This window comes from Trichomycterus rosablanca, chromosome 20 (genome assembly GCF_030014385.1).
Source record: "Trichomycterus rosablanca isolate fTriRos1 chromosome 20, fTriRos1.hap1, whole genome shotgun sequence".
In the NCBI taxonomy this organism is placed as follows: Eukaryota; Metazoa; Chordata; class Actinopteri; order Siluriformes; family Trichomycteridae; genus Trichomycterus; species Trichomycterus rosablanca.
The window spans coordinates 23,642,320-23,710,347 of record NC_086007.1 but is presented as its reverse complement, the minus strand read 5'-3'; the positions used below and the strand labels follow the sequence as shown (position 1 = coordinate 23,710,347).

General features: G+C 40.5%; 1 protein-coding gene across 2 annotated transcripts; it reads right to left on the bottom strand.

Annotated features, from left to right (window-relative positions):
- Positions 1 to 25,578: 25,578 nt before the first annotated feature.
- On the bottom strand, positions 25,579 to 61,011 carry med13b (mediator complex subunit 13b). Of its 2 annotated transcripts, XM_063016430.1 has the most exons (30): positions 60,475 to 61,011; positions 56,965 to 57,199; positions 51,765 to 51,933; positions 48,954 to 49,099; positions 45,749 to 45,946; positions 45,469 to 45,654; positions 44,288 to 44,447; positions 44,083 to 44,190; positions 41,720 to 42,376; positions 41,180 to 41,390; positions 39,137 to 39,167; positions 38,898 to 39,019; positions 38,091 to 38,181; positions 37,747 to 37,952; positions 37,443 to 37,642; positions 35,529 to 36,424; positions 34,744 to 34,914; positions 34,425 to 34,648; positions 34,118 to 34,310; positions 33,370 to 33,724; positions 32,346 to 32,562; positions 32,040 to 32,231; positions 31,043 to 31,266; positions 30,824 to 30,966; positions 30,574 to 30,732; positions 30,142 to 30,300; positions 29,888 to 30,048; positions 28,607 to 28,771; positions 26,781 to 26,881; positions 25,579 to 26,382 (listed from the first exon to the last, which is right to left on the bottom strand). In XM_063016430.1, exons 1-30 carry the CDS (start codon positions 60,538 to 60,540, stop codon positions 26,250 to 26,252), a joined length of 6,279 nt encoding a protein of 2,092 aa, XP_062872500.1. In that variant the 5' UTR covers positions 60,541 to 61,011; the 3' UTR covers positions 25,579 to 26,249. The 2 variants fall into 2 exon arrangements, with proteins under 2 accessions (XP_062872500.1, XP_062872499.1); XM_063016429.1 differs by having other exon boundaries at positions 38,898 to 39,167.
- Positions 61,012 to 68,028: the final 7,017 nt, after the last annotated feature.

The window sequence follows — 68,028 nt, the reverse complement described above, 5'->3', positions numbered from 1 at the left end:
TCGGGCCACTGTAGGTTCCCTCTTTAATTAAACGGACAGGTCAGTCATAGATAAGGGTCCATAATGTCTCGGGAAAAGACACAGCGAACTGCAGTGACCAGTGGACAGGCCCGTCAAGTAAGGTGTAACTTAACACAGTAATTATTACCAAGGGGAGTTTTTGGGAGGTGGAGAAAACCCACAGAGACATACAGAGAATGTGCAAAACTCACAGGTAAGTGACCCGGAGCATGGCACAAACCCAAGACCTCAGAAAGACACCAACTTTTCTGGCTGTGCACCTGTGCCATCCACCCACTTATATATTATATTTGTATTAAGCTTAATAATTATATAATGCTTATATATTATGTTATAATTATGTAATTATACATTGTATTATATTAAACATTATTATAAAGTTCTTATCTTTATTCAAAATTTGATACTTGCAGTATGTTCCAAAAGTAGGGACACAAGCATGTTTATAACCGTGTTACATGTGCAAAAAAATATATATACAGTATATATTGTTATTTAGCTGTGTAAAAATACATGGCCTTTCATCAAAGCCTCACGTTGTGATGGACTACATATTTCAGTGGAAGGTAAGTGTGGACTACAGGCAGGCCTGTCTAGCACCCACATGATTGAAGTCTATTAACATACAAAACCAAAATATGGATGTGTTCATTGATCGTCTACATCGCTGCATTTAATTTTAATTGTATTTCAGGTCAACCATTTCTTTTACTGATTGTTGTAAATGTCTGTACACTAGAGATTTGGAGAATATATAGATTAAAAAAAAGCTATGATAATGTGATAATGATTGTTAGCTTATCTGCACTGTGAAACATTACAAACAAAAGTGTCACCATGTATTCAAGGCAACTGGTCAGTCTCAAAGACGCTCATGTACTCGTCCACCAAAAGTAGATCAACAGATTTAATGAAAAACATTATCTGACAGTCCTTGACATCCTCTAACTAATCACTTCAGAAAACAACATGAAGTAGGCCATGATCACGATATTCTCCTTAAAAAAAATCTCCACAGGGAAATTGGACTGTGGTCGAATAACAGCTAACCCAGAAAAAGGGCCGTAGGTGAAGATTAAAGGCAAGCTGCGCGCTCAGCAGTTCGCCTGCGGCTTCTCGTCCCTAACGGCGCCCCTCTCAGAGCAGAAGAGAGACAGCGGAGGACTTCAAAGCCCTCAGGCTGGCCAGGCCATCAGGGAGGTCCCTCCCTCCCTTTCTTTCAGGCCCTGTGGGGGTGTCTAATTGCATCTCGCCCAGGCCCTGAACAGAGCGAGGGCTTGTTGGAGGCGCCGTGGGCTCTCCCGCTGGGACGGGGGCTGTTATTCGCGACTCCTCAGCGGGACATACAGCCTCAGCGAGTCGGCAGGCCTGAGGAAAAATGGCCTTCACTTCCTTTGGCTGATGGCGCACACCGGGAGACTGATCAAGAAGAGAGGAGAAAAAAGGATAGAGAACTGCAGGCGGCTGCCATTTCCTTCCATCACCAAGAAAATGGTTCCAATTTTACTTGCTCGAGGCTTGACTGAAGGCTCAGCTGATTTGCCGTTCAGCTTTGAGTGTAAAAAAATCAGAACGACAAAAATAATTTTTAAACCAATGTGTTCAAAATCTCCATGTTTGTTATTTTTTCATAGTTATATTTATAAATACTAAATAATATGAATTGCCATACATAACATTCTGTGTGCGGGTATTGGCATGACATGGATTAATTTTTGTAAAATGGTACTTACATTTACTCCTTGGTTGGGCTCAATTAAATCTATATAAGAGAAAAACAACACAGTCAGTAGAAATGAAAAATGAAATGTGCTGGATTAATATATAATAAACAGGAAACTGTGTTTATTTTTTGCATGTGATTTAAATAAGAAGTAGAACATCTTCGCTGTTTAGATACTTTAATGTTGTGCTAAATAGTGCTTGTGTAATTACTGTAAATCAGTGAATATTTGAAAACAGAATGTGTTTAATCAGTTGGTGATGGTTGGTGACTTTATGCAAAATATATGCAAATGATTAATAAACTACAGACCATTCAACCTTACAAAGTGCAAATGATGTGTGTGCAGTTGGCAACCAAAACAATAATGACTGTTTTAATACTTGCCCACATTTTAACATTCTTTAAGAAAAATATTGGTAGATGATCATTTTAAATAGGAATCTATACAGAAAAATCAAACAATATTTTCCTGTATTAAGACTCCTGTTGGCATCATGTGAAAAGAAGTAACAACCTCAGCAAATTAAACCACATTTACTTTATAATTGAATAACGTAAAAATGTAAGTATTACATATCCAAAAGTTTAAACACTGACAAATAAATGAGAATGACCTCGTTTAGGATTTAAATTGTTGGCTACAGGTCGAACTGATGCCTTCAAAACAGTAAAAATCCATAAAAGATATCAAACATTTTTCCCAGCTTTAAATTTTCATTGTTCCAAATGTCATTATAAAATAGCAGTAAACATCAATGTAAGACCTAAAAGACCAAATAAAAACCTCAGATATAACTGCTAATATGCTGGCCAGCAATTATCTGAAAATAAAGGACCTGCTGGAAGGTTTATCTGTAAACAGAGTGGTGGTACATTGTTCTACTGTGCAGTGTTGCTTACACAAATATAATCTGTATAATGAAGTGATCATTTCACCAACAGTGACTGTCAAAAGTATTCAAAACAACATCTAAGCCAGAGGCATTTTGGAAACAAAAGCTGTGGATTAATTAAGTAAAGTAAAATTGGCCGCAATTAAAAGAAAAATATCATTATTTGATGTAAAAACACCTTATCAGCTGTTAAACATGGGAGAGGATCTTTTATACTTCGGGCTCTGTGGCAGCCAGTGGCACAGGAAACATTGCATGAGTAAATTTCACAAAATATTAGCAAATAGAAGTAAATCTAACGATCAGTAAGAAGCTGAAAGAGACTGGTCCATAATCCAAGACAGCTTAAGATCCTCCACAAACTACTTTGAGACACGCCAAAAGAAATAAAATCTTGGGTTGAATAACTTTTATCTGGCTGCAGAAGAGCATTTATATTAAGTTGATATATCTTTAAAACGAGGTGTTTTACTGGTTTAGGACTAAATAAAATATGGTGACCAAATTTTGCAAATGCCTCAAACACAAACAGTTTACTGCAGAGGTTGTGTTTATTCCTTTTAGTCAAAAAATTAACAGAACATGTTATTTTGACAGGCAAACATTGGCATACGACTGAATACCCATACTCGTAAATGTACACTTAAACACCCCCATATACTCTGTCCATTTTGTAAAAGCAATACCAATGGTAACCCTAATGCACATAGAATTGTACTAAAATAGTATGTCATATCAGAGCAACACCACAGACAGAATTTAGCTCAGGTTGAAAGGGTTAAGTCAACTGAAAAAACAACTGTAAAATGTCATAAATACACACAACAATCATATGAAATATTTTCCTTAAGGCTAAACTGCACAACCAAGCACATCTCAGATCTACTCAAATCTATTTTAGTATGTCATACAGGCACACAGTTAGTTACCAGCCTAAAGCAACCACACTGACATACAGTATATCAAACTATGCCAGTGAGCACAGCCAGTAGTATTAATAATAATCTGACTTTAAAAAGTAACTTTATTTTGTGGCTATAATGATGAACTGTGTTTACTGACAAGGGTTCAAAACTAGTCCTGAACCCATGTGGTTTTATTCATGACAAAAGCATAAAGACTTTTTCTGGGGTTGCATTTGCTCACAAAGATTTAATTTGATTCTCTGAATCTTCTAATAATGTTATGAACTGTAGATGGTGAAATTAAGAAACTGTCTGACTCTCTGCATAAACAATAAAATCTACATAAACAATAAGTCGTTGGTTAATACTCCTTTTTTCACCCAATTATGGAACCATTACCTCTAGAAAGTTCAAAGACTGGTCAATCATTACACAAACCTTCAGGGGTTATACTGCCCCATCCCATTGTTTTTGGAATGTGTAGGCATTAAATTGGGAATTACTGTGTAATTACAAATATAAGTAAAGTTAATTAGGTAAAACATCTCACGTACTCAATGTACTCAAGGTAGCCAGTAGTTCACTTAACATGATTAGCTAGCAAACTTGGCCAACAGTACAGGGTCACTATTTACCTTATTAAATTAATAACATTTTCTTTAATATTAGCTTAACATTTCTGAATGTACCATAAAACAAATGGTTTTATATATGTAGATAGATTTTAGCATCACAGCTGCAAAATAGCTTCAAGAAAATAATTCTTTTTTAAATCAAGCCAAATGTAGCTAAAACCGCACTGTAACTGTGGTGCTGTGTAACTAATGTTAGTCACAGCTAATAAGCTTAATTACAGACCAGCAAATGAGCAAATTAAATAGAGTTTCTGAGGACTTGGAGTTTCCTTTCAGCACCTGTAGAACCAGAAGGCAGGCTGCTGACAGCTGGCGAGTTACATTATTAGGTCAAAAGTATGTGGACACCCCTCTTAATTACTGGTTACAACCACAACTGATGCTATAAAGTGTGTAGAATAATGATCATCATAAAAAATAGCGTCCAAATTCCAAAACTGCATGTTCCTGCATGATTCCAGCACCCCTGTGCACAAAGTAAGGTCTGTGGAGACATGGTATGTCACGTTTGGTGTGGAGGAACTTCAGTGGCCTGTACAGAGCCCTAACACACCACTAAATTCATTTGGGATGAATTAAAATGTTAAATGTGAGTTAGGTATTCTTGTAAAACATCCTTGCCTAAACTCAGAAATGTTCTTTTGATTAAATAGGCTCAGATTTACACACATACACACTTTTGTGCAAAGGCTGTTATAGACGCCTATAACAGGAGGACCAAGTGCATACTAATGCCCATAGTTTTAGAAGGGTGGCACGGTGGCTAAGTGGGTAGCACTGTCGCCTCACAGCAAGAAGGTCCTGGGTTCGATCCCCAGGTGGTGCGGTCCGGGTCCTTTTTGTGTGTAGTTTGCATGTTCTCCCCGTGTCTGCGTGGGTTTCCTCCTGGTGCTCCGGTTTCCTCCCACAGGGTCCAAAGACATGCAAGTGATTGGCTTGACTGTGTTCGATACAACCTTGTGAACTGTTGAATCTTGCGTAACGAGTAACTACTGTTTCCTGTCATGAATGTAACCAAAGTGTAAAACATGTCGTTAAAACCCTAATAAACAAACAAACCCATGGTCTTGGAACGATATTTCCAACAAGCTAATGATCACGAGTCTACTTACTTTTGGCCATATAGACTAACTGAAAAAAAAATCAATGTGTATAAGATGATATAGATAATTTAATATGGCATTTATAGTCACCAGATCTTAAACCCACCTGAACACCTATTGGACATTTTGAACCAGTGTGTTTTGAACACTGCTCTTCATCACCATCATTTAAGCACCAACCAAAAAAAATATCTTCAGCGTTTGTTGTTGGTGTTTCGTTTATTTAAGGGACACTGACAATATGCTGGTTTCCTGTGTGAACCACTGGCTTACTAGAACACATTATGTTGGTTTAACCTTTGTAAAAAGTGAGCAGAAAATGCACCCAATTGCTTTCCAAAACCCCAGTTCATTCATAATGAATCAAGTGTTTTTGATTGGGCCATCAATTCACTGAGGCTCAAAACAAAACAACTTTGTTGGTTCTTCATCATTTGTTTTAATACTTCTAAGAAATGAGTGTTTGTCTGGAAACTGTCAGTTTCTAATAAACAAGTAATTATTATCAAAGGCTACAAACCTGAGGCATGAATAATCAGAAAGATTACGCAGCGGAGAGAGAGCGCACAGGTCTCCTGATGAGCTGAATGCCCATTTGCGAGAATCCTTTCTAAATCATGTTTTTATGCTAATGAATCAAAATGGTCTCATAACAACGTTGCGTGCACTTCAGCGTGCCTTCGAACTCACCGAAGACCACGACATCGTCATCTCCAGGAAAAAAAATCGTCATGCAAATCTTGTAGACCTGCCTCAAAGGCAAAGTCATTAGTGCAGCTTGGCCTGATTGTTTTCACCGATTTTCTGTCTGGAGGGGGAGTAAACTGATGTCTTAGCCCTTCAGCTCCAGTCTGGCTATTAATTTCGCTGAGCAGGTCTGGTCTGATGGGCCGAAGAGAGGGAGAGCTGATTAAACTAGATAACTGTTAATGGACATAGTGGCCCTCTGGAGAAGCACATGTCCTCCATAACCGACGGGCTGTAATAGCCTGTGACTCTTATTGACTATTATTAATGGCTCATCAGGCTTGATAAGAAGCATATCAGCCCAGCGTATTGAGAGCGCCAGGCTAAACTCGGGTCAAAATTCAAACGACCTGACATCTTAGCCCCGAACTCTTACCTCAATCCATCATCAGGAGTGAATGTAGGCTAAGACCTTGGTCAGCTATGGTTCTATTATGCATTGTAGATGACCGCGGAGCATGTCTGAGGCCCGGAAAATGGCACAGTCAAATGATTATCAACGCCAGCCTAAGTAAATCAAAGGAATTTGGAGGTCTTTGAAAACCATAGCGAAACGGCAGTCTTCTTGGATTTCAAAGCCCATCTAAGCTCTGAAAAGGCTTCCCATATGCCCTTTGGTTCTGATGATACAATGTTGCGTCTGCTCCGCTCGGGATAAATTAAGCATGTGAAAGTTTTAGTGAAATCCCCATTTTCCAGTTAATCAAATCTCACCTAATCAAATTAGGAGCCATAATTCCCAAGGATGCGTGGCACAAAAGTGCATTATTCCTGCCTTCAGAGCTGAAAGGGAGAAATCAGCGTGATGCCATTCCCCTCTGCTTCAGTGGCCCTGAATTGAATCGCTCTTCCGACTGACCCGGGACTAAGAGGCAGGGTCAGAGTAAACTTTGGCAGTGTTTAGGTTCCCAGCTCATTAAAGAGCTGCCTCAGTGGCCTCCTCCCGAGACCGCTCAGCCGTTCATTAACAAGCCACTTGTGTAATTTTCCCTGGACATCTGTGATGAACAGGCTCCCTTCCAATGCCACACACACAAAAAAGCACCTCGCACAATGGAGCGTATTTTTCCTGCCTCTGAGGCTGATGAACGACATTAACAAGATTATTCATGACAAAATTGAAAAAAAAAAACAAGCATCTCAGCCACTCACATTCCTGGAGGTGCGTTGGATGGTGATCGATAAAGAGGCGAGCTTTAGTTTATGCACATCAGTGAAAAGTAAAATGTTTGTGATGTAGCTGACAGGAGCGATTGTTTATTAGGTGTTGAATCTGCTTACTTATTGGCATTTGGCTTGGCACCAGGCGGATGTGCCATACAATATGAATCAATGCAACCACACTACCACGATGTTTCTCTCGGCGCTCAGTGCATCGGCCTTCCTCTTGGAGGTAATACATGTGACAGCTAATGAATATGGTCCTTTAGATGTCCTGAATTGCTCCTTTCCATTCATTGGCCTCAGTGTTAACAGCCCTTTATGTGGATTCTTAACACCTATTGCATAGCCTCTCAAGGTCACTCTGCTGGCTTGGAGAGATGAAGGGAGGGGGGGGGGGGGAACCTGAGAGGCTCCATCCCTATTCATTTGTCACATTTGCATGCATGCCTCTATACTCCATCAGACAATGAGCATGGTAGCTTAGTCATTGCCCCCTACCAATTACAAATGAGCCCATTAAGCTGTCTGCATCAGGCCCGGCCTCTTCATGGTAATGGCTTGTGAGATTTCCATCATAATCACACAGCTCCCATTGCAGTCATAAGTGCAGATGGAAGAGAGAGAGAGAGACTGCAAAGAGGTACAATTCTTCAGATGTTTTTTTCTCGGCAGATTGTGAGGTTTCAGGAATCCACAACAGGGATGCTGTGGAAGCTCGGCTAAGAAGCAGGATGTGAAAGAATCATTTTTAGCTCCTTTTTCTTCTAATGTCATATTGGTTGGTAGCACCAATTCCAGAATCCGTCATTATTTCTAAATAACATCAAATCATTAATTCATAATGATTATGAAATAACATTATTTTAACATTATACATAAATAACAGAAATAGCCCAGGTGGCGCAGCAAGATATTCCGCTAGCACACCGGCGCCGAGATTCTGAACTCCTCGGTTCGAAACTCGCCGTTGCCACTGGTCAGCTGGGCGCCATCTAGCGGGCATAACTGGCAGTGCCTGCAGGGAGGGATGAACGGAATATGTGGGCGGTGTGTTAGGGCCCTGATTGGCGGATAGAGGCGCCTGTGCAGAGTGCATGGGTGAAAAGGGTTCTGTTAAGGGCTGCGTGAGGGTCGGAGGAGGCGTGGATTGATTTTAAATTAGCAAAGAAATGAAAATAATTTGCATAATTAACATTTTAATAATGTTAACTTTAGGCTTTAAGTTACATTCTCTGTAGTTTATTTTAATCATTATTAAAAGCATTGGGGGGCGGCACAGTGGCTCGGTGGGTAGGTTTTGATGCTATAAAGGCAGCTCTGAGATAATGTTAGCACAGCCAAGGAATCACATTGACAAATCAGACTGGATATTTTAAATACAGAGCATGACGTAGCTTCTTTGTTAAATTGTTGTGAATTTGTGTATTATTTTCTACACCTGTTATTCCCTCACTGACTACATTTCCCTAAAATAGCAAATTCGTGAGCCTAGTGTAACAGGAAAGGTTTTCTCTTGCACATAAACAGTAATTATGACATTATAAATGACTACAATTACAATTAGATAGACAGAAAGACAGACAGACAGACAAACAGATAGATAAATAGATAGACAGATACTGTATTTATCACCCCATAGCTTTGCTTGATCACTGAGCAGTTAAATGGCTTAAAATGCAGATTTAGGAAACAGTGCTGCAAGCCATGACAAGGTTTATTTTTTAGTTAACCCTCACACATATCAGCCTGTGATGCTCGGCCCCCCTGATCTTTGGCACACATGGGTGGCCCACGCTTCCTTTCCCACCGAGGGAGTTAAAGTACCATAGCTTGATCTCTCCATATTTCACATCCCTGCTCTCTCCCCAGCCAGCAGCCCTATATGCTGAAAATGATTGCAACGTTCCACCTTGAGGACATCTAGACCAGCGCTAATGCAGTGCACTAGTCCGGAGAGAGCGTGAAGAAAGATGATGGGGCTTGGGAGGTATTAATCACCAGGACAGTGAGAGGCTCAGCCTCAAGCACACCGAGGTCTCCGGATAAGCTCGTGAAATTGCTCTGCCCTCCGCAGGGTCCTCATGTCTCACTGCTTTATGGCAGCCGAGTCCCGGAGGAGGCCGTGGCGATGTGCTAGCCTCTAAACCTCGCCGTCAAAAATGATCTATGGCCGTCATTAAGAGAAAATATCACTTCAGTCGCCCCATGATCTCGCTTTGCTAAGGGTCATATCATCAGCGTTGAACAAATTATAGTCCAAGTACATTCAAATAGCCCTAGAAAAAATGGAAGCATGCAAATGGTGATATGTCATCTGTGACAATGGCCTCTGGTGTAGTGGCCACGAAAACACAGGGGAAAAATCATGAAGTGACAGGGTGGGAAGGTTCTCTGTCTTCTCCTCTGTCAGGCTGTCGCACACGCTTGGTAAACTAAAGCGTGCTGCCGCCTACACACTTCAGAAGTAAAAGATTTATTCAGAAGGGTTTAGTGAGCAACGTATATCACCTGATATCTCAGTAGGTTTAACATACTGATGTTTATCCAGCACTTCAGTTATAAGAATAATGACACAGTGAATTAGCCAATACCCATAAGTTCTGCTATGGTAGACATACAGGTTATGCTTGTCTTAGCTACCAATATTAACCAATATTAACAAACACCCAAGTACATTTTGTTCCATTTTATTGCATGTGCAGTTGTGCACCTGGTTTCATTATAATATACACTGATCAGCCTTAACATTAAAACCATCTCCTTGTTTCTATACTTACTGTCCATTTTATCAGATCCACTTACCATATAGAAGCACTTTGTAGTTCTACAATTACTGACTGTAGTCCATCTGTTTCTCTGCATACCTTTTTAACCTGCTTTCACACTGTTCTTCAATGGTCAGGACCCCCTCAGGACCACCACAGAGCAGGTATTACATTTACATTTACATTTTCAGCATTTAGCAGACGCTCTTATCCAGAGCGTCTGCTTATTTAGGTATTATTTAGGTGGTGGATCATTCTCAGCACTGCAGTGACACTGATATGGTGGTGGTGTGTTAGTGTGTGTTGTGCTGGTATGAGTGGATCAGACACAGCTTATAAAATGGACAGTGAGTGTAGAAACAGGGAGGTGGTTATGGCTGATCAGTGTATGTTGCCATTGGTTAGGAAGATTACACACAAAAACTAGCAATGATAGTAAAAATAAGCACCTATAACTCCAAAAAGTGGAAACACACTAGATTTCACAAATTGCACTTCGTGTAAAGCCACCAATCATTCAAAAAAGGTACAGGATGACCTGAAAGCATTAGGAACAACAGTTGCTGCACCACATCATTATTTTCTTTTCTTTTTGCGGTGCTCCGTGTGGCCATAAGTCTTATGGAGACTCTCTAGCCATAAAGCTAAAGTTTCCCTTCTATTTTTAACCTAAATATGTCACATTTTAACTCCATGTTGTCTTTAAATACAAAACCTCTCCACGATGGCATCCATTTTTACATGGCACAGACTCTAATATGAGAGTAATCGTTCCACACACAGAAAAACAAAAAATTATTTCTGTGTTCTGCCCATGGATTTTGGGCCGGTAAGTGGGTGGGGGACAAAATAAAAGAGCTGGCGAGCCCTCCCGCCCAATATCAATTTCAAGGTCCATTTACCCCCACCTTTCCCGGTGCCCGGCGCGGCAAGCAGACGGAGGTGCCCTGACTGCGCGCATATGACAGAGGGCTGGGAGCCTGCCAGAGCTGGTAATGACAGCCATGCCAGAGCGGGTGCATTTGCTGTGCCTGTGCCATGCCAGCTCAATAATTGACAGCCGCACCGATTCACGCAGCTCCCTAATTCGCGCGGCACTGACTCTGCCGCTCGGCTCAGTGGGGGCAGCCCATCCAATTTACAGCTCTGTCCAGGAGCCGTCTCCAGCCTGGGCTGAGACACGCTGCCGGAGCCTAATGATCAGCCTCTCCAGCAGCTCATACATTATGGAGACAGATCGGGACGTGGCCACCGAGTCGTCCGCCTTTCCAACCGGAAAAAGCAGCTTGGGACGCCAATATGGAGCAGCTATCTGTAACAAAGAACTGTAACTCTTCTTGTCAGCATGTGTGGAGCGGTAATTTTCACTCAGAATCTGGCAGTGTACACGGCATAGAAAAGAAAGTCAGCTTGGCATTGCCTCGTTTCTTGATTGGTCGGAGCCGATAAGGATGCCAAGAGATCTCTCGGCCAGAATACTTTTTTTGTTGTTGTTGCATCGAGTTGAAAAGGAAAAAGCGGCGTGATGAGGAATGCATTAGAAATGCTGTCAATATGTGTGTTGGCTTGTGCTTTGATTGCTAGCCTGGAGCTTCTCACCGAAGAGGCTCTTTGCTTGGTGAGATTGCACCTCTCTCCGCTCGGCTCCTGCATGCTTATGAGCGAGAGCGGAGCGCGCTGGCCCACCGCTGAGGACACCTTGGCACACAGTCGCGGCGAAACAAATTGTGTTCTGTGATAGCTCCGTGGGAGGCTTGGCTTTGCCAACGTCCTTGGGATGCTTACCATCTGTCAGCTCTATAGCTGCATTCAGACATGTTGTGTTGAGAACGAGAAAGACGCTCAGCGCTCCGCGACGGCGTAGCGCAAAATTCTGGGCCCACATATGGAGCTTCTCTGATGGCTCTCTTCCCAAATGAATATGTCAGAACGGGGAAGTGGGCTTTAGAAAGTAGTTAGCATTTGTTGTTTTTCTTCATTTTTTTGTCTTTTATTTTATTTATTTCTTTCGGGGAAAGACATAATTACATTAGGTTTTCTGCATCAACCATGATTATTTATTCACTGTTTTACCACGGCTTTATCCTATTCAGAATCTACTTTTTAACAAGACAGCTAACAAATACATTTATGGTCAGATTATCTTATTACTTATTACTATCAATTCAGCGTTTGACCCTAAACATTAACAACAAAAAATAAAATAGTTCATCAGTGGAGCTATTTCGCCAGAATGTGGCGCTATCACGGAGTTGACAATAAGCTCTATCTTAGTCTGCGCATTTGTTTCAGAATCAGGGGAGGACTTTCTAACAAGGCAGATGTGCAGTCCATCGATCAGTAGCTGTTGTGATGCTTCCTGGTGTGAAATGCAAAAACTCCCTCTGCAGCAATAACAACATCTTCTGTCTTTACTTGACTCTTTCCTTTCGCTTTGGTTTGTGTTTTGCTGAGCTGAAGTAGCACCTTTATTTTACACAGCTTTGTATGTAATGCGCTCAGCTTCCCAAAGAAAATGCAAATTTTTTTCTCTAATTGATCTGTAAATTTTCATTTGCACTTGGGCATTTTTAAGAGAAGTGCGAGAAGGTGGGGCCTAAAGTGAAATCTGAAATAAGTTCAAAAATACACAAAGAATAGCGTCTGCAGACTCCTGGACGAATCCTGGACATTTTTGGTGATTGTAAAGGTCCAAAAAAGAGAACATGTCCAGGAAAACGAGGACGTAGGTCACCGTACATCACAATCACATAAAAAATACTATTTCTTTAGAATTATACTATAATTATATTGCACTTATAATATCTAAAATACTTACAATTTATACCTATAAATAATTAAAAAACTGTAAAATTACCAGTAGTAGAAGTTTTACCTAAACCTGCATGGCCAAAAAGTATGTGCACATCTGACCATCAGCTTTTTGGACAGCCAATTCCAAACCCATGAAATTTGAGTATCCTCACCCCATCCATGTTGCTGCTACCACATTTTGGAGTTTATCAGTGGCTCTGTACAGGACACTGGAGTTCCCAAAGCTGACAAAGTTGGAAACATTATTAATATTATAATATTAATTTTATACAGTGTATTATTATCAGATGTCAGCTTCATCTCTGTCCGATTTAATGTTTGTTAAATGTAGGTCCACCAGGCTGCCTTATTTGGAACTTTTTAAATCACATTGGTGCAGCTTGGTGGAGTTGTCTGGGGAAAAGTAAGGGTTTTAATGTATCAGTTACTTGACTACTGGGTGGGTCACATAACTTCTGCAATGAAACACCAATTAGTTAATAATACTGTACATGTAACAGCAATACATGTTTTGTTTGTATCTGCTTTGACAAGCTTTAAATTAAGAATTAAGAAACGTGTCTTACCTTTTTAAAGTGTCATGAACAAGATTAGCTCTGGCCTTCAACTATTATTTGGATGGACAATAGGAGGAAAAATACACTGAAGCCTGTATTTATTCTTACTGGCCATGATTACTGTGATGGTCAGCCATTCAGACAAGATCTTACTTATAATATATCTGATTATTCTGCTTCTTGAAAAGCAATTAACCCCAATCCTTGTGTTTTCCCCCCACAGAGGCCAAGAGTCCTGTGGAGACCAGGCCGAGAAGCCCAGAAGCATTCTTCATCAGTGCTGAGGCAGATGGCATGGGCTGCTTCTACCCAATGGGGTGGAAATAAAGGGTTTATGAACTCACCAAGAGAGCAAGTGATGAGTTCAGCTCAAACCGCCTGGGACTTCAGATGAAGAATGAGAAACAAAACATCATGATAACACAGTGGTTGAGTTTTCTTTGCTTCATTCAGTGTTTTTGTGGCCTGGATTCTACAATGTTGGAAATTTGGAGTTCAGCATTATTGAAATCAGGCACTGATGATGGACAAAGATCTGGTTTGCATTAAACTTTCTAATTAATCTCAAAATTGTTCAATAGGATGAGGTCAGGGCTCAGTGCAGGTCATTCCACTCCAGTTTCTCCTCACCAAAACTGTTAAACGATTTCTTTATGGACCTTGCTTTGATATGCTAAAACAGTAAAGTCCAAAAAGCCACAAAGTTGGAGTTTAAATGCTTCTTAAACCCTTTTTAGATATTGATCCATGTTGCTATGATTGCGTGATATACAAGGGATCTTCAAAAAGTTTCCGCACTTTTATATTTCCGTTGGAAGCGGTGAGGTCGGGTAGAGTAGTAATCGATCGTCCACTCTATTAGACACTCCTACCTAGTCGGTCCACCTTGTAGATGTAAAGTCAGAGACGATCGCTCATCTATTGCTGCTGTTTGAGTCGGTCATCTTCTAGACCTTCATCAGTGGTCACAGGACGCTGTCCACGGGGCGCTGTTGGCTGGATATTTTTGGTTGGTGGACTATTCTCAGTGACAGTGAGGTGTTTAAAAACTCCAGCAGCTCTGCTGTCTTATCCACTCATACCAGCACAACACACACTAACACACCACCACCATGTCAGTGTCACTGCAGTGCAAAAAATGATCCACCACCTAAATAATACCTACTCTGTAGTGGTCCTGTGGGGGTCCTGACCATTGAAGAACAGCAAGAAAGTGAGCTAACAAAGCATGCAGAGAAACAGATGGACTACAGTCAGTAATTGTAGAACTACAAATATATTCTATATATTATAATTCTAATATAATTCTATATGGCAAGCTAATAAATATGACTGAAATTATGAAACAAATTAATGAAGTAAAACATACATTCCTATTAACCTATTTTACAACAATTTGTTTATAAATCGGCCTAAAAACTACATTTGCATTGCAGTGCTTTACCCATCTTGGCTTACAAGTCGTTTATTTTACTGAAGACGTTTGGTTTTCACAGGCAGAGCGGTAAGGTACACATCCGAACACCTCCCACACGAAGAAGAGCCCATAACAAGCTATTATCTCCATCTTCTCCTGCTTTCTCTAACGCCCCGAATGGAATATTGCAAATGGCTTGTGACAGGTGAGATTTGGCATGGTGTTTACCACACTGAATATGTCAGCTTTAACACAGTCTCTTGGCTTCCCTCATAGCAATGACAGCTTACTTGACATTTACGCACTCCGATTCCCGTCGGCTAATAGCTACGCCTCATCTCCCCAGGGTTCAGCGAGCAGGCCAACCGATAACAAACCTGTCAGGACGGCTTGGGCAGGAAGATAAATTCTACGCCTTGCGAGAAATTAGCGGTTCGACAGGAGAATATGGAGTCTGACACGAACGGAACGCCAGCTCGGTGACAGACGATTTTTTTTTCACAGGCCGCACTAAATGGAAGGCACCACGGCAGCTGATTAGGTCCTTATCAGGGGCGCTCTGGAGCGAGCTGCTTTTTTTTCTTCTCCATTTCGCATCTCTCCGAGGAGCTGACATCAAAGCAGATCACAGAGGTTGCTCCGGTCTGCCTGTCAGCTGAATTTGAAGGAACGTGGTGGGAGGATACGAGCGGAGGGGGGAAACGTCGAAGATAACAACCACGCTCAAGCTGTTCCGAGATGAGAGAGGACAAATTAGGCCCCCACACAAGCTGTGTCACAGGTGACTAAAAACATCCAGTCCAATTATAGAAAAGCAGCAGTCCAGTTGTTTGGCGGCGGCAAATTATTTTACACAAAACCTGAGCGGGACTTGATTGTTTTCCTGTGACAGTTTCATGAATTTTAATGTCACGTCTAATTACAGAGTACAGAAGATTTCCTTCAAAACCCAACCGTGGCGGATCAATCATCCATTCATTTATTTAATTAATGAATCTTTAAAAGGCATTAAAGCTGCTTTGTGTTGGCTCAACACTTTACTAAGATAAACTGTGGTCACCAAAGGTTACTTAGCTAGTTAGACATCCTGTTCCATCTCAGGTACATTAACATAGAGTCAGCTCGTCCACTTGTGGCTACTGTGGCTAGTAGCTAGACTGGCTATTGACTGGCTTTGCTGTGTGGTAGTTGTGGTGTATTTGTGAGTGCAGCTCTTTGTAGTCTCAGCTCTCCTCGGCCAATGTGGGGGTGGTGCATGCGCCAACAGATTTGCAATATGAGAATTAGCAATGATTAAAAAATAATACATTAAAAATCTATATGTGAATGTGACTAAAATCGCTAGATATTAATACTGCACATTTAAAAAGACATGCAAATGACTTACCTGGTTTCATTATAATAGTAATAGTAAAAACAGAAATAAAATAAGAAAAATAAGAATTAACATAGAGTTGGCTCGTCCATTTGTGCCTACTGTGCCTACTGTGGCTAGTATTGTGAATTGCACCAATTGTAAGTGAGTGAACCTGTGTTGGTGCCCTGTCCAAAGTGTACTCCCACTTTGCACCCATTGCTTCTGTCTGGCATCGTACCCAACCGACCCTAATAAAAAAGTTCATGAAAATGAGACTGTTTCCGTCAAGTAAACAACCCGATCAAGCCATAAAACAAACTTAGATCTCAATCAAGCGTGAACATTGTGTACCAAAGCCATTTTCAAAGCAGTCTGACAATTTTCCACTTCACAGCCACCAAATGTTTAGTATGGACAACAAAGAAGCATATCTGTGATCAACACTTCACTCCTGCACAATCCGAGTCCAGATGGTGCTCATTAAATATGGCACATATTCAGTTTCTTGGCTGAGTAACCATTCAAACCACACAAGTCTATCAGAGTATAAAATCAGCATCAATATGACGGGTCTATAAATAATGAAGTGTCCAGCAGTCAGAATTACACTCCGACTAATCTTACTAACAATAACAACAACCTATTTAATAAATCTAACACGCATTTAAATTAATATAATAAACTCAACTATGTAGAGTTGAAAATGCTCAAGAACATTTGTGTGTCTTTAGCTTTATTAGAAATAGCAGGATTTGAATCACAGGCAGTGCTGTCGACCTGGTCGGGCACCCAAACAGGCACAATTGGCTGTGCCTGAGAAGGGGAGGTTGAGTGGGCTTCATTGCTGCTGTACAATTGTGACCTTTGCTGTCTGGTAGTTGTGGGGTATTTGTGTGCAGCTCTTTGCTGTCTCACCTCTCCTCGGCCAACGTGGGGGTGGTATATGGAACTGCAATATGGGAATTAGCAATGATTAAAAATGATATATTTAAAATCTGTATGTAAATGTTTATAAAAATGAAAAAACATGTTGTTGTGGATGTTAACAGGTAAACTGTCACGCCAGTCTAAGTTAGCATGCATTCTGGAGGAGGTTTTCTTTAAGGATGCTCCTGCATTTAGCTGCATTCAACTATCCCTTAATTCTTACCTGTCCCTGAGATTAATCTGTAAAGCATGATGCATCCACCACCATGTTTCACTGCTGAGGTGCAGTCAGCTAACACTCACCATGTGTACGATGATCTACCATCAGCCCATTATTTAATGTCTCTCTGACTGTGATATGCACAGTTGTTATGAAATAGGCATCTATCTGCACAATGTTGGGGAACAGTCCTAATCTTTTGGCTCATCAGTATATAATCGAGATATCACTGTGGTTTACAAGATGTAACATAAAGCCTCCACAAGAGGGCGTTTGCATACAAGTTTATTAAATTATTATTATTTTTCTCTGCAACCCATTTTTTTTGGCTTAAGTCCCACCTAAGGGTCGCAACCCAGGGGTTAAAAAACCCTGTTCTAAATTATACTGTATATAACAAAATATATACACAAGGAGCTTTATCTTAACTTAGAATATATATTGAATTCCTTATAATTGGCACCATACTGAATTACCAGTCCATCATCTAGTGGCCGGTGGTTTCTTGCTGGCTCAGAGTACTCGGTGTCCATTTCCTCATACATCTTGTTTGCTTGAACATAAGTCTGTAATTGGATGAGGCTTTGCGGTCAGATGTTCCTTAGGAGAAGCTAATTCCACTCTTTCTGACCTGCCTAATCTGCTAAACTGAGCCTGGTTCAAGCCGGGTTAATGGGATCCTCTGACCACCCCTCTGCTTCTGGGTCACTGAACAGCGGGCAAACGGTTTACATGGACTGCAGAGATAGCCAGGGCTAGCCTTACAAATGACACAGATGCCCGTTACAACCCCGCTAACTCGACCTATTGATAAGCCAATTAAGCTCTGTGTACTCAAGCAGGAGTAAATATGAGACATTTTAAAAACTCTGCTGATGCAGAAAAATATCAGATTACGCTGCTACTGATGAAAATCGTTACTCTGACTGTAATCGTTCCAATTTACTGGAAGCTGGTGCTTTCCTCCTCTCCCTCTGGAAATAGCTAATAAAACATGATCTGTCATTATCACTTCTGCTACTTATTCAGGGTCGGATAATGAATTATGGGTCTTTTGGAAACAACCATTTTATACACATATAAAGTGAATGCTGAGAGTATTTAGAGACCTGGAGTTCCATTGTGTTGTGAATTTCATTTTGAATGGATATAATCACACCTAATAATCCATAATAAAGTGTAAAAATGTTTTAGAGTTTTTCTCAAATTTAATTATAAGGCGCTCAGGTGGCACAGCGGGATGTTCCGCTAGCACACCACCACCGAGTTTCTGAACTCCTCAGTTCGAAACTCAGTGTTGCCACCGGTCGGCTGGGCGCCATCTGGCGGGCATAATTGGCAGTGCCTGCAGCAGATACTGATTGGCCACCGTATCTGCAGGTTGGGGACCGGACTATATGTGGGTGGGTGGGTGGGTGGGTGTGTGGGTGGGAGGGACTTCACACCGTGTAAGAACCCTGATTGGCAGAAGAGACGCCTGTGCAGAGTGCATGGGCGAGAAGAGGAGGGCTGTGCACATGTCGGAAGAGGCGTGTGCAGTGACGTGCTCTCCTTGGATGCAATCTGGTATCTCTCAGCAGCGGAGAACAAAATTGAGTGCGCTAAATCAGGAGGAAAATGGGGAGAAGATGCTTGTACGAATAAAAGTATTCTCACTCCTTGCTGTGGCATTTTGAAGCACTTTGTAGTTCTACAACTACTGACTGTAGTCCATCTATTTCTCTGCATGTTTTGTTAGCCCCCTTTCATGCTGTTATTCAATGGTCAATGACCACTACAGAGCAGGTATTATTTGGGTGGTGGATCATTCTCAGCACTGCAGCACCAACCAAAAACATCCTGCCAACAGCGCCCTGTGGGCAGCGTCTCGTGACCACTGATGAAGGTCTAGAAGATGACCGACTCAAACAGCAGCAATAGATGAGTGATCGTCTCTGACTTTACATCTACAAGGTGGACCAACTAGGTAGGAGTGTCTAATAGAGTGGACAGTGAGTGGACACGGTATTTAAAAACTCCAGCAGCACTGCTGTGTCTGATCCACTCATACCAGCACAACACACACTAACACACCAGCACCATGTCAGTGTCACTGCAGTGCTGAGAATGATCCACCACCTAAATAATACCCTCTCTGTGGTGGTGCTGTGGGGGTCCTGACTATTGAAGAACAGCATGAAAGCAGGCTAAAAAAGTATGTAGAGAAATAGATGGGCTACAGTCAGTAATTGTAGAACTACAAAGTGCTTTTATATGGTAAGTGGAGCTGATAAAATGGACAGTGAGTTTAGAAACAAGGAGGTGGTTTTAATGTTATGGCTGATCGGTGTATATAATGCAGAAAGGATAATCAGTCTTGCATCACAATTACAACTGATATGATGCAAGCAATTTAAAGTGAATGGACTTGACAATGGTGGGGCTTGAACTAGGAAACTTCTGATCATTAGTCTAGAACCTTAATTACTGAGCTACCACTGGCCAATGAGCTCCTGAAGCAATACACAAATTTCATGTGACACACAGTGGACACCATAAAACGAAGTACATATTGACTACCTTTTACAGCTTCCCTAAAACAAATGACCACTGTTTTACACCCTTTGATTGCAAGGGCTATACCCGACTAGCTGAAGCTGGCATCAGACGTCTTTTTTCCCTTAACTTAGTGTAGAGCACCATTAAAACTTCTATATGTTCCGTAATTGTACCTTCCGGACCACTGTTATAGCACCAAGGCAACATTTACATTATTAGTACAGCATCAATCATGAAAGTGGGCTATTTTCCACAGGCCGCATTACTTAGAGGCATCTCTCTTCTTCTGGTAAAAAGCATGTCGCCTTTCAGGATGAAGCAAACATGATTAAAACTGTTGTCTAATCTCCTCCCATAAGCAGCAGTGACTGTCAAGTCGACGTCTCCCCTACTGCGAGGGAAATTTGTAGGCGATTCATTAAATTCCCGCGCCTCTGCTTTGCGGCCATTTTGTCCTAATCTATCGGCTCAGAGCAGATTTCTGCCTGAAGCGTGCCAGGTCACATCCACCCAGAGGCAGCCAAGCTCAATAAAACTCCACTTCCCTCTTCACCCTCGACAGCTATCATCTCCCCTTTTTATTGCCATTCATTTTTTTTTTCGCCGGGAACACGATGCCGCCATTATAGGCTGACTGATGTGGGGGAGTCAGAGCAATTTCCTGAGCCACTTAACGCCAGGTCGCGCGGGGGCTTGTAACATGAGAGAGAAAAAGAGAGAGAGAATGAAAGAGAAAGAGAGAGAGATGGCGGCCATTCAGAGGTCGCTTATGCTCGATGAATACCAACCCAGATGTTAAGTCAATGGCTTAAGGGTGAAGAAAAATCCTTTTTCTTTTCTAGATAATCAGCCAAAGGCAGCCAGGGTAAGATTTCGGGGACATTTTTTTTTTTTACAACAGTGTCAAGTGAACTGAAGGATAAATTAGTCGCCCAATCAGATACATTCACAATTCCTTGATAAAAGCCTGAATAAGAAAGCTACAGGCTATAAAATAACTGCAGGGAGCCAGATGCTTTGTTGAGCAGAGATTATCCATTACCATCACATTTTCTTTCTCCTTTTCAACGTTAAATTATGAGACATATCCCTGTGCCAGAGCAGCATTAGGCGCAGATAATGATTTTGTTATCCCTGTGGTCTGGGAGGCCCTCCCTTCTCCCCTAACTACAAATGTCAGCCCAGACAGGCAATTATAGGGGTCGGATTACTCCTTCTCCTATATCAGTCCATTCTGCGAGCCTACAGCACGGCTAGAAGCCAAAGGTAATATTCCCTCGGGGTCAGAGCCAAGGCCATGAACCCACCTATTAAAGGCCTAACGAGTTTCTGTGCGAACAGCGGACCTGGGCTCTGAGTGACATGCGGTCGATTGGCTAAGCTCTCTCGGGTCTGCTCAGCTGTCAGCGGCCTGCTGCCTGAAAACGCTGCTCTTTACTACTAAAGCTTGAACAGTATTACTCCCCCCCTACATAAAAGAGCTGCACAATATTCCAGGATTAGCCACTAAATCGAACGTCGATAAGCAAGTAATCCTATCAACAAAATCTATTGATCTTTCATTGTTAAACTCGTAGCGTAACGGGCGCTCAGGATTGTTTTTGTCTGCTGACAATTTAGCAAAGTCAATTCCTCTTAAACAACATTCTTTGTTTCTACATTTTAATTGGTTTTATTACTGGATCTAAAATAATTGAGACAAACATTCATCACTCCATTTAACACTTGAAATGTTGTGATGTCACAATGTGACTAAAAACAAATGAAATGCATTTTTAATGATGTATTGATTCCTCAAAACAATTGTTTAAAAATACATTAAAGTAAAAGATGGAAAATCAGCTGTAAAAAAAAAAAAAAAAGTAGCACCCACATATTCTTGGTTAGTTTGCTAGGGGTAGTTGGCTGTACCTGACCGGCCGACACCTGATCCCTGAAGGTAACCCATAAATAGGCATCTTCTGTATCTTAGATGTAAAGAGTGTAGTGTACCATTAAATTCTCTTTATGTTCCACAGTTAGTAGTTTAGGGACCGCAGTTTTAACACTGAAGATACATTTCCTATATTAGTATCTTGAGGAACATAAATGTTCCTTATTGACTGTATCAAATGTGATTGAAATGATTGTTGACACCTTAAAAGTATTAAGCCAAAAGCCTGAGGCATATTACTTACACCAAGCACACACTGTAATGGGCGCAATATGATTCCGGAAGAACGAATTGTATGTTGTATGCATGATCTGCACTGCAGAGTATCAATACCTAAATTATTCTCTCTCCAGATTTCTTGAACCCATTGTATAGACAGTAATAGCCTAGTGGGTAGAAGCTTTGGACTATCAATCAGAAGATTGTTGGTTCAAATACAGGCTCTGCTATGCAACCACTGTTGGGCCCTTGAGCAAGGAGTTGAACCCTGTGTACTTCCACAAGTGCTGTACAATGGCTGACCCTGTGCTCTGACCCCAGCATCCAAACAAGCTGGGATATGTGGAAAAAGAATATAATTGTTGTATATATGACAAATAAAGATATTCTTCATAAATATATGAGATGGATGGATGGATGGATGGTTGGATGGATGGATGGATGGATGGGTGGATGGATGGATGGATGGATGGATGGATGGTTGGATGGATGGATGGATGGATGGATGGTTGGATGGATGGATGGATGGATGGTTGGATGGATGGATGGATGGTTGGATGGATGGATGGGTGGATGGATGGATGGGTGGGTGGATGGATGGATGGATGGATGGATGGTTGGATGGATGGATGGATGGATGGATGGATGGTTGGTTGGTTGGTTGGTTGGATGGATGGATGGATGGATGGATGGGCCACAGTTCTATGTATTTTTTACCTTTGGAGAATTATTATTACAAAGGATCTTGGGACTTGTTGCTTAAATATCCTACTAATCAACATTCTGCCTTTTTTATTAGGGCTCCCTAGACATTCATTTTGTAATGCTTGCTGTAAAAGACACCATTAAACTATTTAAATTATTACCATTAAACAAGGCACCAGTAGCCCCAAGTTGTAGTCAATTATAATTACTAACAAGTTCAGTAATTACAAGAGCTGGAAGGCCATGCTACAAATTCAGATGCCAATATGGATCGTTCAACACCATCAAATTAATAATTTAATGCTGTAGGTACTTTTTTATTTTGACCTGGTAGATTTTTCTTTTTTAGAAAACCCACAGTAAATAGGTACATTAATAGCAAATACGTAGAATTTAGTCACAGAAAAAGAACAGTAGAAGAGATTATTGAAAATGCTAGACTGCTATTTCTCTAAAATATGTACTGTTGATCAAAATGTTTGAAGTATTTGATCAAAATAAGAAATACTTCTTGAAGCAACATATAAATATTCCTATTTACAGTTTACAATGTGATAATTATTAGTAAAATATTTGTAACGTGACTAATTTAAATTGATTATACCTCAGATCGTACCTCTGTAACTAGATATGCTGCTACATGCTAAAACACACTGGACCCATCGACAAGTTAAACTGAAAGAGAAAAGCTAAATAAAACGGTTGAATTGCTGTTGCTCTAAACGTACTGCTTTTTATTGCAAATCATACCCAAGAGTGCCATCTGCTGTAAACCACCCACCATGTCTGAAGCACGAATCCCATAACAGCTCCTGTTTAATTATACTGTGGTGAGCGGCTAGCTGGCTAAGCTAATGAGAGTAGCTTAGCAGACGCTGCCATCTTGACTAACTGTAAATATGTGTTTATAATAAAGTAGTATTTATCTACAGTATAATGATGGCATTTGATGTGGGGTTTGGGTATTAAGTGGTATTGCTGCCTGACCCGGTGTACCACGTCCAGGGCCACTGGGCCAAGCTGTCCCCAACAAACCAGTACACCAGCCTGATGGAAGTAACTGGATTGCTATTGTGATGCGTTTGCAGTGTGGTTGCAACCCCAACACTTGACTGGTAAAACAACAGATCGCTCGGGGAAAAGATCAGAAATATGGTGACAGCCGGGGTCATTGAACCATCTAGCAATCCATGGCCAGCACCCACAGTCCTGGTCCAGAAGAAAAGCGAAGCCTCAACTCCCTCCACCATTGGGAAAGGACTGCAGCAGTTCAGGATCATGCCCTGCCACGTTCAAGCGGTTATGGATTGAGTACTTCTGGGCTTCCCTCAAAGCTGCTGCATTGTGTACCGAAATGTCTTGTTGGTGCATGGATCCTTTGGGACACTTTCCTTAAATAAAAGAGCTAAAATGTTTCCTACTGCCTCGTCCTTGAGTTCATCAAAGCCACAATATGGGACACAGAGAGACAGTGGTAGCTTAGTGGGTAGGGCTTTGGGCTATCAATCGGAAGATTGGCGGTTCAAATCCAGGCTCTGCTATGCAGCCACAGTTGGGTCCTTGAGCAAGGCCCCCAACCTTACGATGGCTGACCCTGCACTCTGACCCCAGCTTCCAAACAAGCTGGGATATGCGAAGAAAGAATTTCATTGTACTGTATTCTTACCATAGCTGTTGGAAGCTGGCGAGACCATATAAAACTACACGCTTCCACTTGGGAATACCACACACTGTATGATTAGCAGCTAGTGATCATGTGATCCAGTGCTTGGCAAGCTAAAGTACAAGTTACAAAATGATCTACACAGAAGCAACAACCGTTATTAGAAACTCAACTTAATTTTTCAGATTCTCAGGGACCTGATGTGACCTCAATAAATTGTTGCTGAGCCCTTGGAGAAACCTGGGTAGATAAAAGTGTGTCGAGATTTCTTCTTTGAGAAAATTGCTTTCATGGTGGTTCAGTGGGGTCCTCGATAATTACACATGACTTTGTAACTTGTAGACTAATCTATTTAGACTAAACTTTTTTCCCTTAGGTCATGGCAAGGTGTTTCTATTGAAAGTAGGATGTGACTGCTTGACTCAGCAAGGCAAAAGATGAGTGAGATCTCAAGAACGTTGTTTGTTAAATAAATGAAATTTCAGTTTACAAAGTGTACTCCTCCCCCATCTGAAATCTTTCAGTATAATGAATATACCATAACGGAGAAGATCGTAAAGGGGGGGGCGATTATTTTTTAACACCACGGTGTGTTATAAAATGTTTGTTACTCCTTTAAATTGACTATAGATGGAGCCACAGTACTCCGCCCTATGTAGGCTGCCTAATGTAAATATATGAAGTAAAAAACTTTTCTTTTTTTAACACAGCACTGTTACATCAGCTCTGCACAAATCACAAACAGCCAGGCTTGATAGGGTTTTTCTGGTAGCAACACTAAGTGCAATAAAGGCCCATAAGCAGTATATCAGTTAGAGAGAATGTGGCAGCAGGAGATTCAGTGACTCAGAGATCATAATGGAGAGCAATAAGAGCTCTAGGCAAAGTCACATTATTTCAGTTATGGACCCGCTGCAGCTCTTACCCATCGCCTTCAGAGAATGAGATACAGCATGATGGTGATAACAGCTGCTTAATAAAACAAGTCTAACAGCCCGAATATCGTTTTACAGCAGGGTGAGCTAGTGAAGACGTCTAAGCGTCATCATTCATTATTACTACCGGAGCGCACCGCGGCTTCTGCAGAAGCTTTTAAAATCACCGAGCAATAAGGATCCGTTTGAGCTTTTACCTCCATAACATCATGAACAGGATATATGAAAATTGGCAGAAATTCGATTTAATGTCATGACAAACATATGATGATGTGGACCATTTGCCAAGCATTAGGATCATCCACTCAGGCACGAGATGAAAGCCATAACACAGTCATGTTGACGCACTTTATTCCTAAAATTGGCTGCACCATTCATAGCGGCACAAGATAGTATGTACACATTTATATATATACATACATACACACACAATTCTCTAAATCTGATATAAAATATATAATCTTACAATGCATTTCTTGTCCTCTTATTTGCACACGTTAAATCGCTGTACAGGTATTCTGCAACTACAGCATATCCGGCAGTCCCCCATCACTCAAAGCTAATGACAGTTTGGGCGTACTTCATCTATACATCATGGCAATAAAAACGGCTGTCCGCTCGGAGAAAATAATTCTCTAAAAGCAACCTACAGCAATTTCAACTCTCAGTCCGTGCTCTGCAATTAAGACAATTGGATACATGATAAACCATTTTTCATTTCGGCAAGAAGGCGGTGTGTACCTTCGGATATTTATAATATATATTTATAAAAGATTAAGAAATTACACATTTAAAAACGTACAATAAATAAGATATACGCAGGCATTTCGTTTGGACAAGATCTTACCCAGAACTACTTTTCAGCTCATTAAAAGAACATTTCAGTCCCTTCTGCTCCAGTTGTGTTAGAAGGGAGATGATGGCAATGCTGACGCATTACTGAGTGTCTAGACTGGCTGTGTGGCAGTGCAGCACAGCGAGCGCTGATTTACTGCAGTCCAGCACTCACAGCACGTTCATGATAAAGTTGTACATCTGGTTAAGCACTACAAAATGCACAGGCAGACAGGAGCGCCGATCTTGAGTGGCAGGGTCACATGTCAGCCAGGACAGGGCGTTGTACTGCTCCAGAACAAACCTAGACAAACGACCACAAATGATATGTTAGCTGGGCAAAAATGCACTTGGAAGAAACAGGCAATTACAAGGTGAACTACAAAACTGATTTACTTCAAGCCCACAGAGGTTGCTATTTAACATGGGAGTCTGCCATGTTTGTGTTTTGGGAATGCAGGATTCTTAGGATGTGGCTATAGCGGGTCGACAGAAAAGTAAACACAACAAGGAGTGAACTGGTAAAATAAACTAACTTAAAGTAAGCTAGCTAACTTCAAACCACTAATCAGCCACTATGTTTGTTCACCATAAACATTAGCCATGCCAGACACTTAAGACACGCATTGGTATTACAAGCAATAATGTAACAGCAACCAAGAATAAAGAAAACATGAACAGAACATGAGGTGCACTATTCACCTAAGCACATCTGATGTGTGATTGGAGTCCAGCGGGTGAGAGTGTTTACTGTGCAGCAGCTCATCGGACTGTAACGTGGAGACGTGCAGATGTAACGAGGCCTGAAGAAAACAGAAAAATCACACCCATACATTTAAGTCACACAGTTTAACAAAGCTGAAAGACTTATTTTACTAAATAAATCTTAAAAAATACACTGCTGATAAATGACATACAGTGTATCACAAAAGTGAGTACACCCCTCACATTTCTGCAAATATTTCATTATATCTTTTCATGGGACAACACTATAGACATGAAACTTGGATATAACTTAGAGTAGTCAGTGTACAGCTTGTATAGCAGTGTAGATTTACTGTCTTCTGAAAATAACTCAACACACAGCCATTAATGTCTAAATGGCTGGCAACATAAGTGAGTACACCCGACAGTGAACATGTCCAAATTGTGCCCAAAGTGTCAATATTTTGTGTGACCACCATTATTATCCAGCACTGCCTTAACCCTCCTGGGCATGGAATTCACCAGAGCTGCACAGGTTGCTACTGGAATCCTCTTCCACTCCTCCATGATGTCATCACGGAGCTGGTGGATGTTAGACACCTTGAACTCCTCCACCTTCCACTTGAGGATGCGCCACAGGTGCTCAATTGGGTTTAGTCCATCACCTTTACCTTCAGCTTCCTCAGCAAGGCAGTTGTCATCTTGGAGGTTGTGTTTGGGGTCGTTATCCTGTTGGAAAACTGCCATGAGGCCCAGTTTTCGAAGGGAGGGGATCATGCTCTGTTTCAGAATGTCACAGTACATGTTGGAATTCATGTTTCCCTCAATGAACCGCAGCTCCCCAGTGCCAGCAACACTCATGCAGCCCAAGACCATGATGCTACCACCACCATGCTTGACTGTAGGCAAGATACAGTTGTCTTGGTACTTCTCACCAGGGCGCCGCCACACATGCTGGACACCATCTGAGCCAAACAAGTTTATCTTGGTCTCGTCAGACCACAGGGCATTCCAGTAATCCATGTTCTTGGACTGCTTGTCTTCAGCAAACTGTTTGCGGGCTTTCTTGTGCGTCAGCTTCCTTCTGGGATGACGACCATGCAGACCGAGTTGATGCAGTGTGCGGCGTATGGTCTGAGCACTGACAGGCTGACCTCCCACGTCTTCAACCTCTGCAGCAATGCTGGCAGCACTCATGTGTCTATTTTTTAAAGCCAACCTCTGGATATGACGCCGAACACGTGGACTCGACTTCTTTGGTCGACCCTGGCGAAGCCTGTTCCGAGTGGAACCTGTCCTGGAAAACCGCTGTATGACCTTGGCCACCATGCTGTAGCTCAGTTTCAGGGTGTTAGCAATCTTCTTATAGCCTCACCATCTTTGTGGAGAGCAACAATTCTATTTCTCACATCCTCAGAGAGTTCTTTGCCATGAGGTGCCATGTTGAATATCCAGTGGCCAGTATGAGAGAATTGTACCCAAAACACCAAATTTAACAGCCCTGCTCCCCATTTACACCTGGGACCTTGACACATGACACCAGGGAGGGACAACGACACATTTGGGCACAATTTGGACATGTTCACTGTGGGGTGTACTCACTTATGTTGCCAGCTATTTAGACATTAATGGCTGTGTGTTGAGTTATTTTCAGAAGACAGTAAATCTACACTGCTATACAAGCTGTACACTGACTACTCTAAGTTATATCCAAGTTTTATGTCTGTAGTGTTGTCCCATGAAAAGATATAATGAAATATTTGCAGAAATGTGAGGGGTGTACTCACTTTTGTGATACACTGTATATAATAATAAGGTTTTACCTTGAGAAAGAGAGGACACTGGTTCTTGGCCTGAGGGCAGGAGGACCAGAACCAGTCAGGCAAGGGACCTGCCTTGGCTGTAGACACAAAGTAGCCCAATGCCATTGGCTGCTGCAGGATGTTGGGAGTTTCATCGTGAGACTCCATGCGGTCGGCACTCTGGCCCTGGAATACATACACAAACTTATCAACAACCTGGTTTGTTTGTTTACAACCATTTATTTGTTTTCTCTAGTTTTCACAGTAGAGTCCAACTGTGTGTGTGTGTGTGTGTATGTATGTATGTATGTATGTATGTATGTATGTATGTATGTATGTATGTATGTATGTATGTATGTATGTATGTATGTATGTATGTATGTATGTATGTATGTATGTATGTATGTATGTATGTATGTATGTATGTATGTATGTATGTATGTATGTATGTATGTATGTATGTATGTATGTATGTATGTATGTATGTATGTATGTATGTATGTATGTTAAACTTATGCCAAGGGCTTACACCCCCAAAGGAAGGTGCAATCTATTTCTTGGACCCTATTTTTCCCTACAGTGATATACAGTGCCACCTAGCGGTAAGAAGTAAGTACATCACCATCTTGATACACTTATTTAGCTCAGTTCTCTATTTGTTATCAATGCTAACGAGGCCAGTAAAAAACAGGATTATCTGTAACTGGTTGTAATGGATGACAACTTCAGCCCCTTTTTTACTTCCATAGCAGATAAAAAATAATTACTGGTTGCTGTACTTAGTGAACTATGCTTATTAGTTCTGCTAACAAAAGTGCTACATTTGGAGATTTTGCAAGTTGATGTAACTTGCATCAACTTGCAAAGTTACATCAACAAAGTTACCCCAAAGTTGCAAAGTTACCCCCCCCCATCACAACCAAAAACTTACATCCCCATTATCTATTCAATGCACACATCACTTTAAACTATCTATAGATAATCGAATTTGCACTGGTTTAACACAAAGAATTCTAAATCTGCATTGCCAACTTAAATGCCTAACTTTTTAATATCAGGACCTCTATTTTTTTTAATTGTTATATTTACTGCTACATTTGTCATACTTGTGTCAATGTATATATATTTGCGCTTTAGTGTGTTTCTTCTATTTTTATATTCTTCATATATTCTAGGTTTATTGTTTAATGAATGTTTAGTGTTGCACCATGGGTCAGAGAGTAACGTAATTTCAATCCTCTTTATGTCCTGTACATATTGCAGTATTGACAATAAAGCAACTTTGACTTTTTCCCCACCCACCTTGATGCCATCTCCTCCATGGTGGTAGTGTGAGCCAGGCGAGTGCACTGGAGAGGTGGTAGGAGAGTTGGGTAGTATGTTGATAAGGTCAGGGTCCACATCATTCTCAGAAACGAGCAGATCCAGAATTCCATCCATCCCTCCCATGGCATCTGATGCATCTGATAAAAAAACAAAACAAAACATAATATTAACTTTGTTGGTCAGCAGTCATACAAAAGCCGTTAGGAGCTGCATGTGTGAGTGAGACTGACCGTGAATGGGGTTGAAGGGCAGGTCGACGACCTGGACGGTGGCTGAGGTGGGGAACACCAGGATGTGGGTGCAAGAGGTGTCCTGAGGGGTGTTCAGCTGTGATGTCTGCATGTTCAGAGCAGTGCTACGGCCAAACACCGAGCCAGTAGATACGGAGTCTAAACACATGACGGTAAACAAATACAACATGAACAAATAAAAAACACAAAGATGTTTATTTCTAGACTAATTGACACTTAAATCAATAAGTAGAGCAGGGGTTGTGCAGTGCAGACTGGAAATAATAATAACAACAATAAAAATGTTTATTTCTGGACTGAAGAATTTACCAGACAGCCCCACTGGCCATCTGTGGTATTCGGGCAAAAGAAACATCTTTAATGGAAAACAAAAGTGAAAGCTTGCAATAAATCCTTCTATTTAAATCCCACCTGGCATGATGACAAAGGTTGCCTGAGGTTCCATGGCAACCAGACAGGTGCTAAGGATGCTGGGACTGTCTGCTGCCGAGATTCCACACATCATGCACATCTCCTTTAGGCGACGGCTCAGAGACTGCAGGTTCCGCCTGCTAAGCAGGATGCTCCAGTCTAATAGGACCAAGCCAGACCACAAATTAGTGAACAATAAAGCTTTTGGGTACAATTAATGTGCTTAATATGAGGCTTAACATAAACCTACCTTGCAGCTCGCCATGACCCATCCTACCAAGCCGGCCTATCACGACTCTCCAAGGCAGTGAAGTCACCTGCACCAGGCTGACGCACCAGTCCCAGAGCTTCTGAAGGCCAAGTCGCCGAGCTGACCCCTTTTTCCTCCGAGCTCTGTGGGACAGAGAAAGGTCTTAGCTTGGCCGCCACACAGGACTACGATTCAGATAAAGATTCTAGCCACACTAACCGGTTGGGCACGTCGATGTTGATGATGCATGTCTCCAGCAGCTCTCCATACTGGTCTGTGCAGGTGGCCAGAAGGCAGCGCTGGTCGTGCGACAAGCAATAAGCGACGAACAGAATGTTGTGTTTCTGCGCTGCCTCACCGAATGTCTCGTTGAGCTCTGTCTGTTTGTCCTTTACTGGGGCGAGGATGAACGGCGGTGTGTAGAGCCGCACACAATCTGACCTCTGGATGGCATAAATACAAATTGTAAAAAATTAGGATTAATATTTCTGGCAATGGAATGACACCATATGACTGACGCACACAATCTGACTCATGATCACACAACTGGTCAGCCGATGGTTCTCAACTTGTGGGTGATGCGCAAAAATGGTTCATTAGCAAATGGACCTTATGTAGGTTTACAAAGCAGTTAAGGCAATGGACTAGTAATCAGAGGGTTGCTGTTTCGATCCCCACCACTGTCAGGTTGCCCCTGACCAAGGCTCTTGACTCTCAATTGCTCAAATTGAAATGAGGTGTTTACGATGGATTATTTATAAATGAAACAAAGTTTTGGCACCATGTTCAAATGTATTTTTTGTTCTTAACCTTTTTATTATCTTGGCTTTACCAATGGTTGAAATCTACTCTATGTGGGGCTGTACACATGCATTAATATGTAGGAATAATAGACCTACAACATATAACATGTGGTGCAAGTCTCATATGGCCCACAGGGTTAATACCTCCCACAATCATTTCAGTTGTAATATAAACCCAACAATGATCAAAGTTGCTTAATAAGCGGTGCTTGGGGGGGCGCAGCACACGGGGTCAGAGAAGCCATGTGGTGAGCCGGCTCTCCATGATCAGACTTGACAATGTGCAAGTGACAGGGATTTACAACTATCAACTGGAAAAAAACTGCTCAATGAGGACTGATAAATGTGCTCATCGCTCTAGAAAAGAAAATATGCAGAACGTAATGATAAAATATGAGCAAAGAAGTTTGTACCTCAGGGCTTTGTAATGCAGTGTCTATAGCGAGTCCAGGACCAAAACCTGTTAGCGTTTTGACATTAGTAGAGTTTGGAAGCGGCCTCCTGCACTGTGTGTACACTGAGAAAGCCAGTGACTTCAGATGCTGGCCGTACATGTGCCTCTCCTCGTTCTTTACAGGCTGCAGCAGAAACTGGCAGGGAACAACCTGCACAGCAAAAACCAAGTCAGTCACAGGACATATAAAGTGTTTCAAAAGTCATTATATGTCATTACGTAATACGACACAAAGAAAAAATAGGAGACTGGATATTCAGCTGACCTGCACAAAAACGGAATTCCTGATATGTGGCGGGAGAGACTGCAACATCTCCATGTAACAGCAGAGAAGTCCCAGGCTCCAGATGTTAGAGCTGGAACCCCTGCTCTTCTCCTCGTAGTTAAAGGGATCCACGATGTAGACCACTATAGCGGGAGGGTAGCTGATGGCATGGGAGTCGCCATCTGTTGGCACGCCAACCTTTTCTCTCTCCATAGTGCTGTAAGGGGGGGGAAAAAACAACAAACAGAAACTAGTCAGACAGAAACTAGGCACTGAGCAGCAGAGGTCTGAAGAAAGATGCTTTTTTGGTACCCGAATCTATTCCTGCTGCATCTGCAGTTGGTGTGCATTTGCCCCTGATAATTTCACTTTCACGTTTCACTTTCGTGTTAATTTACTCTATAAGTATTAATACATAATCAATTACTACTTGGAAAATGTAGGTATGCTCGAGGCATGATTGCCAGTAGTCATATTCCATGAATACTGCTACAATAGAGCTGCATGTAAGAGCGAGAACTGTGAATGGGGTTGAAGAGCAGGTCGACGACCTGAACGGTAGCCGAAATAATGACGGTTACAGAGATTACAGAGAAGTAAAATACACTTCATACAAAACTGCATTTAAATAAACCGTCAATACTGACAGTCAAGGCTGTTTATTATTTTATTCTTGGTGCTCAGTGGCACAGCCAGCAAAAACCAGTATACCGCTCATTAGGTAAAAGGCTTAAAAGCTGTGGTAAGCGGTAATAGGCATCTAACCTCCTTCCAGTAAACGAAGTTGCTTATCAGGTGAAAACCGCCCAAGCGTGAAACAGCTGTAGTTTCACATTTCAGAACAGAAGAAAATAAAAGACTGAATTCATTATCGAACCCTAGGCTTGTATTATTTGTTTTGAGCACATTTCTTGCTTACTTAGTGAAAGCATCATCTCTAATCATCACACACAAGCTACAGATGCTAAGGATATTTATTCTGCTGCAAAAGCCCTGGAGTACTCGTTTAAAGATTGTAGTGTACCTCTCGGGAGGTTCAGGTTGAGCTTGAGGCTGGTTGTTTGCTGATGCGCTCTCCCCTGGGTTTCCTGTGCTAGGGGCTCCAGCGTGCGGAATGCCCTGAGCTCCGAAAGGAGGGACCGGTGCAGGCTTATTAGATGCTAAGCCTCCCATGGTCTGGGAGTTAGTGCAAGCAGAGGTGGGTGCTGGGGTGCCGCTGCTACTTGTGGCTGTGGAGCCGTTGGTAGAAGGAGGGGTGTTCTGAGGGCCCGTGGAAGCACCGCTGGAGCTGGCTGATCGTGAAGATGCTGAGGAGGATGAGGCAGGGTTCCGCTGAGAAAGTAGGGAGCTGTCTAAAGAGAGTGCCGCCAGGTATGGAGCTGAAGTGAAAGAAAGCAAAGTTACATGAGAACATTAAACATTTTGATTTCCAACATTGACAGGCACTCATGCTCTGAAGATTTGGATTTGGGTATGGTTATCAAATCACGTTTCGACCTGTTTATGCTTTGGTGTCAGGGTGTTTCATCAACTGTATATATTTATTACTTAGATATTATAAAAAAACTGGTTTTGACTGAGGTTTCTAACAGAAGGCAGGCTCTAGCATGGTGCTTACACTTTAATTTTTGTGTGTTCAGATTTAAGAGTGTATCCCCCTGAATTATTGACTATAAAATCTATTTCTTTGTCTTGGTAAGCCCATCGCCGCCCCCCCCCCCCTTTTTTGTATAAAGACCAAAAAAAAAAAAAAAAAACGAAACAAAACATACCCAGGTCATGCCGGCACACTTGAGCGTAGAGTTTAAGTTTGGTCATCGAGTCACTGCTGGCGTTGTTGCACGTCTTAAAGAACCAATCACTGAGAGGCTGCTCTGACAGAGGCTTCGAGCCGGCACTTTTTACCGTCACAATGCCATCAGCATGATCCTTACAGATGGGCCGGTGCTGACCAAGTCGACATGCCTAAAAGAGACCGGAGATCTTATTTCCTACAGATACTGGGATTATAAACTTGTAGGAAACTTGTAGGATACGGTCATGACAAAAAAATAAAAATCGGAACAGTCATGTGTGTACCTCATACACTGCAGTCAGGTCCCTGAAAAATATTTTAGCGCCACTGAGCAGAGACTCGTTGTCAGGACACACTACGACATACGCGACATCTCTCTGAGAACCGAAGGGGTCCAGTAGAAGCTTCTCCCAATAGGGCAGTGCAAAGGGTGACAGCACAACAAAGTCATACTCGTAACCCACCAGAAAAGTTGGGATGGGTAAAGGCTCAGGAGACTCGTCTGTGCCTAATAAGAGATAAACAATGACGCAAATGAGCCCGACCTGCCTAAAAATGTTGTCCATATAATTGCAAACAGCAATAAAATGTAGGATGCTATACCGTAGGATCCCCTGCCTGCCATCTTATGGAACTGCTGCCAGGTAAGGGGGCCCTGGAGGGGGCCCCAAGGGCGCACAGACCTCTTCTTTTGGATGGCATCCTGCAGCACGGGCTGCAGAGTGTGCAGCATTCTTAGCACATCCTGAGAGAACAGCATGCTCACGTCCACAGCTGAAAGAAAGAAATGCAAAAAAATGTATATGCATCATTATCTGAGGGTTTAAAATCATGACCTTAAATTCGTCCTGCACTTCTGTTATTTATTAAGGTAGACTTCTGTAGCTTTATCTGTAAGCTGAAAATAAAAGGACTGATCAGCATCCACAAATGTGTTATGAACAATGCCGCACTTATGCAGCTGTTAGTTCCAAAGAAGTCATTTGACTGGACAAGAGGCATCCGAGGAGCACTAATATACAGTATAACAGCATTGAGATTTATAGCTCTATGCAAGCGAGCATCTATTTTATAGTGCACACATTAAGTAATTCAGGTTTATATAGCGTGAAAAGAATTATTTCCTACATGCAGAAAATTTTATTTATTTATTTAGATGTTTCACGCTGTGTTTACATGGTTAAATTCATGGCAGGAAGGGTAGGTCATTTTATTTCAGTCTATAGCCCTTATCAAATGTGTAGTTTGTTGTTTTCATAAGTGCTCTTTTAAACCAATTTTTTTAGAAAATGATGATTGTTTCTTTTTTGGCTTGGTGAAAATCTGTTTTAATATGTAGAACATAAATTATGGTGTAATATTCCGCATTATTAAAGACGTCGCCTTACCATTGCGTTTGGCCCAGGGATGCAGACACGAGCTTTTGATCAGTGTCTCGTCTACTTTCCCTCCAGACATGTTGTCCATGAACTGACGCCCGTGTTCCAGAGCCAGGTAGCAGTCACTGCAGTAGTCCCGCTCCTCCAGACGTCGTGGCGGCCGTGGGACTAAGCTGCCGCCGGGCTCAGGACTGCAGATTGGGGGGAAAGGATTGGAGCACTGTTCCTGGAACAGGAAGAGCACCTCGTCTGGAAGCTGCAAAGAGGAAGCGCGGCGCAGCGCTTCAAGGTGCTTCTCTGCCTCTTGACCAGCGTCCGAGCCTCTGCCCACGATATCCAGCTCGTCCTCGAGGAAGAGGCCGGCACCGTTTGCGTAGCGCCTATTGACAACGGCACTAAAGCCACATGAGCAGGGATCAGAGCTAGAATACTGCGAATCCAGGCCGGTGTCACTGATGTAAACGGCTGCGTCCGCGCCCCTGATGTTCATGTTGCACACGCACACGCAGCAGCTGTCGAAGTTGCAGTCCTTGAACAGGTTCATGGTCGAGTCGGAGAGAATGAGAGTGACGTAAAGGCTGTGGGCCTCAGGCACCGAAGGAGCTGTGGCTGGTTCCACTGAGCTGAGCGGCCTGAGGGTGGAGGGAGTGGAGGCAGGCGAGTACAGGTCAGAGTTGTCATACTTCATCGAGCCCTGAGCGCTGGCAGGGCCACGTGGTGTGCGTGGGGTGCGGGGTGTTCTCGGCGTGGGAACAGAGAAGCGAGGCGTGGCAGGTGAGGGCAAAATGCCCGCTCCACTGTTGCTGGGCGGTGCACTGCTGGACTGGAAGGGGGTGTGGGTTTGCGGGGTGTACGTTTGTGTGTATTCTTGCAGCTCGATGACGCTGCCAACGCTGGGGATGTTGCTGCCAAAAACAGACACAAACCAACAGTCATACACACATTCGGTTAAATAAGAGAAACAAGTTTTGGCACATGCTGCAAAATACTGAAGGAAAAACCCAAATAGCTGCAGGATCTGTTTTGGTTACTGTATTATTGTCAAATTAGCCGGTGCTGTTTCTAACAAGAGGCAAATTTACAAAAAGAAACTGAGTGGAACATCATGTGTACAGATTTTTTGAAGAGCAATTTGTTGGTCTAATTTGTCAATGCAATTGACCACAAATCTGACCGATCACCTGATTAGCATTAGTTAACATTATTAGAGTTGATGGACTCTACACCACCACCATTAAAACACTACCTGAGGAAAAAATTTAAAAGAAGGGCATTCTACTTTGTGTTGGTTTGTTCTATAATTCGTCACACGGTCATTGTGTTGATAAATTCTTCTAAACTAATTCATTATTCAAAGAGAAAAATTCCCTCTCTATCTACCAATCTAGTCATTGCCAATTTCCGATTCCGCCGCCGCATATGCAGCACCTAAGGGTTGAAAATAATTGTTGATCTAAAGATTTTTTAATTAATAACAATAAGCACAATCCAAAGACTTGTAAATATTGGAATGATAAGGTAAGCATGCTGGCTTTTACAAATCTTGACACCTGGGTCAAATTCCATGTTTTCCAAACTATCATTTTTCATATCACATACTAGAATAGTAGAAAGTGCAGAAAAATGCCCTATATATATATATATCTTTGTTTGCCTTTAGAGGACGTGCAACTAAACGAAACATGGGTGTCCAAGGGTGATACACAGTTTACAGAGACCCCGTTTAGCTTACAGTGGTGTACAGCACCCCCCAGTGCCCAAAAAAGCCCAATAGAACCTATTTGAATATAAATAAGGAAAACGTTTTGGTTGGAAAGAACGTGTGCATGTTGATAAGACACCCATGCCACATTGTTCCCATATCTTAGCTGTAACCAAAGCCACGGTGCGGTCATTACAAAGTTGCATTTTGTTGTAACTCACGTGTCCTTGTTAAGAAAAGGCATGGCAGGTACTGACTGCATCATCTCCAGTTTACCCACAGTCCAGCTGGGCCTGTACAGACACTCCTCTGGCAGCTTGATGGATGGCAGGCAATGGCTGGGAAGTGTTTTTAGAGGCGCGTACAGAGAGCAGCCCACGAATATCTGAAAGGACTCCGGCTTGAAGACAAAAGAGAAGTCCTGCAAACAGAAAGAAGATCCCCACTTCAGCGCTAGACTTCCATACAAGGTGCAAATGGTGCGTCGCGCAATAAATTCAGAGTGGCGTTAATGTGCATTCTTACCTTGATCTCAGAGGGTTTGGGGCTGCAAAAGCCTTCTTCTACCTCCATTTTAAAAGATCCACTGAGCATAGACCCATCTGCCAGAGTAAAGCCGGGACCGGTTTCTACAGAGCCGCACTCCTTTCCGCCGTTGATGGGGGAGAAGCCGGTTATGTGTTGATCAAGAGATGGAGGGGTGGGGAACATCTGGTGGAGGTCGGCAGAGCCTGACAAACAATAAACAACACATTTAAAAATAGAAAATGCTTCTGCAAATGTATTTGGAAATGAAAAGTGATTTTTTTGATTGCTCAATCTAAATTTAATTTAAAAGCATGAATGGATTTAGTGCCCAACAGTCGTACTTATGCAGGACAGGGGATCTGGTGCTGCTGGTTTGGGCTCCTTTCCAGCAAATTTCTCCTCAGTTCCATTCCCAGTTCTTCTGGCTCCAGGCTGTTGGGGGGGGGGAAAATAAATCAATAACGGCAGAAAAAACTCCATGCATGTTCTCTCATTCTGAGTTTGGACAGACCGGAAACACTACTACATTAAAAAAACAACAGATAACATTAATGCAGAATTTGTTGCATTTGTTGTTCTTTATCCTTGAAAGTTAAAATTAATTTTAATGTTTTAATAAAACAAAATGATTACAGAGAAGAAACTGAATTTTTCTGTTGTTAGGCTGCATTCACAAGGTGTGTGGCAAAACATCATTTTTAACATGTGGAGAACATTTCAGACACTGCAAACCTGCCCCTGTTAAATGTCTTTTACTTGATATTATGTTGTATTTAGTGCAATTATATTTGTTGTCTATGTATGTCCACTATACGTGTTATTAAAGACATGCGTTACTCGTGTGTGTCCAACACGGCATCCTGTGTACACTGCCAGGTCTACCAATTATAACGTTGAAGAAAGGGTTCAATGCCACACTTGCATATTTATTAGTAAACAGTATGATCAGTCATGACATTTCTCATACTCATGACTGAGTATCATAGTAGATTAAAATCAGATCAGAGTGATGAAATCACTATATGGCACAAGCCTAGTGCAGTGTGTTTTCATGCCTTTCTGTCTACATATCAGGCACTAAAAAAGCCTGACAAATTTCAGTCTGTTGACACATGAGCTCTAGAGACACGTGCAGTGGATCTGCTGACCGTAAGCTCATCCTCGTCAGAGTTGAAGATATTGTCCAGGTCATTAATTGACACTGCCAGGTCGGTCTCGTGTATCAGGCTGGTGGACGGAGGAGGTTTACTGCAGGCTGAGCCCTGGGGATCTGTGGTGATAAACAAATAGTAATCAATTGTATTGGCAGGCTGGTAAGTATGAAGAGAAAAAAAACCAACAACATCTCGAATGACCTCAAAGGAAATAAAATGTAAAGCATACACACCATCGGTCGAGGAAGTACTGCCATCATCCCTCTGAAAAAGAACATTTAATACAAACAGGTTTAAAATGATTTTGTTGTTGTCTGAAACAAACAAGTAGTGAGTGTATTATTGATTTATTCTCATCACTGCCAATTAAAACCTTGATATGACTTGCACGTTTAAACTGACCATGAAATGTAAAAAAATGCACCGACATGTTTACGCTCTAACTGGATCATTTTTAAGCATAAGCAGTTGCATAAGCTTAAACTCTCAACCTTGGAATATACCTTTCATTTTGATTGAACAGAAAACTAATAAAAAAATTTGCATAAAAGCATCAGCTAAGGAACAACAGTTTTCTTTTATTTAATGGTATAACAAAAGCAGTCTGACAGGAAATTGATTGCAGCAATTTAAAAAAGTCAATAGATGTAGATAATATAGTAGAGTAGAGAGTAGTTAATAACACAGTAATTGTTCTGTTAGGGATGTAATTGACTTAAATTTCCAACAGCTGCCAGTTGATTTAAAAGTGCCAGTTCTGTGTACAAATTCATTCAGAGGAATCATGCTCATTCTAAATGTTAAAACCAACATTTGAAACATGTATAATATTTAAAATCATGAACAGCGAACTATTACACATGGCAATCACAAACGGAAGCTGTTTAGTCTCAGTATGCATGTTAAACTACACAAATCTGACAAGGATATTTTGTACTGTGTCCTGGTATAAAGGTAGAACTCTTGTTGTCAGAGGAAGCTTTACAATACTGACAGCATTTTATTCATTATGATTAGCATAATCCTTTTCCTGTTCTACAGCACCGTCATGTTCACTATGTAACACTGATGGAATGCTAGAAGTTCGTCGGCTAATGAGATGTTGACAAAAATTGCATCTCTGATATTAACGTCAAACAAAAATCTAGGTTCGTCTAATATTGAGTTTAAGGGAATTAAAACAAAATGTGCCTCCGCATGCAATGCACTTGAACCAAACAGCTATTGTGTCATGTTAAGCTAAATGGTTCTGATTATTTGATGAACATCTGTCAACATCAGTTAGCAACAGCAAGCAAGTTCTGTAAAAATTTAGTAACGTGTCTGTCCTGCTAAGAAAACCATTAAAAAGCTTAATTAAATCTATTAAATCCTCTCTACATTAAATAGTCTATATCTATATCGGTATACAGTTTGGAACGCACCTTTTCATAAAAAAAAAAAGAGATGTTTATAGAGTGTAATAAAACTACACTGTGGGTAAAAAGGAAAGTTTTATATCTTGGAGAAAGTACATCAAAACAGACCAAGAAATTTACAATGTCATCCAATTTGCAAGAACATGAATAACTGATTACTGACACGTTTTATTTCAATTAATGAAGTCAGTTAAAAGGGCCATTGAAATCATTTCACATCTGACATTTAATGTGAATAAAAAAACAGATTTGATTAGACTGGCACCACACAAAAAGCAACTTTAGCTCTGATGCCTAACTCACCCCCTGAAATATAACACCCTTGGCAGCCACATGATGTGCACGCCGAGGGTATTAAATTTCATTTGAATCAGTGTCTGACTTTCACACATATTGAACCGGAAAACTCTTCTATATCTAAATCATTTCATTCATAAACAAAAAGCAACTGTGCATTTAAAACCCCCTGCTGATTATCAATTGTATTGATATCAATGTAACTAATAATTGATTATTTCAAGCTTGGCACTCAGTGGCAGAGCCAGCAAAACACCTCAGCCTCACAATGAAGGAAGCGAAAAACGATTATCATGTCAAAGCAGTCTTGCAGTGGAAAAAACAGCAAAAACATTCCGAAGACCAAGTTTAGAAATAAACTCGTTTGTGGGACCTTTTATGCTGTACGTTAAAAGCACTTGGGATTTCTTTTTATTTGCTGGTTTAACTTTAATAATGCAAACCTTTGGAATCTTCAGTCACTCAACCATTGCCCTAATGGTGCTTTTAATGCTTTTCTGGCTGAGATATACAGGAAAGTCAAAGCTACGGTGGTTGACCTTTACTTTGACTCTGACTGACCTTGTTTCTTTTGGCTGCTTCTGCTCCTGGCCTCTTCTCTTTATCAGCGAAAGAGAACTCTTCATCTCCCTCCACAAAAGCATAAGGGTCTGTATCCACCTCCTGATCTCCATCACATACAGATACTGAGAGATACTGGTTCTTCTTCTGAATGTAAAGCTTCACCCGCTCTTCTGACACTTTCAGGGGCATCGAACTGGGAGCCATCATTCTGGAAACCGAAATCAGATATATTAGAAAATAATAGCTTCCATTATTTGACTGGTAAAACAGAGTACAGCTCGGCTGAGACCGTGTGCCTTTTTACACTAATTGCCAGGGGCTGTTTTACATGTTCTGGTATGGCAGGTGGTTGCAAGGTGGCCAGAAAGCCACTGCTTTGAAAAGCATGATAAGCAGTATTTAAACTCAAAGTAATCTCAACCAAATAGTTAAACAGACCATTACAAGGTTAAAAACATTAGATGTTTTCTAATAGGCACACTTGTTAGTAAAGCTTAAATAGCAGGAAAGATAAGACACAAAATAAAGAATGCTTACTCAGTGACTGAAACAGCATTGTCTAGGCTGTCCTGCTTTAGTTTGTCCACAGGGAGCTGAGGCGGAGCCAGGTCCACGCTTCTCTTGCCAGGCAGTCGGAAGTACCTCCAGGGGTTGTGGCTCGTGTCCTCGTTGGGATTGATGGCTGAGCCGACGTACACTGTGGGCTCCTGGGAGTCTGGATAAGTGGTAGGGTACTCTGAGGTCAGAGGGTTGAAGGAAGGATGATCAGGGCTTTTGGGAGGAAGCAAACAGGGCTCTGAGGAAGAAGGGTAGAACTGTTCATGGAGGGGGGTGGAGGAGCGTTTCAGCTCAGCTGCCGTTTCCTCCTCCCGCTCGCAAGGATGGGGGCTGAGCGGGGGAGGCTGAGGTGAGCTGGCCATGTCCCTCGATGATGTGTGTAGAGTTTGGGCTTTGCTCTGAGCGTCATCGCTGTGGTGGAGAGCGTGATAATGGCCGGTCCGATCCTCAGGCTCCATGCTTAAATCCTCGCCCACAAAGCTGCGGTGGTGGAAGGGTGTCTGGGGCCTCTTTTGTTGCTTCTCTGCTTTCTCAGGTTTGTCCACCACTTTGACCTTGGAGGGCAACTGAGAGGGCTGACTGACAGAGAGGGGGAGGCCAGGAGTGCTCCCCACACGCTGCTTTAAGTTCTTGTGTCTGGGGAACAATAAAGAAACGGACAATGTCACTAAGACAATACTAACAATAAAGATGTTTTCTGCAGCCTGGGCATTTTCACTCGTCTTTATGTAACTTATTATGTAATGTATAAACCCATCACAGTAACTGCTGTCATTTTTTATTATGAACAGTGATTTATAACTAGAGATGGGACGATCGATCGGCTACGAATCGGTATCGGTATCAAAGCTCTTACGATGTAATTTTGCTGATTGTAATATTGACTTTAAAAAGATAATTCAACCCGGTCACATCTGAGTCGATTCTATCAGCACGTTATATAAACTCCTGGTTCACTTTGGTAAATCGTAAGCGGTTCTTACTTGTGATGTAGATGAGAACAGAAGACGTTACAGAGCCAATCAGAGGCAAAAGTTTATTCATTACCAAATTCGTTAGTTCAGGATCATCTGCTCAACGTTTAGAAAACTTTTAGCTCCTTAGACGGAACGAGTCTGACTCGGTTACAGATCTGTGGTAATAGCAGTTTAATGAAGCTTTTTAATGTAAGAGAGTCACACAGAATGTTCTATAGTAGCTGGTGTTTATTTAAAACCACGACATTTAATTAATAACAGTAAACACGGAGAGATAACTGAGAAGAGAAACTTACGCTTCACATAAAAACTAATCAACTCATGAATCAATGAATCACTTATAGCGATACTGTGAACAAACCGTCTCTTCTAAAGGCACAAACACACACACACGCACTGCTCCGGTTTAACTTTACTGTGAGGCTCTTTTTAAGTTTATTTACTGCTAAACCCCCCCCCCCCCCCCCCCCCCACTCCCCCCCCCCCACTCCGATCGGAATCGGCTATCGGCCGATGTCCCTGAAAGGAGATCGGAGATCAGAATCGGTGCCAAAAACCCCGATCGGTCCATCTCTAATTATAACCATATATTACCATTTGAAGCAAAGTTTAAAAAAAAAAACACGTCCCCTCTGAATAGGGCATTTGGGCCACGGAGCAGTAAAACATGCTATAAAATTACTGTTTATACCATGGCAACAGTCTGTATTAATTCCCTTTAACAGCGCTTCCTAACCTTTTTTGCACCACAGACCGGTTTCATATAAAATATAATTCCACGGACCGGCGTGGTCGGAGGGAAAATAAAATAACTATACTGCTCACAAATGAGCTTTTTTCGCTGCAACGAGACACTGCTTTCAGCTGGGGGTGATATGAGACGATAAACACCCATGTGTTGGAAATAAAAGTAGTGTTTTCATTGCTGATGTAGTGAGCTCTAATTATTTATTCTTTCTGTCCGTGGCCCGGTGGTTGGGGACCACTGCTCTCTAACACGGCTACTGAATTTTTACATTGTAAATCAATGTGTCTGATGAACATTGATCTACTTAGATGTTATTATAATGCAATAAAAGTCGTTGAAATTGCATTGAGAGTTAAAAGAAAAGCTGAATGACAGATTTAAGAAAGCGTGACGCTCAATGTCAACATGCATTAAACAATGATGAGGAAAAACTCTTAATACAAAATTTTACTTTGCAAAGCAACTCTGTAAGCAAAAAGCAAAAGATAAAATAAAAATAATTATTTTTTAGAACTTAGACTGCAAAAGGGTAAACATGTAGACATTTATAATAAAAAATAAGCAGCTCAATCAAGACTTAATGAAAAGCTTAAGTGTTTTTATATAAATAAACTTACCTTGAGCAATTGCACTGTCCCCTTTGATAGTGTTCAACAAAATCCCAAGCACAAGCTTTATCCATTTCATCTTCAGACACACCATTGGCTACAGCTGAGAATTTTCTCCTATAAGGATCAAACCAACACAAAGTTCAATTACTAAACTTATCCAATCTTTTTTTTAAGCATTAAGAAAAAGGAGACCAGAAAGAGAGACACATACTTGTTCTGAGCCCTGTTGACGTTGCACTCCTGCCATACGGTCTCCACTAAATGACTGGCCAGCTTGCAGGGGACCTTGCCTCCGTGATGACTTGTGCTGTCCATGCCGAAGCCATCAGACGCTTGAGACACTTTGGCCCACCTGGGAGTTGGCTGTGCTACTGCAGAAAGGGATTAGAAGAGTGACGTTACTGTACGAACGATTGAAATAATCTGGTCAAGACAAGGGAAAATAACAACATGCAATATTTAACCCAGGTTTTACACCACACTGCATTACTGTTGTTAGAACCAACTTCTCCAATATAGTCAGCGAGGTCACCACAACCCTAATGCAATAAAATCACCTGTTCTAACATTGGCAGAAAAATACAAAATAAATTTTTTTGTTAATTTTAAATCAAACTAGCCATTTCCAGTGGGCCAGTGGTTAAGGTACTGGACTAGTAAACAGAAGGTTGCCGGTTCAAGCCCCGCCACCACCAAGTTGCCACTGTTGGGTCCCTGAGCAAGGCCCTTAACCCTCAATTGCTCATCGTGTTCAGCTCATTGTGTAAGTCGCTTTGGATAAAAGCGTCTGCTAAATGCTGAAAATGTAAATGTAAATTTCCAATTTCGTTTCTTAATCCCTCAGTCGCTTGCACCAACCCCACACTGACCAGATTGGGCTGCGGACTGGCACCCGCCCTCTTTAACATGTGCAGTTGCCGGCTGCTTCTTTTTAAGCGGCAGATTCTTACAAGGAGCCTACCTAAAGATAACCTGAATTATAAACATTACTAAAATTACATGCTGTTATATGGCATGGTCAGTTGACCTTAAAAATGTAGCAATCTTCCATAAAAGGTTTATTTATTTATTCAGATGTTTTACGCCGTGTTTAAACAGTGGTTATACTCACGACAGGAAAGGTAGGTAATTCTTATAGTTCAGTTTATAGTCCTTGTCAATTGTTGTTTCTTAGATGTGCTATTTCAGACCAATTTACATGAAAAAAGGAAGTCATTTTTCATGTTGTTCTGAGTTTAAGGTCACTACGTTCAAAGACCCAAAACCATGAAGCCATAATACCAAAACCTGCTTAACTGATACTTATTCAGTGTTGGAAAAATAGTTTTTAGTGTTGTGATGTTATTTTTGCAACATGGTCCACCCCTATTTTTATCTGCATTGGAGCTGTACCTTTCAGGGCATCCTCAGGCGAGGTCGGAGGAGTGAGAGTGACTGAAGAAAAAGCAGGCTCTCTGTGTGTCGAGTGACTGTGATGACCTCCAGAAGAAGCACCGGTGGAGCTCGATGCAGCCAGGGCTGGAATGTCTGACTGAGCCACAAGCACCAAGCAGGCAGGGTACACCATCCTCACTCCAGCTAAAAAAGTAAAATAAACAATAGTAAATAAATGAAGGTACATGAATGCAAATCAAATGTTAGGAATGTCTTGAACTTTTGATGATCAGCTTACCAACAAGAACCTCAACAGCAGCCAAAGAGTCATCCTCCCAGTCCAAATCGTCCACCTTGTCCTCTGAAGCTTCCTTTGTGTTGGGGCTGATTGGGTAGAACTGCTTCCATTCTTCTATTAACTTCTGAGTGGGTGGATCAGACAGCTTGAAGGACTGGCCAGTTAGAGTCCCATTTAGACCATATGGACTAAGAATCACTGATGGAAAAATGAAAAGCACCAGAAATTAATTCATGGCAGCCAAATACGTTTCCTACTATGGATGAGTATTTTTAAAATCATCTAGCTGACACTTTCTTTGAATGTCTAATCAGGCTTGAGAACACCCTGTTCCGTTCATCGGCTGTTTAATTAGCTATGTCTGATTTGAGAGCAGAGTCAAGACTGCAGATATAACCCATCTGGCACACAGGTATCCAAGAGACAGAGGATGCTTTAGACAGAAACTCTAACATTGCACTGAAAGGTAAGTGCCAGGAAAAGGTCCCACCTCTACATTACAGGGATCATGCCCTCCAACCAATTGTCATATAAATCGTATCACAGTACCGCTGAGGGAGAGTCAGGTAGCAACCTTGTTTCATAATAAGACACTAAACAAGAGATTAATGTTCTTAAGTTAACAGTTTACACTCGTTTTACTGAATTCTTTTCCCCCATGACCAGACATGCACAATTGCTCGGTAACCACAACACCCGTGTTTTGCCAAATTTTGCAGTAAAAATCACAGTATTAAGCACAGTAGTAAATCACAGCAGCGCATTACGGTTCAAAACTTAGTGGTCTACACAGATGTGATTGGCTAGGCCGAAGAGCCATGGGAGGTGCACTTTTCAATGTGCTCTCATTGCTGGTCCCAAGCTTGGATAAAAATAAGGATGATTGGGTAGGGAAGGGCACCCTGCGTAAGAACTGTGCCAAATCAGGAATGCGAGTGAGAATGATCTGCTGTAGCGACACCTAAATACAGAAGCAGCCAAAAACAAACAAAAAAAAATGACATAATATTTTATGACATCATTTTAATGCTATTAAATTACATTACTGTTTCTTTGCTAAATCTGACATATTGGGTAAAAAGTGCAAAAGTTACAGCACATTTAATTATTATGCTGATAAGATATTACATATAAAAAAATATATAAAAAAAATAAAATGCCACTGCCACTGAAATGCCATATTCAAAACTCCCTGCTGAGGTTTTTACATGGAATTTCACCAGAGGATGTCCAAGCTTTGAATAAACCTGTAAATTCGACTTAGTAATAGCTATCAACAGTGGCTTGGCTTTACACCATTAATAGCCGTTCATTTCTGTTGCAAGTGTGTGACGCTTTAGTTCGATCTTCTGTAACAGTTTCCACTTTCATGAACATTCATCAAAGGAACATTTGGCAGCAGTAAATGGGGGAAAAATGAATGTTGAGGGATTGAGCTTGTTGTGCTTGGAATCGACGCCGACTACATTTGGCTAAGCCTCCGCACATGAAAAACTTTTCTAACTGACTAAAATGCCCTGAGGGAGATAAATGATGAACGAGGACATGCCTGACTATTGAGGACAAGCCTGATCAGGAAGTTAACTCTTAGTCGGTCATGAAGAACAAACAGCACTCAATCAGCAGAACGCAGCTTTTGTTCGCCATGTGTGACTGAATACAATAATACAGAAAACTGTAGGATAAATTAACATCTAATTAAAAACTATAAATGAATGGAAAGCATATCAACACAAATGATATAAACGACTGCAGAGAGACAAAAATCAATACTAAGACCAAAACACAACTTAAGCCTAATGGTGATGTAACACAGCTCTAGTGTGAATGGAGTGGTGTGGCAGGAGGAGATCTTAGCTCATATCAGTGCCCGAGTGGCCTGCACTGAGTTAATTACTAGTAGCTGGGCAGGCAAGAGAATCCCAGATGCATGAGTGTTATGCTGTAACTGTCATTACTATGCCCTCGAGGACAGGGGCAGAAAACATGCTTACTAACAAAATGCTAAAGGCGAATTACATTTGAACTGCACTTCAGGGGGCTAGGCGGAATCGTAGCTATGTTTGTGGCTATTGAATGGAAAGTCCCACAAACACCAAGCTAAACTGTTGGACAGTTTATCTAGTGTAATGCTCATTTTTAACTAGTAACCATGCTGCTTCAGCACCTCCTGCTGCAATAGAATCATTTGTTAATCAGTGCAGCTTTTTAAACGAGCAAAAGCAAAAAGCAGCTGACCATCAAAACCAAATATTTTGTACAGCTTAATTAGATGAGTAAAATGATTTACTTTAATAATGCACTAAGCCGTATTAAGTGGCAGATATTTAGGTACACAGGAGATACTCGATTTGATTTACCTTTAAGCTTTAGACTTGGAGGATTTATTAGCAGGTCTAGTAAAAAACTGGTGGGAAACTATCATCTAAAATGAGTTCACACACTTCCAGCGCTGCATGTTACATAGTTATGTACTAATACATACGAATACACAATCGGGGATCCAGACTAATCATTTCAATAACAAGAAAGCAGTCGGACACCAATTAGCATGAATGCCTGATTAAGCAGAATTATAAATGATTTCTCCAAGCTTAAGCTGGTAACAGATGATCATTTTAATCACAGTAAATAGTTATAGTAGCTATACATTTAACACAATCACTGTACATTCACATTTGCATTTTCGGCATTTAGCAGACGCTTTTATCTAAAGCGACTTGGGATACTGTGACAGTGAACAGTCTAAGCAATTAAAAGTTAAGTCTAGTAGCCTTGCTACAAGACCCAACAGTGACAACCTGGAAGTGGTGGGGCTTGAACCAGCAAGCTTTTGATTACTAATCCAGTATTTTAACCGCTAGCTACAACTACCCTGCACTGTACAATAAATCAATATTAATATTATCCTACAAACTTTAATGTCTACCGGTGTTGATAAATAAGTTCCAATTTCACTCATCCAACAGTTGCATTCATATTTCACTGGCATCAAATTAAGATCAGCAAATAACTCCATCAGACAAACGTAGTTTTTGCCTGCAGCTCGTAAAAATTCTTGTAACTCTCCTGTCTGGCAAACAGATTCTTCCCAGGTCGGAGTAATGTTTTCCCTCCTTTTTAACACAATCAGTATTCACGGGAAACGTTTAGATGCCTAGAGCAAAATCGTAAGGTTTGGCAGGGGTGAAAGGCCTCGTCTCACCTTGCACTGGGTTGTTGCTGTGCTGGGCTATCGTCAAGTGTTCCTCGCTTAGCAGGTACACGGGCTGATGCTGGTTGATCTCCACACTGGTGCACACATTGTTGTCTCCATGTAGGAAGAAGGTGAAGGCGCAGGATAGATGTTCACTTTAAAAGTCAGACAAGATAGAGGTGAGGATTAGGAATCACACAGAGCGTTTACAACAATTGCATGTAAATAGTTTTTGATGTTACTATAAAAAACCCCAAATTAATATATTCATTTTAAATCCTTAATTTATAAGGCCCTAGAAAAGTGTGTCTATTAAGCAAATCCTAATCTGATGGTACTACTGATCACAATATTTAAACACGGGCGGTAAGCATCTGTTCATGTGTGTATACACTAATGTCTACCTTTGAAGTTCTGAGCTCACTGTATCCCAGTTGCCATGTTTTTATTAGGCTTCAGAGCCTGAGGGACAACATCTGTCGTGAGAGATCTGTATGATCCTCTATAACAACCTTTTTTTACACATGAGAGGGTTTCTTTTTATATTTAAAGTCAGATGCAAAAAAGTGCACCACCCCCTGAGGTGCAGAGCTACCGGTTGCTGCCTCCCTCACACACAAGGCACACCTCATGAGAGCGTGAAACACAACCCGGTTAATGAGAACGGCGAGAGAACGCTGGCTGGGGATGTGTGCATTCCTCGTATGTCTGCTGAGCGCTCAGCTGTGTGTCATTAAGGTGCACTACCAACTCGACATCAAAGTCCACACCAATAGATGGAACTTCAAAGTCTGCGTATGGCCTCACAGTGTTCAGCGCGGGCTAACATAAGGCCAGATCATCCTGTTTGTCGCTGAAAGCAACACGTTTTGCATAATCAGCCAGGAATGTTGATTCTGCTGCCACAAATGACTTAGGACTGCCCATGCCACAACAAAATCAAACAGTACAAATGAGTGAAAGTGAAACCTTGATTCCTTTTGACCTTGCTGCTGCAGAAACCACAGCAAGAACAGAGCATATTGTCAGAAGCAAGACAGAGGAAGCAGTCATACTTTCCAGTGCAAGCATCCTTAACAGCCACAACGGCTGAGAAAGCAGGAAGCCGAAGGGCTATTTTTGACGCGCCGTTAGAACCATAAACACACAACGCAACAATGCCATCTTGAGAAACTAAGACAGGGCCCTGAGACCTGCTTTCACAATGAATTTAACCCTTCATTGCATCGTGTAGCAAATTTGCAACAAATTAAAAAAATGTACGCGCTGCCAAAATCTATTGGTGAGATATATATTTGTTGCATATATGATACAAATTAAAAATATATATATATATATTTTTTTTAAGCTGAATTAGAAAATAATTTTTTACTATTTTTCTGTGTATTCAGTGGCTTTAACAAACATTTTTTTTCCACAGAGAAAAAAAAAAATCATGCAATGAAGGGTTAACCAGATTCACAACTACCTGGATTCAGCTGCAATTTTTAAGGCATTAGTTTCTGATGTAAATTGCAGTAAACAAACAAACACTTATGTGATCAAAGTAGGGCTGCAACCATCGATTATTTTTGTAATCGAGTATTCTATCGATTATTCCAGCGATTAATCGAGTAATCGGATAAGAAATACTTTTGCTTTAACAAAGAGCAAAAACAAATACATATTAGATTAAATAAGACATGTTTCTTAAACCAAACTGTACATTTGTATTCCTTGCATACAGGACAGTTTAACATTTTTTAAATGCAAAAATAAATAAATCAAAAATAAATCAATTTACTTTTAAAATGTAAACAGGCAACCTGAAACATCAGGTCATCAAGTCATAAATAATAATAAACAAAAATACATGAACATAAGCCTGTAATTTGTGCAACTTTCAAAACTCTAAGTTTCAGCTACAGCTCACGCAGAACATAAAGCTTTAATATTTTGTTGGGAGGTTTTGTGGTGTTTGTAGGGGGATACAAATCTGTCAGGATTGTGTCTCTAGATGAGGTAGATCTGGTGTGTGTGTGTGTGTGTGTGTGTGTAGTGTATGTATGTGTGTGTTTGCCTAAATCTTCATAAAAGCCTGTGGTGGTTGAAACGAAGTAAAGTCAGTAAACATGAGTAAAGTAAACATGACGCTCTGATGGTGTGGATGTTCTACTGAGTTTTAGTTTTATCAGCTTAAAATGATCTCAAACTTTCTGTGGTTTTCTCCGTCCAGTCTCCTCCTGTTCGCTATTTTCTCTCTATATTTTGCAGTCCGCGCTATCAAATCTCGGCTGCGTCCTAAACCGATACGTTCAGTTCGCAGGAGCGGCGAACGTGTCCAGATACGTAGTGTTCATTAAACTGTCCGCAAAAAGAACCCGGATCAAGTCCTGTTAAGTTCTGTTTATGTTTAAGATATTTGGGACGCAGCCCTCAGATTCTTCACGTCACCTGCACACAGCGTTAAACACGCTGCGCAAAAGTGAAAGTCGTCCGTGTAAAACACCGTGAGCTGTATATGGTTGTGCGGATTAAACGATTCCTCGATGCAAAAAATTTGAATCGATGATTTTTAGTAATCGATTTACTCGAGGAATCGTTTCAGCCCTAGATCAAAGGATGAGGCTGTTTCTTATCCGGAAGCTGCAAATAACTCAAAGCTCTATCAAAAAATATTAACAATTTTAATTTGGCTTCCTCGGATTCAAGTTCCAATACAGCAGCTTATGGCGTGTGGTTTCAACAGCAGCAATATAAATAGGGAGGAAAAAGAAAAACAAACGAAAACACCTTAAGTTTACAATCTAAACAACCCCTTTCAACACGGAGAGAAATTACCTCTTGTTGATGGGCTTCTCGTCCTTCTCGTAGGGCTTGACAAACCACTTGCCGATTCGTACGAAGCAGCGGTTCATGAGACAGCGCTCCAGCAGGTTGTGGATGGCTTTGAAGAGTAGCGTTCGGCACTCGTAGGTCAGGCCGCTATCCCACACTCCGTCCTCATTACCTAACAGAAGCAAAGTTCACCAGAATTAATTAGTAACTGTTTTTTTTACTTTAATGGTTTAGTTCATTTTAATTCGTTTGTGTTTTTGTTTTGGCAAATGCTGTATAAAGCTAGGGCTGGTTAGAGCTGAAATTTGCTAAATAAAATGGTTTAATGAATTGCCTCACCAACCACAGAAAGTTGTGATCAAAATCAGTCAGGACAGAAATGTAGTTTTTTTTTTTTTTTTTTTTGGTCAAGCTGTGTTGTGATTTCATGGCATGTGTAGCATTAAACAGCATTTCAACAATGGACAACTAAGGATATTAACGTTGGGTAAATTGGAGAATTAATTTAGATTTTGGTTTACTTGGAAAATGGCAAATAAAGATCTGAAATGTTCACATGTTCACATCATTTACAGCAGAGTTATGTTATGATGTACATCTGCCTTTTTAGACAGATAAACAGTTTTGCATTGCCTCTTTGGGAATAAGCACTGTATTTAAACAATTAAAAATGTATTTAAAAATGCAGGTTTCAACTTGACAAAATAAAAACAAACACTTTGTAAACTGCAAATCTGAAATAAATGTTTAATTGTGCTTTGCTTTTTCTACAGTTTACTTTATGCAGAAACGGCCAATGTATCAAGAGTGCTATACAGTGTTTCTGCTATATGTACTTTGCGGTGGCGGCCCGACGCTGCTTAATTATTGCCGCCGCTCCATCAGAATTTATATAATGACATGAAACCGCAGTTACCCCCGTCCCAAAGCACTCACAGACGGTCAGTCTTACAACCCGCGTTCTTCCACCAGTGTTTGGGAACCAAGCGCGCGTCATCAACGGTGGGCGTTACTTAAAGAAAGTAAAGAGTAGTGATGAGGAGTAATGCGGAGTGTGTAGATTAAGTGCGAGCATTCGTGCTGTTGTTACAGATGTTCATTTTTATGCAAAAGCATCGGATAACTATTGGTGATAAGAAGACGTGACGTGTTTGTCGTAGTTATTGTTTTCTTTAGTGCATCACGTGAGAATCGTTTTGCGCTTCGCTCTCACCGCGACCCTCTCCGCTTGAGCGATAAAACAACCATTAAATCCAGTCCAAAAGCTCCACATACACCTGTGTTTAGCTGGATTAACTTCTTGTGTGCTGGTTCTGCAGCTAGGGAGAATCGAAAAAGCTTTACGTTAAAAAAGCGTAACTTGGAGTACTAAAAGTACCACACAGAAACACTAAATTTCTCTCCGTTATTACTGGTTGTAAGTGCTCTGTACTGGTTATAAGTGCTCTGTACTGGTTATAAGTGCTCTGTACTGCCCATTCATCAGTCTTTGTTTTAGTACAATAAGTCACGTTAAGCTTAATTTTTCACGTTAAGCGTTGTTCGTACTGTTTAGAGCACTTTTACCGCCTCATATCACACAGTTCATCACTTTGAAAATATCAAAATTTAATCAGATAAACTTTTAAAATATGAAAGAACAGCGCAAAAGCGGTTTCACAGCCTCTACACTGTGACACGCCCACAGATGACGTCACGTGTGGGGGGGCCGTGTGTGTGTGTGTGTGTGTGTGTGTGTGTGTGGTGGTGGTGGTGGTGGGGGGTGTTTGGATGGTGCCTGCCGCCGCTGCTAAAAAAAATTCTAGAGGAAACACTGCTATACTACTTATTTTTTAAAATCATTTTGTTATTTAAAGTAAATAAAAGTAAATTAAAAAAAATACAAAAACTTTGGTTTGATGTATCAGTGAATCTCTGTTTTACCAAAAGCACAAATGGTTTGGTGAGCTCTAAGAAGTGGTTGCAACAGAAAGTGCTAATCATAGTGTGCAGGCATGAGATTTTCTTTTAATATAACCTGACAACTATAAATGATAAATATGCTGCTGACTTGGACAGTTAAGCTAGTGAGACTGCACAGAACACTGTGTGGACAGAAGACTTCACTGCACTATAAATCCATTTTAAAATGCTTAATTGCATGTGCAAAGCTGTCAAAAGCTAGCCAAATTGCTGGTTGTGCCACAATGGTGGATTAGTTTTGTCTCCAACCTCTTATTCCCAGACTGACCATGCCCATGATGGAACCTCTGATTCGTGTCTAATATGTCATTATTACTTTTTTTGTTCATGGAATTACATACAGAAAGAAAACATTTTTATTCTCTTGGACTGCCAAGCGTGCCGACCGAGGAGATGCATTTTATACCCGAGTAATTCAACAACTGAACAGCTAGAAGACCAAAATCAGAAAATTGGATTAGAATGTGGGTGAGGAAAACTAATGCATCTCAGATGCTTTTAAGTTCCAGTATTTCCAATCTTTAATGTAAATCACAAATGACAGAACACTGTCTGGAAGACTGGGATTGTAATGCTCACAGTGGCTGTGATCTGATGCAGTGAATGCATCAGGCATTAGACAAAAACTGGGACTGAATAAAGAGTATTTGGTATAAAACACAAAAGCACTAGCATAGCACATCAAAACAGCTTGAAGTACCCGTGTGAGAACAACCTTTAGGAGGATTTTTAGTGCTGTGGGTGATTGAGCTCGATTGCAGTGCAAGTTTCAGCCTAAGCCAAAACATTTAAGACACTGTTTTTACCATTTTTGTGGGTCCACAACTATAAGAACAGTTATTAAAGAAACCAAAGCATGAACTGCTAAAAAAAATACTTCTTGCATGTTACATCAAATAAACAAAAGTATGTGAACACCCCTACACAAATGATTAACAATGTTGTAAAAAGCCAGCCCATCATATGTTTACCATTGAGCTTTAATTTAGATCCAGATCTAGAGACACAGAAATAAACTGTGATGTAAATAAACAGTACAGACCAGAGGCCACAAACTTCAGAGGAGCTATTCAGTGACAAAGCTAACAAACTCAGCGGGCAGTGAGTAAACTTGCTATTAGAGTCTCAGGATGAATCGGTGACTTTAAAACATTCATAGAATTTGCATTTTCAAATTCAAATTTGTAACTACTTTTGAATGATCACACCTTACTGTACTTTGTAAAACAACAACGCTCCAGTATCCCTCATAAAACATTAATATGCAAGTTTCCACTATTGCAGAGACTTTTACTCATGTTTGACATCCAGCCTTCAGGTTTAAAACTGAAGTAAAATACAAGCCAGTGTGCAAATAGTGAAGGTGGTTTATTCCCATTTGGTTAGATTCTCTTTCAGTTAGAAAATATTAGCAGTGAAAGACTTCAGATACAATGAGCACTAAACACCTGATTAGCTTCTTTGGGTTCTGTCTGAGCGTCCACTGCGGATAATGAGTAGAGAGATTAGGAACACACTGTGAACAGCAGCTAAAGGTCAGTCTAAGTGCATTATAATCAGAGAACTCCTCTCTGCATCCGTACGTTCTCTATTTCTCAAACCACCACTCAGCACAGCTGCATCTAGAAACATGATCCCACGGGCAGGGGAGAGCAAATAGCAACAAACAACAGTGAGGTGAAACAAGTATTCATCCACTTCACAGTTACTCAGTCTTTTCACTTGCAGGGGGTTTAGAAACTGAGATGAGTGTGGTGCAGCTTGTTGGTTATTTTGAACGGTTCAACTGTTGTTTCTGTTGCAACACGTGTTGAGATAATGCTGGCTTCCTTACCCGTCATACCATGAGCCTAAGGACATAAAATCTTGCATGGTGCACCTGTCCAGGGACAATCTGCAATTCCATGAACTTCACAGACCTATCCTAACCTCATAATCTGGACTTGTTCCCTGATTACGAGCGCAGCCTTGCATTATGTCGCCCCTCTTACATTTCTGCAAAAATCTAAAACTCCTACATATACTCTTCAAACAGCTGCCATTTTATAAGCCACACCCACCTTAAAGATGCACATTGCAGGTATACAATTATTGAATGTACACTTTACTCCCTCTAGCCATTCTTTAAACAGAAAAGGACCCCAATAGGAACCCCTGGTGGAGATATTACTTGGATGATGGATTATTAATAGCCTGGCAATGACAGTGTAGTATGTTTTACTGCTATAAGTGTATCAAGTGCAGCAATGTCTATGCTAAAAGGAATTGTGCTTCAGCAAAATCTTATTATGCCAACAGTACACATTGTGCATTGAAAAGCAGACTTCTGACAAGCTAACGTTAACGTTCATTAATAAACGCACGTAATTAACGTTGTGCACATCATACATGCGATGCGATTCTGCTGATTGAAATATTTACTTTAAAAGGATAATACAGTCTGATCCCACCTGAGCCGATTCTATCAGCACATACATTCGTGGTTCACTTCGGTAAATCGTAAACGACTCTGAGTCGGCTCCCGCTCTGTGGTAATAACCAGTATAATTAAGCCTGAGCTTTATAAGGTAAGCGAGTCACACAGAATGTTCTGTAGTAGTTGGTGTTTATTTACAACCGCATCATTCATTATAACAGTAACACGGAGAGATGACTGAGAAAAGAAGCTTAAAATGAGTCGACTCCTGAATCACTTGTATCGACACTGTGAACAGAGTATTGAACACAAACACGTCCTATAACAGCGGTCGCTGCTTTTGTAACCGGTTATCTTCGCTGTTAGCTCTATTTTGAAGGGTTTTTTTTTTTCCAAACGGAACTAAATAACGTTAAACGTGCGTGTGAGCGTGGTCAGTGAGAATAATTCAATCTGCTTTAGTTTTATAAGTAAAAAAATCTCGTAATGTCACGCCCCCCGGTCAGGCACTCGCGCCCCACAGGTTGAAAATCCCTGCGTTAACGCAGCAACGTGCACTAGGCACAAGGTATCGGATGTTTAGTATCGGAGCCTCGTTTGCGAGTGCGAGTACGAGTTAATGAGCGCGGTATCGGGCTAATACCCGATACTAGTATCCGTACTCATGCATCTCTAGTTACTATATTATATTTCTATAATATTACAATTGTGTTCATCAATATATGTTGTTTAAAAGTCACAGGACTAAAGTAGCTACGCAAACATATGTTATTTTTTGTAAGAATCAGCTGGTGCACTGTGCTACTGAGATTGAAAATGCCTTACTTGAAAGCTCGTGGTGGATGAGCTCAGCAAAGTTCGGGTCGTCACCCCACCAGAAGAGCCAGAGCTCACGCCGTCCAGGTGTCTGGTGCCGCCGCCACACGCTCAACACATCTGCCTTTAGGCACCGGCTGAAGCTGCACAAGATGGGGTCCTCCTCTGTCACGGGGAAGACGATGGGTGATGACGAGGGGCCCTGCCAAACAAAGCACCTCCATTTGATGCCTGTGAGGTCAGCCTGAGGTCAGAGAAAGAGACATACTCGTTAGAAGTGCCATCCCATTAAACAATGACATGAATATTATTGAACAATTCAAACAGGCGTCATAGAGCAAACTGCTGGCACGTCAATGGCATGTCAGTAACTTTTACAAGCCAGTAACGTCTGTATAAAGCAGAACTGTCTATGATTTCATTAAACATGTGATGATAAGTAACATTGTGTGACTGACTCTGCATATACAGGGCAGTATACAGTCCTACAGTAACATTTACAGTATCCAAAAAAAGAAAAGTAGATCAGTGATTATTATAATTATGATCACACTTTCCTGAAACTCTTAGCATGCTACTACTGCCTCCCACTGACAGCAAAACAGCTGTGCACTGAGCTACTGCACATAGGCTTAACTCCAGTTACACAAGAAAGTGTGACTGGAATTTTATTTTTATTGGCTCCAGGAAATACTTGACTCTTTGTGTATAAGTGAAATTCTTTCTCATCTTGGAGAAAAATTGGAGATGTCTGACCATTTAGATCATCCCAGTATTTATGTTAAGCAATGCAGTGGTTACTGGTTTACTGTGTGTACATTATAATTTGTATCATAGATAAGTAGTATTACAGACAGGTACAATGTTATAACTTAGATAATATCAGAAAAGAAAAATATTTAGCTTAATTTGCATTTATTTAATCCAAATTACTTCGTATGTTATTAAGTTCAGGTGTTTAAGCAACACCTGTTAGGTGGTGTAAGAAAATCACCCTTTTTTAAATAAATTAAATGTTTCCAACTTTGTGGCAACAGTTTATAAACGCCCCTTTCTTTCCCTGCATGACAGTTCCCCTGTGCATGAAGCAAAATCTAAAACATAGTTTGACAAGTTTGGTGTAGATGAACTTCAGTGACCCAGAACACAGATTCTTGACCTTATCCATAAAAATCAACTGAAGCATCAATTGCGAGTTGGACCCGCTTAGCGTCTGACCTCACAAATGCTCTTCTGACTGACTGGATGCAAATTTCCACAGCCACACAGTAGTGGAAATCCTTTTTAGAAGAGTGAGAGTTGTGTAGCCCCTATGGCAGGATAACTTTATTTTGATTCCCATGATGTTAGAACGAGGCGCCAAAAAGCTGTCCATGTACTGCTGGCCATATAGTCTAGGTTACACTTGGGTTTCACCAAGAATCTTGACAGCCAACCAAATATATTTGGTCCATGCAAAATACTTTTATATACATATATTTTTGCATTATTGTTCAAGATTGCAAAGGTCCCTCTAATGTATTTGAAACATCCAAAATTTTGTTTCTAGGTCAATCAGATTAATAATAAGATAACATGTCCTGAACATCATTCCTGCAATGTTTCATATGATAATTTGTAAGGTTTCAGTACTGTTTACAAAAAAGCAGCCCCAAATAATGTTATTCCTTTATCTCACTGTGCGCACGTTGTTGCTGGGTTAATGACCGGGTAAATTACTGCCAAAGAGTAATTGTTACATAATTATTGCTTCTTTTTCATTTAATGATATTTTTAATAGATTATTTTCCCCATTAGACCATTGATTGAATGCTCTATATGCTCAATGTTTTATCTTTGCCTTTTTAGCAGAAGGGGTTTGTGTGGGTCTTAGGGAAAGAATTGTGGTGCAAATTATTACCATTTGTTTGTGTAACTGTTGTTCCAACTGCTTTCGGGTCAAATTTTGGTTCTACGAACTTCCAACCTGTAGATTATCTAACTAATCTCTGATGCTCTGGGTGCAATTAGCACTACCGTAACAAGTTAATTTCCCAAAGGGGATCAATAAAGTCTTATCTAACTACAGTTTTTTTATTTGTAAATATCATGTTAGAAAAGAAACCATATTTTAGATTATCACTTTGTTTTTAGACTTTATTTGTTTATGCTAATAAACACACACTGTTAACTTTAAGATGTACTAATGTACTAATGTACTAATTAGGGCCAGTGATAGCTCAGTGGTTAAGGTACTGGACTAGTAAACAGAAGGTTCCCGGTTCAAGCCCCACTACCACCAAGTTGGCGTCTGCTAAATGCTGAAAATGTAAATGTACTAATACATATTAATAAAGCATATTAAATAAGCAAGAGCGGCTGAGTTTACCACCATCATAATAGAGTTTATTTAATTAATTAGTCAGAAACTAAGTCTGTAAATAGGATTTTCTTGTAATTGACAAGAACATAACAGAATTTTAGGGTGAACAATCATGGTGAAAATAATTGTAATTATTTTGTACAGTATTGAAATTACAATGATTTATCACAATTATTCAGCCACTTTAGGAACAATTAGGAACTTTAGGAACTAACAATGTTAGTTAGATATTTATGTTTAAATATTTATCACAGTAATATCAATCCTTATTTAATACAAGTAGATCTTTAAATGCTAACTGTGAATTCTCAAAACTAATAAAACTAAAAATGGGAAAGTCAATATGACATTGTCCACCAACAGTTTATCAATATTACAATAAACGCTTTTTTTATCTTGACAAAATGCCAAAAATGATAACCAATGTTAATATAGATATCATTTATGCAAACATTAATGTAAAATAGACTTGAGATTTTCGTTTTGGAACAAACGAAAGTTAAGGAACAACTATTTAGCCAATACAGAAAGTAAACTGCAACTGATCTACTATTCTTTAAAGTCATTTCTAATAAGAACACTGGGTACATATTTAATCAGAATGTGAGTGGTTTTTGGGCAGATATAAACACTCAAAATAAACAAACCCATTACAAGAATTTAACCAGTCAGCATACCAGTGTGTTCCAATTCATGTTTCCCAGTATTGCAACCGAATGCATTTAATTATGGAAGCCAAAAACTACGATTAATTGTGCAGAGCTTATGTTTAAAATCGAGACTTCATAGCTTCTCATCGTTTATTGCAAAATGATCTGTGTTTGAAGACGCATCCATATTTTCAGTCTATTTTTTCTCAGAAAGAACTTAAGAGTACGAATGTAACTCTACTCCAGAGAGTCGTGACATTGTTTACTAGTTGCTTCCAATACTACGCGAGTTATAACTTTATAAATAACATTAAATATAAACCTAGCGTACACGCAATAAATACGCACAGCACGATATACTCGTTAATATTGCAACTTGTGTCGCGTATTTAGTTTTTTTTGCAGCGAGTAGCTCAACAGGCCTGGGCCGCTACTTGGACTGAGCTAGTGTCGAGTAACGTTAGCTGTAGTTATGTAGCTTTAGCATTAGCTTCTTAAATCTCTTACCAAACAGAAGAGGTTGGAGTGGCAGTCCTCCAGGCTGGCCCCGTTGGGTACAAAACAAGAACTCATCCTCAAAGCGAGGCCGGTCTCTCCATCATATCATATCGTACGAACACTGGGCCGTTTGGATGATTTTGAGGAGCAGAAAGTCGCGCAGACCAGCCAATGAAACAAATCAGCATTCAATACCGAGCCGAGTTTAGCTACCAGCGAGCTAACTCTTCAATTCTTCCAGCCTCTTGTTCGACTCGCACACATCGGTTGAGCGAAAAACGGATAATTCCGCTCAATACCGAGCGAGTCTTGCAAAAACGACCGTTACGCAGTTTTCTCACAGCAATGCATCCGATAAAAACAGATTAAATGAATGGTCCGAGGTAATTCCCCCTCCCCCTTTATCTAGCATTAGTCTACCTCCACGGCTAACGCTGCTAAAAAGCTAGCTAACGTTAGTTAGCTTCGCTTACCGACTGGCCCCCAGCTAGCCAAGTCCAGTAAAAAAATCAGTTAAAATACGCTCTTCGAATAATTCAATACAGCGTTTACATTAAGAAATGTTCAAAAAAAGCTTGGTAAAAGCAAAAAACCAAATAAAACACGAAACATTATCCAGTCTCTCTCAGCAGTGCTGCTGTTTTTCTCAGTTTGAACAGCTACATGAATCTCCTTTAATGGCGGCCGAACGGACAAACTACCTCTCCACTCGGCTCCGACTGGGAGTCAAACTGAGGAAAAAAGAGCCGATTCAGAATCCAGACGCTCTGTAGTAATAGAGATGAACGTGACTAAAGGAGTCGGTTCCTCTTCGAAGCAATTCTCCATAAAAAGAAAAAAACTTTTAATAGAGCAGGGCCTATCACGATTCTACAATTTTAGGTGACGAACAACTGACATAAAAATAACTCTGATGACTGATTTCTTCTGTCTGACGTTATACCAGATATCTTATTTTTTATATTATATTATAATTATATATTATATTATTATGTACTTACAGATCTATAAGCACTATTCTACCTGTTGACATTACTACATTTAGATTTCTATATGATATTATCATACAATTCATACACATTTACTTTGCACAAGACAGGATTACACCTTGGCCAGGTCAACAGTCAGTTTGCCTGACAACAAATAAACACACTCACACACTGTATATACTCAATCACTTATACTTAGTGGCAGTTTACATCAACCAATCCACCTTCTGCATGTTTTTTAACCCACAAAGAGACATGCAAAACTCCTAACAGACAATGAACTGACATGAAGTCCATCCAGCACCCCAGGATCCAAGTTACAGTGCTTCACCCACCCCTCCAGCTGTTTGGCTGTGCCAACCATATTATATTATACTATATTATATTATACAATATTATATAAGTATCACTTTTATTAATGCTTCCATGAATTAACACATAATAAATATATAACAGCTCTGACTGAAATACATTTCTTTCTTTTTTACAACTGCTTTATCCTGGTCAGGGTTATAGTGGGTCCAGTTCCACCGGGAAATAGTGGGTGGAAGGCAAAAATACCCTGGACAGGGTGCCAATCCATTTCAGGCCTTAGATCATCCAACCCCCCCCCCCCCCCCCCCCACCCCCCCCCCCCACCCCCACCACCACCACCACCACCACCACCACCACCACCACCACCACTTTCCCCTGCCCAGGACGTAGCCAATCATGTCTGTGTGGATGCCCAGCCAGCCGATAGCACTGCTGAGATTCAAACTCAGATTTCATGATACATCACATAGGTGAGGTTAAACACAATACACAGAGCATTATCGTGACAAGTGGAAAAAATAAATCAAAAAACGTATTTATTAATTCATTATTATAAAGATTTTATCACATTCAGCAGAATCATCAGTCTGTTAACTCTAAATAATTTAAAATATAATACACTGGTGTTTTGTTCTACTGGGTATTAAAACATTAAACAATCACATTTTGTAAAAAAGTAAATAGAAAAAGTACATTTATGTTGTATGCAGTTCTTATTTGCTTTTAGTTACTGTTTATTATACTGTGCAGTGAGGGAAAACAAATCCTTAATCAATTGCGTAATTTATATGGTACAATTTCAGGGCATATACACTTCAAGGGTAAACTTATAATTGTATTGACTTTGTACTTATTAAATATTTATTTAATAAGCATAATTATTAAAAGATTAAAAAGAAAAATCTGTGAAAATGTAATAATAATGAAAATAATAATAATAACAACAACAATACTACTACTACTACTACTACTACTACTACTACTAATAATAATAATAATAATTATTATTATTATTATTATTTCTACGTATTATTATTATTATTATTATTGTTATTATTATTATTATTATTATTATTATTATTATTATTATTATTATAAAAAGAATATCAGTGGTGCTATTAATTTAAATGTAATACATTTTTTATCTTTTTTATTTTGTAGTTTTTACACTTACTTTTAATGTGTCTGACTTTTCTGATTTGTTGAATAAAGGATTTAATACAATAAACTGATTTTGAGTTGTGGCGAAATACAAATATTGGTTCTGTAAAAACTGTTTCTTCTAATTGGATTAAACATCTTTTTCTCCCTTGAGCGTGAACGTTGCCTCCATACAGTTGTTTGTATCTCTTAAGAGCAGTCAAGAGTATTCAAATTTTGCGGAGAGTCCCCAGGGGACTTAATGGGGAGGGGGATAAGTAGACCACAGTTTCAGAAGAGTTTTTTAAATTTTTTTAAATTCTAAATTTAATACAGTATTAAATAATATAATAAACAAGTGTATGAACAGTGTTTATTACCCATATGAGCTTTGTAGTACCTGCTCAACAGTTAATGTGAAGAGATTAAGCATTTCAGCCATCTGTGTTTTATGTGATTTGATTTCGTGTTATTCGGGGGAGGTGGTATTAGTCGAGGGCATATGGAAATGAACCAGCTGTATTGGGGCCCTTCTGAAAAGGTTGAATAACCCTGCTTTAGAAGTTTCAGTCTATACAGAACTCTGGAAGTGATTTTAAAATGTGAACATATGAGAACATAAAACTGTTTTACTCAGGAGAAGATTTATCATACAACCTTGAATTACTGCATTAATCATTACTGCAAATTTTACATTAGAATAAAGACAAAATAACAATAATCTTTAAAATGACATTTACAATCAAGTAAAATTTGATTTTAATAAAAAAAAATTTACTTTTGAAACCCACTGAACTGTAACAATCACTGCTACTATATATATATATATATATATATATATATATATATATATATATATATATATATATATATATATATATATATATATATATACAGTGTATCACAAAAGTGAGTACACCCCTCACATTTCTGCAAATATTTCATTATATCTTTTCATGGGACAACACTATAGACATGAAACTTGGATATAAGTTAGAGTAGTCAGTGTACAGCTTGTATAGCAGTGTAGATTTACTGTCTTCTGAAAATAACTCAACACACAGCCATTAATGTCTAAATAGCTGGCAACATAAGTGAGTACACCCCACAGTGAACATGTCCAAATTGTGCCCAAATGTGTCGTTGTCCCTCCCTGGTGTCATGTGTCAAGGTCCCAGGTGTAAATGGGGAGCAGGGCTGTTAAATTTGGTGTTTTGGGTACAATTCTCTCATACTGGCCACTGGATATTCAACATGGCACCTCATGGCAAAAAACTCTCTGAGTTGTGCTCTCCACAAAGATGGCCTGGGCTATAAGAAGATTGCTAACACCCTGAAACTGAGCTACAGCATGGTGGCCAAGGTCATACAGCGGTTTTCCAGGACAGGTTCCACTCGGAACAGGCTTCGCCAGGGTCGACCAAAGAAGTTGAGTCCACGTGTTCGGCGTCATATCCAGAGGTTGGCTTTAAAAAATAGACACATGAGTGCTGCCAGCATTGCTGCAGAGGTTGAAGACGTGGGAGGTCAGCCTGTCAGTGCTCAGACCATACGCCGCACACTGCATCAACTCGGTCTGCATGGTCGTCATCCCAGAAGGAAGCTGACGCACAAGAAAGCCCGCAAACAGTTTGCTGAAGACAAGCAGTCCAAGAACATGGATTACTGGAATGCCCTGTGGTCTGACGAGACCAAGATAAACTTGTTTGGCTCAGATGGTGTCCAGCATGTGTGGCGGCGCCCTGGTGAGAAGTACCAAGACAACTGTATCTTGCCAACAGTCAAGCATGGTGGTGGTAGCATCATGGTCTTGGGCTGCATGAGTGTTGCTGGCACTGGGGAGCTGCAGTTCATTGAGGGAAACATGAATTTCAACATGTACTGTGACATTCTGAAACAGAGCATGATCCCCTCCCTTCGAAAACTGGGCCTCATGGCAGTTTTCCAACAGGATAACGACCCCAAACACAACCTCCAAGATGACAACTGCCTTGCTGAGGAAGCTGAAGGTAAAGGTGATGGACTAAACCCAATTGAGCACCTGTGGCGCATCCTCAAGTGGAAGGTGGAGGAGTTCAAGGTGTCTAACATCCACCAGCTCCATGATGTCATCATGGAGGAGTGGAAGAGGATTCCAGTAGCAACCTGTGCAGCTCTGGTGAATTCCATGCCCAGGAGGGTTAAGGCAGTGCTGGATAATAAAGGTGGTCACACAAAATATTGACACTTAGGGCACAATTTGGACATGGGGTGTACTCACTTATGTTGCCAGCCATTTAGACATTAATGGCTGTGTGTTGAGTTATTTTCAGAAGACAGTAAATCTACACTGCTATACAAGTTGTACACTGACTACTCTAACTTATATCCAAGTTTTATTTCTATAGTGTTGTCCCATGAAAAGATATAATAAAATATTTGCAGAAATGTGAGGGGTGTACTATATATATATATATATATATATATATATATATATATATATATATTTAAACCACAACTGATGTTTCAGTTCATTCCAGAGCTGTTCATTTGGGCTGAAATCACTGGATTTTTTTTAAAAATGCACAGGGGTACAGTCATGCTGAAACAGTAAAAGTCCTTCGCTAAACTGTTGCTGCGAAGTTGGAAGAATATAATTTCCTTTATATAATTGATTTATGACGTGTACAATTGTTGTAGCTGAAACACATGAATTAAAAAATTAGAAGGGGTGTCCCAATACTTCTGTCCATAGTGTACATACATGCAGACAAATTAAGGGACAGAAGGTCAAGGTTCAAGTTCCACAATCACCAATCTGCCACTGTTGGCCTTTGAGTAACCCTCAGTTGCTTGTTTACTATCTTAATTGTTGCTGTAGATAAGAAGCATCTGCCAAATGCCTTCAATAAATGCAGTAAATTGCTGACTACACTTTCTAATATTTGAATTTAACTGTTAAATACATACTAGACCTGCATGTTTGTAAAAATCAAACATGATAACATTTCACTGGCCCGACTGATAATCGGTGCTATGCACATTAGAATAAAATGTTGGCCTAGGAGAACTGCCAGGAAATGCCCTTGGAGGAGAGCAAGGTGAAAGCTTTGCAGGCTTGAGATTAGATTTGAGGAGTTATTAAAGTTGGCAGGAACAGAAGTGGATAAAGAAGTCAGAGGAAAAGTATTTCAGAATGAAAAAAAACTTCCAGGAAGGATTCAGATCACAAAAGAACATTATACATGAAGTCAGAAATCAGATCTACAAGGCTTTAGTATTCAACTCAGTAAGCTATATATTACACAACATTGTTTTCTTTCCTGTTTTGAATGGACATTTACAGGCATGTTATGGGCTAATACTTCCATATAGATGTACTTTGTGGGTATACAGTTACTGACTGTAGTCCCTCTCTTCCTTCATCCATTAACTGAAAGGGACACTAAAGGACCTACATTTAGCTATTATTTAGCTGGTGGACCATTCTCAGAACTACAATGACACTATCACTGTAATGATATGATAGTGTGTGTTGTTATGAAAGGTGTGTAGGTGCAGCAGTGTTGTTTGGATTTTTGAATAGTAATTAACCCTACTGGCCTTTTTATTATTAACGTTCATTTAGGTGTACAGTTATTGACTAAAGCTTATTTTTCTCATTTACATGTTGGTATTTAGCAGATACTTTTATCCAAAACGACTTACAGTATACAGTCAAAGGCCCAACAGTAGCAACCTGGCAGTGGTGGGTTTAAACCAGCAACCTTCTGCTTACTAGTCCAGTACTAGTCCAGTACCTAATGGCTACAACTGCCATTCCAACTTCTCTATGCGCAGTGTGTGTTAATATTTCTCAAAGATGATGTTGGCTGTAGTTTTGGTTGGAGCACTCCTTGGATCAACACTGATGGGTTTAAAAATCCCAACAACACTGCTGCACCTGATACACTTAAATCAGTAAAACACACTTTCATGCCATTTCCCTGTTAGTGTCACTGCAGTGTTGAGAATGATCCATCACTTATATAATATCTGGTCACTGGGGGTCCTATAGGGTCCTTTTCATGGATGGATGTAGTAGAGAGGAGTGGACTACAATCACTAAATTTATACCCAGACCCAGGTAAGTGGCTGGTAAATGTACATTCAGAACATGTGTTCCTAATAAAGTGCTCAGTAAATGTAAATCTGTTCTGCTAAATGTAAATAACATTATTTATTTTCCAAAAATTATTTACTTTTTATTTTTTGCAAACCACTTTATACTGGTCTGGATCACTGGGCCCAGTCCATTACAGGTTGACACACACCTCTACTTATTTGCTCACTTACTCACACCCAAGGTCAATCAAATGCAGCCATGTTGCCAAATGTATGTATGTAAACCAAAAGCCAAAAGACATGGGAAGAACATACAAAACTCCACATTAACCAGCATATCAATCTGAAAAAAGCCTTGCCTGTTTCAGCATGACTACTACCCAGGAATAATCTGGAGTCAAAAGTCAGAGAAAGCCAGTCTACCCAAGTGGAACCCACATGTATGTGAGGAGAACATGTCAGACTAGGGGATGAGGAGCAAATCCAGATGCCCAGACACCCAGACTACCCACCATGCATTAACATTTTCAGCGTTTAGCAGACGCCTTTATCCAAAGTGACGTACAATTAAGATTAAGGCCTTGCTCAAGGGCCCAATAGTGGCAACCGCTGAGCTACCATTATGCGACAGTTCTGCCTGTAAAAGCACGTAATGTATTTTATAAAAAGTATATAGCAGAAATGCAAAGGCTTTGTAGCAAAATATAATCTGCATGATCAGGAAAATATGTATAATTATCTTGTGTTATGACATTTGTGTCTAAGAAAAAAAAACTGATAAGAAAGGGTTTTTTTAACTTTTATTTTTTTTTATTTTTTGAAGACACTTATGAAAATGGATGTGCGTTCTTGTACAGTGCTCTTCGTTATACAAAAAGAACAATTCATAGTGACAATATCCTCTTAATTACCAGGTAGTGAATTTAAAGATAACTGTATCATGTGGGTTGGGAATATAACATCCAACACCTGAAAGAAGAAAAAGATTGTGGTCAGTTCAGACATGTGACGGACATCCCAAAAGTGCATGACACTA

Coding starts and splice junctions, on each gene's coding strand:
- med13b (XM_063016429.1), bottom strand. CDS start 60,540: ATGAGTTCTTGTTTTGTACCCAACGGGGCCAGCCTGGAGGACTGCCAC. Junction 45,947..48,953: donor CAGCAACAACCCAGTGCAAG/GTGAGACGAGGC, acceptor TTTTTCCATCAG/TGATTCTTAGTCCATATGGT. Junction 42,377..44,082: donor GGACAGTGCAATTGCTCAAG/GTAAGTTTATTT, acceptor ATTGTTCCCCAG/ACACAAGAACTTAAAGCAGC.